Genomic DNA, 72,089 nt, shown 5'->3' with positions numbered 1-72,089 from the left:
TACACAATGGAATATTAGTCAGCTATTAAAAACAAGACAGCATTAATTTTGCAGGCAAATGGGTGGAACTTGAGAATATCATCCTGAGTGAGGTAACCCAGACCCAAAATGACATGCATGGTATGTACTCACTTATAAGTGGATATTAGCCTTAAACCTGTTTCCTGTCTGTGAAACATGCTCCCCTTAACTTGGCTGCCCTGTGTGGCCTCCGTGGAAGATGATGTACCTAGCCCTGCAGTGACTTGATATGCCATGGTTGGGGATACCACAAAGGAGGGGGAGATGCCACCCTCTCAGAGGAGAAGGGGAAGAGGGATGGAGGGAGGGACTGTGTAAGGAAAGAACAGCAGAAGAAGCAGCAATTGGGATGTAAAGTGAATATATAAATTAACTAATTTCAAAAAGACTGAAAGTACATGCTGGTAAAGGATGTGGAGCAAGGAGAACACTTCTCCATTGCTGGTAGGAGTGCAAACTTGTACAACCACTCTGGAAGTCAATTTGGTCGTTTCTCGGAACTCTGAGAATAGTTCTTCCTCGAGACCCAGCTATTCCACTCCTGGTCATATACTCAAAAGATACTCCAACATCTCCCAAAGGCACTTGCCCAACTATGTTCATAGCAGTTTTATTTGTAATAGCCAGAAACTGAAAACAACCTAGATGACCCTCAACTGAAGAATGATAAAGAAATTATGGTACATCTACACAATGGAATACTATTCAGCTCTTAAAAACCAAGGCATCATGAACTTTGCAGGCAAATGGATGGAACTTGAGAATATCATCCTGAGTAAGGTAAACCAGTCTCAAAAGGACATGCATGGTATCTACTCACTTATAAGGGGATATCAGCCATATCACTAAGTTACACTCCACAGACCATAAGAAGAAGCTACACAGACCTAAGAAGACCCACAGACTCCAAAGAAACTAAACAAGAAGGAAGGCCATCGAGGAAGCTTAAATCTCACTTAGAAGGAGAAATAAAGTAGTCATAAGAGGCAGATGGAGGGAAGGAACTGGAAATGAGGGAGGATACAAAAGGAGGAGAGGGAGAGGGAAGGGGCTCAGGATCAGATATACAGAAGGATAGGAGAGTTGGCTACATGGGCATGTAAATTGGCAACTGATGTAGGTGAGGAGGTGGAGGGCATCTCCAAGATGAGAAAGATACCCAGGAAAAGGGAGGCATTCAAGAATCAATGTGGGTGACCTTAGCTGTGACTCACTACATTTGGGATATGGAGCCTGAAGAGACCACCTCCTGTAACCAGACAGAAATCTCCTCAGTGGAGCTATAGAAATACAAACCTGCCCACAAACCTCTCAATCCAAAATTAATCCTGTCAAAAAGTGATGCAGGCACAGGGGAGGGAGCAGAGACTGAGGGAATAGCCAACCAATAACTGGCCAACTTGAAACCCATCCCATAGGCAAGCATCAATCAATCCCTAACACTACTAATGATACTCAGTTATGCTTGCAGGCAAGAGCATGTGCCCTCTGAAATTCTCCACCAAGCAGCAGATTCAGCCAAACAGTGGATAGCTTAGGGATTCTTATAAAAGAATAAGAGGAAGGATTTCGGGTCCTAAAGGAAATAGGAACTCCACATAAAGACCAAAAGAGTCAACTAACCTGGACCCTTGCAGCTCTTAGTGTCTGAATCACCAACCAAAGAACATACACGGACTGGACCTAGACCTCTCTGCTCATGTGGAGCAGGGGCTATCTCAAAAGCTGTTGCCTGTATGTGAAATATATTCTACTAGCTGGCTTGCCTTGGCTGGCTTCAGTGGGAAAGGAAGCACCTAGCCTCACAGAGACTTGAAGTATTAGGGTGGAAGGGAAGGAAGAGGGGATAAAGATTGTGAGAGGGGGTGACCAGGACATGGGCAGTGAGCAGGATGTAAGTAAATAAGTAGAAAAATAAAATAAAATAAAATTTAATTTAAAAAAAATCTCCCAATCAAAAATGGCTCTGAGCCAAATGATTTTAGTGCAGAATTCTACCAGACTTTCAAAGAAAAGCTAATGCAAACACTCTTCAAACTATTCCACAAAATGGAAACAGAAGAACTCGGCCAAACTTATTCTGTGAGGCCATAGTCACTCTGATAGCTGAACCACAAAAAAAAAAAAAAAAAAAAAAAAAAAAAAAAAAAAAAAAAAAAGACTCAATAAAAAAAAGAATTTCAGACCAATTTCCCTTATGAACATTGATGCAAAAATACTCAATAAATTCTCAAACCGAATCAAAGAAAACATCAAAGACATCATCCACCATGATCAAGTAGGTTTCACTCCAGGGATTCAGGGGTGATTAAATATATAAAAAATCCATCAACATAATCCACCATATAAACAAACTGAAAAAAACCCACATGATCATCTCACTAGATGCCAAAAAAGTGTCTGACAAAACCCAACATGATAAAACATCTTAGAGAGAGCAGGGAATCAGTGGGGCATACCTAAACACAATAAAGGCAATCTACAGAAAGCCAATAGCCAACATAAAATTAAATGGAGAGAAACTTAAAGCATTTCTGCTAAAATAGGGGACAAGAAAATTCTACCAGAGAACTTGTATAGTAGATAAACACCTTCAGCAAAGTGGCTGGGTTCAAAATTCACTCAAAGAAACCAGTAGCCCTCATCTACACAAGCAATAAATGGCCTGAAAGGGAAGATTGGGAAACAACACCCTTCACAAGTAGCTATAATTAACATAAAATACCTTGGTACAACTCTAACCAATCAAGTGGAAGATGTGTATGACAATAACTTCAAGTCTCTAAAGAAATGGAGGAAGATATCAAAAGGTGGAAAGACCCCCCTTGCTCATTGGTAGGATTAATATGGTGAAAATGGCCATCTTACCAACAGCAATCTACAGATTCAATGTAATCCCATCAAAATTCTAACACAATTCTTCACAGATGTTAAAAGAACAATTCTCAACTACATATGGAAAAACAAAAAACACAGGCTAGCCAAAATGATCCTGAACAGTGAAAGAACTTAGAGGTATCACCATCCCTGACCTAAGCTGTACTATAGAACAATAGTGGTAAAAACTGCACAGTGTTGGTATAGAAATGGACAAGTCGATCAATGGAATCAAATCAAAGACCCAGAAATATACCAACACTCCTATGGACACTAGATTTTGACAAAGAAGTCAAAACCATACAATGGAACAGAAAAAGCATTTTCAACAAATGGTGCTGGTCTAACTGGATGTCTGCTTGTAGAAGAATGCAAATAGATCCATACTTATTTACCCATACAAAACTCAAGCCCAAATGGATCAAAAACCTCAATGTAAAGCCAATAAAAACTATACACACCAAATCTAATAGAAGAGAAAGTGGGCAACAGTCTTGAAGGCACAGGAGACGATTTCCTGAACAGAACACCAGTGACTCAGGCATGGATTTCAAGAATTAATAAATAGTACCTCATGAAACTGAAAAGCTTCTGTAAGGCAAAGGACACTGTCAATGGGACAAAACAACAGCCTATAGATTGGGAAAATATCTTCGCTGACCCTTCATTATACAAAGGGCTAGTATCCAAAATATATAAAGAACTCAAGAAGTTAGACTCCAAAAAACAAAATAACCCATTCCAAAAATGGGGTACATAACTGAACAGAGAATTCTCAACAGAGGAGTCTTAAATAACTGAGAAATGTTCAACATCCTTAGTCACTGGGGAAATGCAAATCAAAATGACCCTAATATTCCACCTTACACCAATCAGAGTGACAAAAATCAAAAATTCAGGTGACAGCACATGTTGGTGAGGATGTGGAGAAAGAGGAACACTTGTCCATTGCTGATGGAATTGCAAACTTGTAAAACCACTCTGGAAATCAATCTGGTGGTTTCTCAGAAAGTTGGTAATAGTTCTACCTGAAGACCCAGCTATACCACTCTTGGGCATATAACAAAAGATGCTCCACCATACCACAAAGACTCCTGTATGTTCATAGCAGCTTTATTCATAATAGTCAGATACTGGAAGCCACCCAGATGTCCCTCAACCAAAGAATGGGTACAGAAAATGTGGTATATTTACACAATGGATACTATTCAGCTATTAAAAGCAAGGACATCATGAATTTTGCAGGCAAATGGATAGAACTAAAAATATCATCCTGAGTAAGGTAACCCAGTCCAAAAAGAACATGGATGGCACCACAGGATCTTAAGACTTCTGGTGAGTGGAGCACAGCTTCTGCTCCAATCCAATTGCGCGGGACCTGAGACTGCATTAGTTAGGGAAGCAGAAACCGGCCTGAGTAGGGCCACAGGCCTCATCCGGCCGGATCAGCGCCGGGGTAGTGGGAGCGCAGGGTTGCCTGACACCCGCCAGCTACCCACGACCCCCGCCGCAGGATTTTGGGACTGCTGGTGAGTGGAACACAGCTTCTGCTCCAATCTTTAAACAGTGACAACGATAACAACTAACCCCAGAGATTACCAGATGGCGAAAGGTAAACGTAATAATCTTACTAACAGAAACCAAGACCACTCACCAACATCAGAACCCAGCACCCACACTTTGCCCAGTCCAGGGCACCCCAACACACCGGAAAAGCTAGACACGGATTTAAAAGCATATCTCCTGATGATGATAGAGGACTTCAAGAAGGACTTTAATAACACACTTAAAGAAATGCAGGAGAACACTGCTAAACAGGCAGAAGACAATAAAGAGGAAGCACAAAAATCCCTTAAAGAATTGCAGGAGAGCACTGCTAAAGAGTTACAAATCCTTAAAGAAAAACACGATAACATAATCAAACAGGTAGAAGTCCTTACAGAAAAACAGGAAAACACATCCAAACAGATGATGGAAATGAACAAAACCATACTAGACCTAAAAAGGGAAGTAGACACAATAAAGAAAACCCAAAATGAGGCAACACTGGAGATAGAAACCCTAGGAAAGAAATCTGGAACCATAGATACCAGCATCAGCAACAGAATACAAGAGATGGAAGAGAGAATCTCAGGTGCAGAAGATTCCATAGAGAACATCGGCACAACAATCAAGGAAAATGTAAAATGCAAAAAGATCCTAACTCAAAACATCCAAGAAATACAGGACACAATGAGAAGACCAAACCTACGGATAATAGGAGTGGATGAGAATGAAGATTTTCAACTCAAAGGACCAGCAAACATCTTCAACAAAATTATAGAAGAAAACTTCCCAAATCTAAAGAAAGAGATGCCCATGAACATACAAGAAGCATACAGGACTCCAAATAGACTGGACCAGAAAAGAAATACCTCCCGACACATAATAATCAGAACAACAAATGCTCTAAATAAAGATAGAATACTAAAAGCAGTAAGAGAAAAAGGCCAAGTAACATATAAAGGCAAGCCTATCAGAATTACACCAGATTTTTCACCAGAGACTATGAAAGCCAGAAGATCCTGGACGGATGTTATACAGACACTAAAAGAACACAAATTCCAGCCCAGGCTACTATACCCAGCCAAACTCTCAATTAACATAGATGGAGAAACCAAAGTATTCCACGACAAAACCAAATTCACACATTATCTCTCCACGAATCCAGCCCTTCAAAGGATAATAACAGAAAAAAACCAATACAAGGACAGGAACCACGCCCTAGAAACAACAAGAAGGTAATCCCTCAACAAACCTAAAAAAAGACAGCCACAAGAACAAAATGCCAACTTTAACAACAATAATAACAGGAAACAACAATTACTTTTCCTTAATATCTCTTAATATCAATGGACTCAACTCCCCGATAAAAAGACATAGACTAACAAACTGGCTACACAAACAAGACCCAACATTTTGCTGCTTACAGGAAACTCATCTCAGAGAAAAGGATAGACACTACCTCAGAATGAAAGGCTGGAAAACAATTTTCCAAGCAAATGGCATGAAGAAACAAGCTGGAGTAGCCATTCTAATATCTGATAAGATTGACTTCCAACCCAAAGTCATTAAAAAAGACAGGGAGGGACACTTCATACTCATCAAAGGTAAAATCCTCCAAGAGGAACTATCAATCCTGAATATCTATGCTCCAAATACAAAGGCAGCCACATTCATTAAAGAAACTTTAGTAAATCTCAAAGCACACATTGCACCTCATACAATAATAGTGGGAGACTTCAACACACCACTTTCACCAATGGACAGATCATGGAAACAGAAACTAAACAGGGACACAGTGAAACTAAGAGAAATTATGAATCAAATGGATCTGGCAGATATCTACAGAACATTCTATCCTAAAACAAAAGGATATACCTTCTTCTCAGCACCTCATGGTACCTTCTCCAAAATTGACCACATAATTGGTCACAAAGCAGGCCTCAACAGATACAAAAATATTGAAATTGTCCCATGCATCCTATCAGATCACCATGGACTAAGGCTGATCTTCAATAACAAAATAAATAATAGAAAGCCAACCTTCACGTGGAAACTGAACAACACTCTTCTCAATGATACCTTGGTCAAAAAAGGAATAAAGAAAGAAATTAAGGACTTTTTAGAGTTCAATGAAAATGAAGCCACAACATACCCAAACTTATGGGACGCAATGAAAGCATTTCTAAGAGGAAAACTCATAGCTTTGAGTGCCTCCAAAAGGAAACTAGAGAGAGCACACATTAGCAGCTTGACAACACACCTAAAAGCACTAGAACAAAAGGAAGCAAATTCACCCAAGAGGAGTAGACGGCAGGAAATAATCAAACTCAGGGGTGAAATCAACCAAGTGGAAACAAGAAAAACTATTCAAAGAATCAACCAATCAAGGAGCTGGTTCTTTGAGAAAATCAACAAGATAGAGAAACCCTTAGCCAGACTCACTAGAGGGCACAGGGAAAGCATCCTAATTAACAAAATCAGAAATGAAAAAGGAGACATAACAACAGATCCTGAAGACATCCAAAACACCATCAGATCCTTCTACCAAAGGCTATTCTCAACAAAACTGGAGAACCTGGATGAAATGGAGAAGTTCCTAGACAGATACCAGGTACCAAAGTTGAATCAAGATCAGGTTAATGATCTAAACAGCCCTATATCCCCCAAAGAAATAGAAGCAGTCATTAATAGTCTCCCAACTAAAAAAAGCCCAGGACCAGATGGGTTTAGTGCAGAGTTCTATCAGACCTTCAAAGATCTAATCCCAGTTCTTCACAAACTATTCCACAAAATAGAAACAGAAGGTACTCTACCCAACTCATTCTATGAAGCCACAATTACTCTGATACCTAAACCACAAAAAGACCCAACAAAGATAGAAAACTACAGACCAATATCCCTTATGAATATTGATGCAAAAATCCTCAATAAAGTTCTTGCTAACCGAATCCAAGAACACATCAAAACAATCATCCATCCTGACCAAGTAGGCTTCATCCCAGGGATGCAGGGATGGTTCAATATACGGAAATCCATCAACGTAATCCAGTATATAAACAAACTCAAAGACAAAAACCACATGGTCATCTCGTTAGATGCGGAAAAAGCATTTGACAAGATCCAACACCCATTCATGATAAAAGTCTTGGAAAGATCAGGAATTCAAGGCCCATACCTAAACATGATAAAAGCAATCTACAGCAAACCAGTAGCCAACATCAAAGTAAATGGTCAGAAGCTTGAAGCAATCCCTCTAAAATCAGGGACTAGACAAGGCTGTCCACTTTCTCCATACCTATTCAACATTGTACTTGAAGTCCTAGCCAGAGCAATTCGACAACAAAAGGAGATCAAAGGGATACAAATTGGAAAAGATGAAGTCAAAATATCACTTTTTGCAGATGATATGATAGTATATATAAGTGACCCTAAAAATTCCACCAGAGAACTCCTAAGCCTGATAAACAGCTTCGGTGAAGTAGCTGGATATAAAATTAACTCAAACAAATCAATGGCCTTTCTTTACACAAAGAATAAACAGGCTGAGAAAGAAATTAGGGAAACAACACCCTTCTCAATAGCCACAAATAATATAAAATATCTTGGCGTGACTCTAACTAAGGAAGTGAAAGATCTGTATAATAAAAACTTCAAGTCTCTGAAGAAAGAAATTATAGAAGATCTCAGAAGATGGAAAGATCTCCCATGCTCATGGATTGGCAGGATCAACATTGTAAAAATGGCTATCTTGCCAAAAGCAATCTACAGATTCAATGCAATCCCCATCAAAATTCCAAATCAATTCTTCAACGAATTAGAAAGTGCACTCTGCAAATTCATCTGGAATAACAAAAAACCTAGGATAGCAAAAACTCTTCTCAAGGATAAAAGAACCTCTGGTGGAATCACCATGCCGGACCTAAAGCTCTACTACAGAGCAATTGTGATAAAAACTGCATGGTACTGGTATAGTGACAGACAAATAGACCAATGGAATAGAATTGAAGACCCAGAAATGAACCCACACACCTATGGTCACTTGATCTTCGACAAGGGAGCTAAAAACATCCAGTGGAAGAAAGACAGCATTTTCAACAAATGGTGCTGGCACAACTGGTTGTTAACATGTAGAAGAATGCGAATCGATCCATTCCTATCTCCTTGTACTAAGGTCAAGTCTAAGTGGATCAAGGAACTTCACATAAAACCAGAGACACTGAAACTTATAGAGGAGAAAGTGGGGAAAAGCCTTGAAGATATGGGCACAGGGGAAAAATTCCTGAATAGAACAGTAATGGCTTGTGCTGTAAGATCGAGAATTGACAAGTGGGACCTCATGAAACTACAAAGCTTCTGCAAGGCTAAAGACACCATCAATAAGACAAAAAAACCACCAACAGATTGGGAAAGGATCTTCACCTATCCTAAATCAGATAAGGGACTAATATCCAATATATATAAAGAACTCAAGAAGGTGGACCCCAGAAAGTCAAATAACCCCATTAAAAAATGGGGCTCAGAACTGAACAAAGAATTCTCACCTGAGGAATACCGAATGGCAGAGAAACACCTGAAAAAATGTTCAACATCCTTAATCATCAGGGAAATGCAAATCAAAACAACCCTGAGATTCCACCTCACACCAGTCAGAATGGCTAAGATCAAAAATTCAGGTGACAGCAGATGCTGGCGAGGATGTGGAGAAAGAGGAACACTCCTCCATTGTTCGTGGGATTGCAAGCTTGTACAACCACTCTGGAAATCAGTCTGGCGGTTCCTCAGAAAATTGGACATAGTACTACCGGAGGATCCAGCAATACCTCTCCTGGGCATATATCCAGAAGATGTCCCAACCGGTAAAAAGGACACATGCTCCACTATGTTCATAGCAGCCCTATTTATAATAGCCAGAAGCTGGAAAGAACCCAGATGTCCCTCAACAGAGGAATGGATACAGAAATTATGGTACATTTACACAATGGAGTACTACTCAGCTATTAAAAAGAATGAATTTATGAAATTCCTAGCCAAATGGATGGACCTGGAGGGCATCATCTTGAGTGAGGTAACACAATCACAAAGGAACTCACACAATATGTATTCACTGATAAGTGGATATTAGCCCAAAACTTAGGATACCCAAGATATAAGATACAATTTGCTAAACGAATGAAACTCAAGACGAATGAAGACCAAAGTGTGGACACTGTGCCCCTTCTTAGAATTGGGAACAAAACACCCATGGAAGGAGTTACAGAGACAAAGTTTGGAGCTGTGATGAAAGGATGGACCATCTAGAGACTGCCGTATCCAGGGATCCATCCCATAATCAGCTTCTAAACGCTGACACCATTGCATACACTAGCAAGATTTTGCTGAAAGGACCCAAATATAGCTGTCTCTTGTGAGACGATGCCGGGGCCTAGCAAACACAGGAGTGGATGTTCACAGTCAGCTATTGGATGTATCACAGGGCTCCCAATGGAGAAGCTAGAGAAAGTACCCAAGGAGCTAAAGGGATCTGCAACCCTATTGTTGGAACAACATGATGTACTAACCAGAACCCTGGAGCTCTTGTCTCTAGCTGCATATGTATCGAAAGATGGCCTAGTCGGCCATCAATGGAAAGAGAGGCCCATTGGACTTGCAAACTTTATATGCCCCAATACAGGGGAATGCCAGGGCCAAAAGAATGGGAATGGGTGGGTAGGGAAGTGGGGGGTGCTATGGGGGACTTTTGGGATAGCATTGGAAATGTAATTGAGGAAAATATGTAATAAAAATATTAAAAATCAAAAAAAAAAAGAACATGGATGGTATGTACTCACTGATACAGAATACGCATGATACAGCCCATACAGTCAAAGAAGTTAAACAAGAAAGAAGTCCCAAGTGAGGATGTTTGGATCCTACTTAGAAAAGGGAACAAAGTAGTCATGGTAGGCAGAGGGAGGGAGTAATCTGGGTGGGTGAGGGGTGAGGAGGAGAATGGGCGTTGGGATCAGGGATGGGAAAAGACAAGAAAGAGAGGGCCAGGAGAGTGAATGGGAATACACAACTGCCACAGGCTGAGGTAGGGGGATTCTCTAGGAAGGTCCAGAGATCCAGGATGAGCAAGGCTCCTAGGAGTCAATGCAGGTGACCTTAGCAGAAATGCCCAACAGTTGGAATACAGAACCTGAAGAGACCACCTCCAGTAGTCAGACAGGCCCCCCTGTGGAAGGATGGGGACACCAACCTACTTATGACCCAAACTTGGTCCTGTCTAAAAGAAATACAGGGACAAAGATAGAGCAGAGACTGAAGGAATGGCAGTCCAGTGGCAGACCATTTTGAGATCCATCCCATGGGTGGGCACCAATCTCTCACACTATTAATGATGCTATGTTGTACTTGCAGACAGGGCCTAGCATAGCAGCTCTCTGAGAGGCTCTACCCAGCAGCTGGCTGAGACAGGTGCAGATGCCCACAGACAAACATTGAACGGAGGTTGGGGACCCCTGTGGAAGATAGGGGATGGATTGAAAGTTCTCAAGGAGATGGCAACCCCACAGGAAGACCAACAATGTCAACTAATCTGGACCCCTGGGAGCTCCCAGAGACTGAGTCACCAACCAAAGAGCATACATACATGGGCTGGTCTGAGGCCCTCAACACATATGTCGCAGATAACTGCCACATTTGACCTCAGTTAAAGAGGACGTGCCTAATCCTGCTGAGACTTGATGTACAGGGTTGGGGGGGGGGGCACAGACTGAAGGGATCTGCCCTTCCACCTCTCAGGTAAAGCGGGAATGGTGGGAGGACCTCTTCAAGGGAGGAACTAGGAGATGGGGCAACATTTGAGATATAGATAAATAAATTTTTAAAAACATATTTCCATAATATTTCTGTGGGTTTTTTTAAAGATACCAAATTTCTTACTACAGAGATCTGAAGACTTGGGGCACTCCCTGTTGGCTCCTTGTTTCCTGCAGGTGACTCAGGATGAAGCTCTTCATTGCTCCAGTCACCACGCCTGCCTGTTGCCATGCTTCTCTACCATGATGATGACAAACTCTTCTCTTTCTGGAACTATAAGCCCAAATAGACATTCTACTAGAAGCTTTCTTGGTCACGGTGTCTCATCACAGCAATGGAGAAGTAACTAACATACCTGTCTCAGACCACGTGGCCACACAGCTTTCATTACCCCACTCCCCTATTCCTGCTGTTTTCCTCAAGGACAAGGACCCCTTGATGCTGGTCTTCCTGTACTTCTTCCATGCTGGTCCTTGGTCTCTACTTCCTGTTTCCCCTGTTCTCCCTATGGAAACATTCTACCTGGGAAGATGCAGACCTCAAGATGGTATGAGATGGCCCTATGGGTCCCTCAGCCTTGCCATCCTAGGGGCCTTGCTATAGTTTCCCAGCAGCCAACTCATTGCTCTGCACAGTTCTGCATGGGGTTCTGCTCTCAACTCCATGGGGAACTCTGGGACCTTTTCTCTTCACTTTCTTTGGTCAGAATGTATTACCACAGCAAAAGGAAAGTAGATGCATTTCTATATCAGAGTGAGACTGAAGCAAGAATAAAGTCTCCCAACAGAGACACTTGGACCAGACAGATTCATTGACAAATCCTACAAGAGTTAACATCAATGCTCTCTAAACTGTCACATAAAATAGAAAGGGAAGGAACACTACTAAAGCCATTCTACAAAGACAATTTTACCCCCAAACTAAAGCTGGATCCAGACAACAAAAGTAGTCAACCATAACCTAATTTCTCTGATGAACAGACACAGAAAAAAAAAATCCCAATAAAATTCTTACAAACCAAATGCAAAGATGCATTAAGATCAGTATACCTCATGATCAAATTAGATTCTTCTGGGACATACAAAAACTAGTAAATGCAATTGCCCTGGCTATTTTTATGTCAGTTTGATACAATCTAGAATTATCTGGAAAGAGAGAGCCACACTTGAGAAAGGTCTTCTGTAAGGTGCAGCTGTAAGTCGTTTTCTTAGTGATTGACAGCCTGCTGTGGGTGGTAAGATCCCTGAGCTTGTAGTCCTCAGTTCTATAAGCAAGCAAGCTGAGCGCACCATAAGGAGTAAGCCAGTAATCAGCACCCCTTCATCTGGCTTCTGCATCAACTCCTGCCTCCATGTTCTTGCCCTGTTTGAGTTCCTGTCCTGACTTTCTTCAATGATAAACAGTGCTATGGAAATGGAAGGTGAATAACCCCTTTCCTCCCCAAGTTTCTTTGGTCATGGTGTTTCCTCACAGCAATAGTAACCCTAACTAAGACACAGACAAGCTTAAGGACATAAACCAAACGAGCATGTGAATAGATGCAGAGAAGGCCTTGGACAAAGCTCATATCAAAATCTCTGAAGAAACTAGAAACAGAAGTAACATGCCCCAACATATTTCAGCATAGCTACAAACCTATACCCAGCACTTTACTAAATGAGATAGAACTAGAACCACTTCCTCTAGAATCAGGAGTCAAGCAAGGGTGGCCCCTCATACCTGATATGGTGCTAGAAGTCTTAGCCAAACAATAAGAGTGAAGAAAGAAATTTAAAGAATACAATTCAAAAAAAGAGGAAGGGTTGGGGAGATGGCTCAGTTGGTAAAGTGCCTGCCTTGCGAAAGTGAGGAACGAAGCTTCAGTCCCAGCACCCACATACAAATGCTGGTTATGCTGGGCTCTGCCTGCCTCTCCCTCACAGAGGGGCTGCTGAAAGCTCAGAGTTACCCCACTGGGATGCAGACCCTGTTGATGTTTGTGGTCCACATTACCAGAGGGGAACATGTGATGTCCTTGGTCTGTGCTGCAGCCTGAAGCCACACTGTTGACCATGGATTATGCTGCACCAGGGGTGGGGTGGGTAGTAGGGGGGTGGTTTTGGGAGGTGGGGGTGGGAGATAGAAGGAGGGATATTGATTCAAGTGGTCTTTGCTGCCACCTGAGGCCATGGTGATGTCTGGGTCTGCACTACTGCTGAGGACCATGTCTGCATCTGTGGTCCTACTGTAGCCTGGGTCTGTGTTGATGTCCATAGCCTGTGCTACCACCAAAAACCATGTGGATGTTTGTGGTCTGTGCTGCAGCCTGAAACTGTGTTGGTGTCCATGGGTCATGTTGCACCAGGATCTACTGATCTGAGTGGCCTACACTGCCACCTGAGACCATGCTGACATCCATGGTCCAGGCTGAATCTGGAGGGGGCCTGTCTGGATCTGTAGTCCCACTGCAGCTGGGAGCCATGTTCAGGGTCTGACCTGTCACCAGAACCCTCTGGATCTGTGCTCCTGATGACTACAAAGAACAAGGAGGTTGCATTTGCTGTGTTATCAATGACCGCATAGGCACAGTTGAGAGGGAGGGACATGGAAGACTTCTGTGACCACCTCTACCCCCATTCCAACTCCTTCCCTAAAAAGAGTAGCTGTCTAGGCAGGAAGCCACTGGAAAGAACTCTTACGAAGTGTTATGAGGATACTGAACTATGGTTCTCCATAGTTGGTGGCCTCTGGCAGAAGAGAGAGGAAGAACTCAGCTCAATTTCAGGGGCAGACCATTGAGAGTTTGGCCATACTCCAGTGAATACATGGTTAACACAAATTGAACTTTTTTTTTTTAATATTTACTTTGTGTATATGAGTACACCGTCACTCTCTTCAGACACACCAGAAGAGGGCACCAGATCCAATTAAAGATGGTTGTGAGCCACCATGTGGTTGCTGAGAATTGAACTCAGGACCTCTGGAAAAAACTATCAGTGCTCTTAACCACTGAGTCATCTTTCCAGCCCCAAATTGAACTTTTTTTATTTCTTATTTTTATTTTTACTTTTTCTTGGGAGGAAAGGTTACAAGGGTCAGAGAGGTGGACATGGAAGTGAGTACGATCAGGATGCATGCTATGAAAATACCAAAGAATCTATAAAAATGTTGTTTTAAATGCTGGGTGTGGTGGTTTTATGTTTTTAATTCTAGTGCTGGAAAAGCAGAGACAGAGGACTTTGCCATTTGCTGACCAATCAGTCTAGCCTAATTGGTGAGTTCCAGACCAATGAGAAGCCCTTACTCAAGAGAGGTGATGGCATTTCTTCCAGTAACATGCTGAGGTTGTCCTCTGGCCACTAACCACATGAACACATGTGTGCATACACACATCCCCAACCCACAGGTACCCCATACATAAACATGTATATACTTTAGGAAATGAAGAAGATAAGTCACCTACATTTGCAGATGGCATGATTCTATAATTTAAAACCCTGAAGATGCCACTGGAGAACTCTCAGACCTGACAAACATTGTTATCAAAACAGCAGAATGCTGAGCCAACATTATAAATGTCAGTAGCTTTTATATACACCAATAAAGAACTTGCTGGAAAAGAAACCAGAGGAAATGATTCCATTCAAGCAAGCTTCAAATAAGATTTCCAGAAATGAACCTAACCAGGGAAGTGAAAAACTTCTACACTGAAAACTTAACACACTGAAGAAGACACTAGAAGACAGAAAGACATTCCATGCTTAAAGATTGACAGATTAATATTGTGCAATGTGTAACAAAAACAAGTTTACATATTCATTGCAATTCCCAACAATATTCTGGTGAAATTCTTCTGAAAAACAAAATCCTAGAATCCAGACAACACCTTGGATCACACCCAGTCCTCACCAGACCCAGGCATGTCAGGTAGTGAGCACGTAGGTAGTAAACTGATGGGAGAGAAGGAAGCAAGCAAAGAGGTGGTGGAGAGATGGAAGAGGAAGAGAACCTGAGTGGCTTGTGTGCTACAGAGAGGTGAAACTTGAGATGCAAGCAGTTGTTATTCTTGCTCCTTGGGAAATGGTGAGTTACACTCACGTTTCATACAGAGGCATGAAAGACCCTTGACAATCAAACAATCCTAAACAGAAAAAAGAAATGCTGGTACTTGATCTCAAATTATATAACAGATCCATAGTAGCGAAACAGCATAGAGCTTGCCCAAAAACAGACACATAGACCAAAAGAATAGAACAAAGAACTCAGAAATCAACCCTCAGTTACAGCCACTTAACCTCTGACAAAAGGTGTCAAAAACTATGCACTGGAAAAAACAAGTAAATGAATCAAAAGGAGAGAAAACATCCATGGGGCGGGGGGGGGGGGGGGAGGGGGCATCCTCTTTACCAAATAGTACTGGAAACACTGGAGATCCACATGTAGAAGAATGAAGCTACCTCCCTTTCTTGCCCTTGCATTAAAAACCTATTCAAATTAGATCAAGTACCTTAAAGTAAAGATTTGAAACTTTGAAACCACTAAAACAAAGCAAACACTTCAGGATACAGACCTAGAGAAGGACTTTGTGCAGGAATTATGAATGTGGTTGCTGAGAATTAAAAATGCTTCTGCAAAGCAAAGGACAGCATCTCCATTCCCACAGCCCCACTGCACCTTTCTCACACAGGACATTACTTCATTCATCGTTCCTTTCATTTTATTCTGATACTCTCACTAGTGACTAGGAGGTAGAGTGTCGCTTTCCAAAACCAGGCCTGGTGCCTGCCACATAGTTGGCTCAAGACAGACAGACAGCTGAGAAGATGGTTTGGTTGGTAAAATGCTTGCAGCATAAGCATGAGAACCCAAGTTCAGATCCCCACAACCCACATAGCAGCCAGACATGGTGGTATGTGTCCATAATCCTAACACTGGGGAAGTGGAGGCAGTAGACTCCATGAAGATTGCTGGCTATCCAGTCTTGCTGGATCAGTGACAAAGCAGAGATGGGGAGGAGGTCAGAATGAACCAATCTCATCCAAGTTAAATCGCTTGAAAGCAAACTTCTCAAGGAAGGCGAACATTTTACTACTGAGTCAAAGGGCAGCCTTAGAGGGGTCCAGAGTAACGCTAGTACCAGGAGCCACATTTTAAACTAAGTGTGTTTTTGAAAGATAAATCAATGTAGTCATATTTTCAAAGTGCCACCATGCTTTTTTAAAAAAAGAATTAAGGTAAAAAAAGCTGGTGCTCAAAAAAGTTACTAAGAATCTAGAGAAATTTGCCCATGTGAAGTCTACTGCTATCCAGGTGTTCCAGCCTCTGAAGGAACTCAAATTTTGGCCAGTTCTGAAGAAGAGAGAACAGTCTGGCCAGGGCCAGCTTAAGCTGGTTTCTCGGCCTCCCAATCCCCTCATCCATGTAACATGGGGTGGCACAGACAGCAGACTAGACACAAGGAAGGAGCCCAACTACAGCAACAGATCCTTCTAAGGTGCTACAGGAAAAACATCCCTCATCCCACATCACCTTCGCTGAGAGCAACCAGAATGCAATGTTTCAATGGTCAGCCAACTTATAGGCATCCCATGGATCTCAGATCAGACTCCTGTCTCCAGAGAAGTCTTTCCCCAACAGATCTCCTTCCCTCCAACCTCCTTCCTAGCCAGGCCACACTTTCAACCCCAGTCAGATTTGGTGACATTTGAAGACTGTCAATCTCCATATGAGCAAGCCCTGTGAGGACAATGACCCTGCCTGGTCTCTCCCACTCAAAAAGGCACTCAATGACTTCACCACCTTCACCCAAGAAGTTGTGTTCTCATTAGTAACAGTCTTGTATATTGCTCATGTCTCAGGCACTATCTTGGGACGCCCTTGCTTTCCATCATTTATTGTGCTGTTCTGGTCTGCAGATGAGGAAAGCTGAGGCTCAGATAGATACTGATAATGATGCAGGAGATGAAGCATTCTCCTTCCATGAGAACATTCTCCCTTCCATGCCCATTCACCTCTAGCATGTGTACCATGGTCTTCTGTTCCTAACCGAAGAGGCAGAGACAGAGCTGGACCTCACCTTCATGACTCCATGTGAAGTGACACATGCTCTCAGTCTCGTATCATTCTGCACCCAACTGTGTCCAACAGCAGCAGCCATCCTGAACACAACCCTCTCATCTCTCCAGTGAAAGCTCATAAATGCCAAGGTCAGGGAGACCACACTCTCCATATTATCATGGTATGAAACTCTGTGGCCCTGAGAACTACAGCTAAAGAAACATAGGACAGACACCGTTCCAGCCACCCCCTCCAGCACCTATGCCAATACCTAAGAGACAAAGCATCAAGTTTGTCCCTCAGTAGTGCCCACCCTGCTCTACCTTTCTTGACAAAAATAATGAAATTCCAACCAGTTACATAAGACCAGGAGGGGCAGGACAAGGTACACTAGGAAGTAATTGATATTATACAAACATCCTCAAGGGGAACATGAACTCTGAGAAAGGACCTCAAACAGTACAATGCCAACACCCAGAACTAAAGCTCTCAATCTGATCTCTTGCAAAACCAGACTGCACGGTCCCAGGTTGAGCTGGTGCTTCTGTGAGATCTGTTCTCCATTACCGGAGCTGGTCCATCTCCATGGTGTCAAACAGAGCACACAGACAGTAGCCATTCCACTGCGGGAAGTCAGGGAGCTAGCTCAGTCAGTAAAGCACATACTGAAAAACACAAGGATCTGAATTTGGATCCCAGTACCCACATAAAAGCCAGGTAATTCAGGTGGGGCTGTGGGGAAAACTGGTAGATCCCTGAAGATCATTGGCTAGCCAACCTAACAAGGACTGATGAGCGCCATGTTCAATGAGAGACCCTGTCTGAAAAGTTAAGGTAGAGAGTAACAGAGGAAAACACCCAAGGTCAACCTTTAGGCTCTACACTCACATACATACAGGTGTGTCTGCAACACAGAAGCAAATACAGATACTACACAAGGATTCACATAGACATAAAGCAGATGGGGTAGGATGGGAGGTCAGAGAGTGTCTAAGGACCCTGCTAGGCCTGGAGGGGAGGGAACACAAAGTTTCTTGCTTGCTGTGTGTAGTAAGAGAACTTCGAGAAGAGGTGTGGCATAGTCTGATAGAGTCAGATGATTGCTTGGCAATTGTGCAGATAGGATTGGTAAGTGGCATGGCAGAAGCTGAAGACCAGTAAGGAATCTTTGAAATGACTCAAGGTAAGAGATAGATGCCCTGAAGTTCTAGGACTGAAAGTGTTGACAAGACCTCCTAATGGATGGATAGAGGGGGCTAATAGAGAAGTCAAAGCAGCTTGAGTCTGAAACTGAGATTTCTGTGAAAACTGAGTACCACTTTGGAGTCAGTGAAGGCAGGGTGTGATCTGAATTCTCTGATCCACACACATACTAGAACTCCAAGGAAATCCTGTTGTTTCTACATTAAGCCTCTCTGTTTCCCCTTTCCTAGTCAGAAAGATGAAGTTTTATCTACTCTTCCATCCTCCCATCAATTATCCACTCACCCAACCATTCCTCCATCCAGTCATTCATTTAGCAAGCATCTTTAGTACTTACTCGGTGTCAAATATGGTAGGTACTTTAAACACAGGACTAACTATATACATGCCCTTTCTTCATAATTTAGAAAAGATACAGAAACCATGCTTGTTATATCTGATATCAAATATTTCCCAAAACTCAGATGCTAAAGCTTTGGTCTCTGGTACCAGAGTACTCAGAGGTAGAGGTTCTAACAGATAACTGAATCAAGTGGGTTTTAACCTCATTAATGAATGAAGCCTTTTAGTTACTAAGGTTAAACAGAAGATGTGATTATTTGAATAAGAATGGCCCCCATAGACTTATGGTACCTAAGGATTGTCCTATTTCCCTAAGAAGGCCTTCAGGGGCTCAAGACCTCTCCCCCACCAATGCCCAACCAACTGGGTTCACATGGGGCACAGCCTACAGAGGTGAACAGTATCTTGTTCCCAGAGATTCATTGTCATGCTCTGCCCATCTCTGAAAAGTCCTTCTGGCATCAGGAACTACCGCACAACACCAGGGACAAAGAGATGGCTAAAGAACAGTGTAAGAAGACAATCAACAAAAGCCAGAGCAATATAGCCAAACCAGAACCCAACTATACTGATAAACTAAGCCTACCAAGCCCTAAGTATCCCAACAGGACCAAAGCACAAGACAAAGACCTTAAATACAATTGTATAAAGATGATAGAAGCCTTTACAAAGTAAATTAATACACCCCTTAAAGAAATATAAGAAATATAATCAAATAAGTGAAGAAAATGAAATAAAGTACAGGAAATAAAAATGGAAACACAAGCTGTGGGAGTCCTGGAGATGGAATATCTAGGGAAGAAAATGGGAACTACAGATGCAAGCATCACCCATCACCAACATAATACTAGAGATAGAATACTACAGGTATAGAAGATACAATTAAAGATATCGATAAATCAGTCAAAGAAAATGCTAAGTCTAAAAGGCTCATGCAACAAAAATCAGGCATAAAAGATACCATAGAAGAATTGATACATGGGTCAAAGAAAATGCCAAATGTAAAGTTCTTAACTCAAAACATTCAGGAAATTTGGGACAATATGAAAGGCTCAAACTTAAGAATAATAGTAATAGAAGAGGGTGAAGATTCTCAATTCAAAGGGCAAAAAAAAAAAAAAAAAAAAGTCTTCAACAAAATCATAGAAGAAAACTTCCCTAAGAGGTTTCCCTAGGTTTCCCTAGAGAAAGAGATGGCTGAATAGTATTCCACTATGCATATGTATCCACTTTCTGTATACATTCTTCATTTGAGAGAAATCTGAGTTTCTTCCAGTTTCTGGCTATTATGAATATGGCTGATATGAACATAGTGGAACATACATCCTTGTGATATTATAGAGCATCTTATGGATATATGCTCAGGAGCAATATACCTGGGTCTTGAGGTAGAACTATTTCCAATTTTCTGAGGAACCTCCAGATTGATTTCCAGAGTGGTTGTACCAGTTTGCAATCTCACCAGCAATGAAGGAGTGTTCCTCTTTCTCCATATCCTCTCCAACATGTGCTGTCACCTGAGGTTTTGATCATAGCCATTCTGATTTCTGTAAGGTGGAATCTCGGGGTTGTTTGATTTGTATTTCCCTGATCACTAAGGACTTTAAACATTTCTTTAAGTGCTTCTCAGCCACTCGAGATTCCTCTGTTGTGAATTCTCTATTTAATTCTATGCCCCATTATTAATTGGGTTATTTTACTTTTGGGGGTCTAATTTCTTGAGTTCTTTATATATTTTGGATATTAGCCTCTATTGGATGTAGGGTTATTGGGGGGTACTCTCAGAGGTTAAGGGGAGGGGAGATAATGGGAAGAACTTTTTGAGGGGAATTTGGGGGGTAACATTTGGGATGTAATATAATAAGGAAATCAAAGAAAGAGATGGCTATAAACATACAAAAAGCTTACAGAATACCAAATAGATTGGACCAGAAAAGAAAATCCTCCTGCTACATAATAATCAAAGGACTAAATGTACAGAACATGGAAAGAATATTAACAGCTGCAAGGGGAAAGGCCAAGTAACATATAAAGGCAGACCTATCAGAATTGCACAGAATTTCTCAACAGACACTCTAGAAGCCAGAAGGGCCTGGGAAGATGTCTTGCAGACTCTAAGAGACCACCGACCTCAGCCCAGACTACTATACCCAGCAAAACATTTAATCATCATAGATGGAGAAAATAAAATATTCCATGACAAAACCAAATTTAAACAATATCTATCCACAAATTCAACCCTACAGAAGATACTAAAGGAAAACTCCAACTCAAGGAGGCTAACTACACCCAAGTAAACAAAGTAATAAATAAATAACCCACACTAACAAATCAAAGGAAGGGAAGTACACACACACACACACACACACACAACTACCACAAACATCAAAATAACAGGAATTAATTATTGCTGGTCATTAATTACTCTCAACATCAATGGACTCAGTTACCCAATAAAAAGGCACAGGCTACAGAGACTTGATGCACTAGGATGAGAGGATGGATACACAGAGGGCCCACCCACTCAGAGGCAAAGGGGAAGAGGAATGGGGGGAGGAACCCTGGGAGGGGAACCGGGAGGGGACAGCATTTGGGATGTAAACAAAGAGATTAAATTTTTTTAAGGCACAGGCTAACAAAATCTATGGAAGAACAGGGCTCTTCCATCTGCTGCACTGGAAAAGAGAGGCCCATTGGACTTGCAAACTTTATATGCCCCAATACAGGGGAATGCCAGGGCCAAAAGAATGGGAATGGGTGGGTAGGGAAGTGGGGGGGGGGGTATGGGAGACTTTTGGGATAGCATTGGAAATGTAATTGAGGAAAATACGTAATTAAAAAAAAAGTCTATTAAAAGAAAGTTAAAAAAAAAAGAAAATATCTAATAAATAAAAAAAAGAAAGAAACTTAGTTCAGCAACAATGATAGACATTACCTCAGAGTAAAGGTCTGGAAAAAGGTTTTCCAAGCAAACAGACCCACGAAGCAAACTGAAGTACCCATTCTAATATCTAATAAAATATATTTTCAACCAAATTTAATCAAGAGATGGGAAATACACTTTATACTCATCAAAGGAAAAATCCACCAAGATAATGTCTCAATTCTGAACACCTATGCCCCAAGTGCAAGGGCACCAACATCCTGAAGGCTTAAATAACACAACAAACCCCACACATTAAAAGTGGGAGACTACAACACACCACTTTCACAAATATACAGGGCATCTAGACAGAAACTAAATAGAGAATTAATGAAACTAATGGAGGTTATAAATCAAATGGGCCTAACATAGCTATAGAACATTTCATGCAAACACATAACAATATACCTTCTTGAAACCTCGGAGAACTTTCTCCAAAATTGACCATATAGTTAGTAACAAAGCAAGCTTCAAAAGACACAACAAAATTGAAAATAGCCATTGCATCTTATCAGACCACCATGGATTAAAGCTGGACTTCATCAACAGCACAAACACCATAAAGCTTACTAACTCATGGAAACTGGACAATTCTCTACTGAGTGGTCACTGGGTTGGGGAAGAAATAAAGAAGTTAAAGATTCTCTAGAATTCAATGAAAATGAAGGCACAACTACCCAAACTTCTGGGACACAATGAAAGAAGTGCTAAGACATAAGTTCATAGCATTAAGTGCCTTCTTAAAGAAATTGAAGAGCTCTAACAATTTAAAGGCACACCTAAAAACCCTAGAAAAAAAGAGAAACATACACACCCAAAAGAAGTAGATGTCAGGAAATAAACTCAGGGCTGAAATCTATCAATTAGAAACAAAGATAAAGAATCAACAAAACCAGGAGCTGGTTCTTCAAGAAAAATCAACAAGATAGATAAATCCTTAGCCAAAGTAACTAAAAGTCAGAGAGACACTATCCAAATCAACAAAATCAGAAATGAAGAGGGGAACATAACAACAGATGCTGGAAGAAATCCAAAAAATCATTAGGACTTATGTCAAAAGCCTATATTCCACAAAATTGGAAAATCTAAATGAAATGGATGGGTTTTTTTAAATAGATACCACTTACCAAAGTTAAATCAAGAACAGGTAAACAATTTAAATGGTCCAATAATTCCTAAGGAAATAGAAGCAGTCATTAAAACTCTCACAACTGAAAAGAGCACAGGGCCAGATTGTTTCAGTGCAGACTTCTTCCAAACATTCAAAGAAAAGCTAATACCAATACTACTCAAACTATTCCACAAAATAAAAAGAGAAGGAACATTGGCAAACTTATTCCATGAGGCCACAGTCACCCTGATACCTAAACCACACAAAGACTCAATAAAGAAAGAGAATTTCAGACCAATTTCCCTTAGAACACTGATGCAAAAATATTCAATGCAGAACACGATGTGCTGGGATGGGGGCATATTCACGGGGACCTTCACCCTCTTAGAGGAGAAGGAGAAGATGGTGTGAGGGGTGAATTGGGATATAAAGTGAGTATATAGATTAATTAATTAATGAAAAAAACCTAAAAACTGAATACTAGAACACATCAAAACACCATCCATCATGATTAAGTAGGCTTCATTTGAGAAATGTGGGGATGGTTCAATATATGAAAAATCCATCAATGTAATCCACAATATAAACTAACTGAAAGAAAAAAGAAACCACAGGATCATCTCATTAGATACTTAAAAAGCTTTTGACAAAATCCAACACCCCTTCATGTTAAAAGTCGTGGAAAGATTGGGGATACAAGATCCATACCTATAACATGTATTTATTTACACAATAAAGGCATGTACCGCAAGTTAATAGCCAACATCAAATTAAGTGGAGAGAGACTTAAAGCAATTCCACTAAAATCAGGGACAAGGCAAAGGTAGCCACTCTGTATCTATTTACCATAGTACTTGAAGTTCTAGTTATAGCAATAAGACAACTAAAGGATAACAATGGGATGCAAATTGGAAAGGAAGAAGTCAAAGATTGATATTCACAGATGATATGATAGTATATATAAGTGATGCCAAAAATTCTACCAGAGAACTCTTACAGCTGAGCAAAGCATCTGGATACAAAATTAACTCAAAGAAATCAGGAGTCCTCCTCTATACAAGTGATTAATAGCTGAGAAAGAAAATAAAGAAACAACACCCTAACTAACATAAAAAACCATATATATATATATATATATATGTATATATATATATATATATATATATATATATATATACCTTAACTAACATAAAATATAGTGGTTCAACTCTAACCAAACAAGTGAAAGACCTTTATGACCTTTATGACAAGAACTTCAATTCTCTGAGGAAAGAAATTGAGGAAAATATCAGAATATGGAAAGATCTCCCTATCTCATATATCTGTAAAGTTAGCATAGTAAAAATGCTCATCTTACCAAAAGGAATCTATAGATTCAATGCAATTCCCATCAAAATTCCAACACAATTCTTTTTTTTAAATATTTTTATTAGGTATTTTCCTCATTTACATTTCCAATGCTATCCCAAAAGTCCCCTATACCCTCCCCCCCCACGACTCCCCTACCCACCTACTCCCACTTTTTGGCCCTGGAGTTCCCTTGTACTGGGGCATATAAAGTTTGCAAGTCCAATGGGCCTCTCTTTCCAGTGATGGCCGATTAGGCCATCTTTTGATACATATGCAGCTAGAGTCAAGAGCTCTGGGGTACTGGTTAGTTCATAATGTTGTTCCACCTATAGGGTTGCAGATCCCTTTAGCTCCTTGGGTACTTTCTCTAGCTCCTCCATTGGGAGCCCTGTGATCCATCCAATAGCTGACTGTGAGCATCCACTTCTGTGTTTGCTAGGCCCTGGCATAGTCTCACAAGAGACACCTATATCTGGGTCCTTTCAGCAAAATCTTGCTAGTGTATGCAATGGTGTCAGCATTTGGAAGCTGATTATGAGATGTATCCCCAGATAAGGCCGTCTCTAGATGGTCCACCCTTTTGTCACAGCTCCAGACTTTGTCTCTGTAACTCCTTCCATGGGTATTTTGTTCCCAATACTAAGAAGGGGCAAAGTGTCCACACTTTGGTCTTCATTCTTCTTGAGTTTCATGTGTTTAGCAACCACTCTGGAAATCAGTCTGGTGGTTCCTCAGAAAATTGGACGTAGTACTACCAGAGGATCCCGCAATACCTCTACTGGGCGTATATCCAGAAGATGTCCCAACCGGTAAGAAGGACACATGCTCCACTATGTTCATAGCAGCCCTATTTATAATAGCCAGAAGGTGGAAAGAACCCAGATGCCCCTCAACAGAGGAATGGATACAGAAATTATGGTACATTTACACAATGGAGTACTACTCAGCTATTAAAAAGAATGAATTTATGAAATTTCTAGCCAAATGGATGGACCTGAAGGGCATCATCCTGAGTGAGGTAACCCAATCACTAAAGGAACTCACACAATATGTACTCACTGATAAGTGGATATTAGCCCAGAAATTTAGGATACCCAACACAATTCTTAACAGACCTTGAAAAAGCAATTCTCAACTTCATATGGAAAAGCAAAAGGCACAGGATAGGTAAAACAATCCTGAACAACAAGAGAACTTCTGGAAGCATCACCACCACTGACTTCAAGCTGTACTACAGAGCTATAGTAATAAAAAAAAAGTGCAGTATTGGCAGAAAAACAGAGAATTTGATCAGTGGGACACAGTTGAAGACTCAGAAATACACTCACAAACCTATGGACAGTTGATATTTGACAAAGAAGCCAAAACCATACAATGGAATAAAAGAAATGGTCGTAGTCATGGACCATCCAGAGACTTCCCCACCTGGGGATCCATCCCATAATCAGCTACCAAACACAGACACTATTGTACATGCCAGCAAGATTTTGCTGAAAGAACCCTGATAGAGCTGTCTCGTGTGAAGCTATGCCAGTGCCTGGCAAATACAGAAGTGGATGCTCATTGTCATCTATTGGATGGAACACAGGACCCCCAATGGAGGAGCTAGAGAAAGTACCCAAGGAGCTGAAAGGGTCTGCAACACTATAGGTGGAACAACAATATGAACTAACCAGTACCCCCCAGAGCTCGTGTCTCTAGCTCATATGTAGCAGAAGATGGCCTAGTTGGCCGTCACTGGGAAGAGAGGCCCCTTGGTCTTGCAAACTTTATATGCCCCAGTAGAGGGGAATGCCAGGGCCAAGAAGTGGGAGTGGGTGGTTTAGGGAGCAGGGCTGGGGGAGGGTATAGGGGATTTTCGGGATAGCACTTGAAATGTAAATGAAGAAAATATCTAATTAAAAAATTGAAAAAAAAAAAGAAATGGTCCTAGTCTAACAGGATGTCTACCTGTAGAAGACTGGAAATAGATTCATATTTATCACCCTGCACAAAAATCAAGCCCAAGTAGATCAAGGACCTCAACAGGACCCACCGAATCTCATAAAAGAGAAAATGAGGAACTGCCTTGAATGCATTGACACAGGAGACAAATTTCTGAACAGAATGCCAACAGCTCAGGCACTCAGATCAATAATTAACTAACTGAAACCTCGTGAAATTGAAATGCGTCTACAAGGCTAAGGACACCACCATTAATAGGACAAAATGGCAGCCTGTAGAATGGGAATAGATTTTCATCAACACTATATCTGACACAGGATTAATCCAAAAGATGTAAAGAACTCAAGAAATTAGACACCAACAAACCAAAAAACCCAATTTAAAAATGGGGTACAAGGGGACTGGAGAGATGGCTCAGTGGTTAAGAGCACTAACGGCTCTTCCAGAGCTCCTGAGTTCAATTTCCAGCAACCACATGATGGCTCACAACCACCTGTAACGGGACCCAGTGCCCTCTTCTGGTGTGTCTGAAGGCAGTTACAGTGTACTCATATACATAAAATAAATAATAAATAAATCTTTTCTTAAAGTGGGTACAGAGCTAAACAGAATTTTCAAAAAAGGAATCTCTAATAGATGAGAAGCACTTTTAAAAAAAACTGTTCAAAGTCCTTAGTCATCAGAAAAATGCGAGACAAAATGACTCTAAGATTCAGGGACTGAGACCTCAGAAAACAGAAGCAAACAATAAATCCCACTCCTTTGTTTGTCTTAGGTTTCTTGTCACTGGGCCTTAAGCGGAGTACCAGAGACACCTTCACTCATCTGCTCAGTTATTCACTCAGAATTTATTGACACTAATTCTCACTAGTACTTCCAGGAAAACATGTGTGTTGTTCCAGATTAGAATTCATCTTGCCTTCAAGAAAGTATTACTACAAGCCTTTAATAAATGGTGTTGAGGAAGCTGGATTTCCATATGTAGAAGAATGAAACTAAGCTGGGCATGGTGGCACATGCCTTTAATCCTAGTATTTGGGAGACAGAGACGGGTGGATCTCTGTGAGTTCAAGGCCAACTTTGTCTACAGGATCAGTGAGTTCCAAGACCACCAGAGCTACACAATAGAGAGACTATGTCTCAAAAAACAAAACAATAATGAAACAAAACAAAATATGGAATTAGATCCTTACCTCTCACCCTGCCCCCCAAAAAAATCAGTTTAAAACTTGGTCAAATACCTTAATGCAAGACCCAAATTTTTGAGACTGATAGAGAAAAAAACACAATGAAAGCATTTCAAAATATATGCATAAATAAAGAATTCCTGAAAAGAACACTGATAGCGCAGGAAATAATCCCAGAAATGGGAAAATAGGATCATATGGGATTTAAAAACCTTCACACAGCAAAAAAAAAAAAAGTATTACTGGAGGAAAGACAAAACCCATGGAGTTGGGGGCGGGGGAATCTTTTCTGACTATTCATCAGATGGGAAATTAATAACTAGGATTTATAAGAACTTCAAAAATTGAACATCAACCAAAAAATCCAAACAATAGATGAGTTAATGAACCGAAAAGATGATTCTCTCTTTTTTTTAAGATTTATTTATTTTATATAAATTCACCACCATTGCTCTCTTCAGACAGACCAGAAGAGGGCATCAGATCCCATTACAGATGGTTGTGAGCCACCATATGGTTGCTGGGATTTGAACTCAGGACCTCCTGAAGAGCAGTCAGTGCTCTTAACCACTGAGCCATCTCTCCAGTCCTCAAGATGATTCTCAAAAGAAGAAATACAAATAGCCAATACACACTAAGGGCAAGTGTTCAACATCTACAGTCATCATGTAATCAAAACTGCATTGAGATGCCATGTCCCCCTAGGGAGAATGGATGCCATGTCCCCCTAGGGAGAATGGTTCCCACTGAGGGAACAATGGCAACAAGGCACGGAGGATGAGGAAGAGGAGTAATGACTTACATAGTGAGATGCAAACTGGGGCAGTGTGGTGAATAAGAAGGTCCTGATAGGCTCCCCGAGGCATGCTTAGTCATCAGCGACTGGTACTACTTGAGAAGGACTGAGGTGTGGCACTGTTGGAGGAAGTGTGTCACTGGAGGTGGGCTTTGAGGTTTCAGAAGCAAAAGCCAGGCCCAGTGTCTCCCTCTTCCTGCTGCCCATGGATCCAGATGAAGAACTCTTAGCTACTTCTCTAGCACCATGTCTGCTTGTGTGTTAGCATGCTTCTACCTTGATGATAAAGAACTAAATCTCTGAAACTACAGGCCAGCCTCAATCCAATGTTTCCTAGTATAAGAATTGCCATGACCATGGTGTCTCTTCATAGCATAGAACACCAACTAAAACAAGCAGCCACTATGGAAACTAGTATGAGCTTTCCTCAGAGAGAGAGAGAGAGAGAGAGAGAGAGAGAGAGAGAGAGAGAGAGAGAGAGAGAGAGAGAGAAAGAGAATATAGAACTATCAAAAAACTCAACAACCACTGAATAACACTAAGTCAACATACCACAGACATGCTTGTACATTTGTGTTTATAGCTTCCCTGCTCACAATAGTAAAAAAAAGAAAAAAGAAAAAAAAAAAACAGAACCAGCTTAGAGATCCGTCAGCAGATGAATGAATAAAGAAAATGTGGACGTGTAAACAGTTGTAAAGAAGCTGAAATAATGACATTTGCATGTCATTACTTGTATGAAAACAAATGGAACTAGAGGTCATTGTGTTAAGCAAAACAACCCAGACTTAGAAAGGTAAATAATTTGTTTTCCCTTATGTGTAGAACTACATTTAAAATTGTATGTATGTGTGTGTGTGTGTGTGTGTGTGTGTGTGTGTCTGTGTGTCTGTGTGTGTATAAATATATGTGTAGAGGATCATGGATGAGAAGAAAGATATCTTAAAGGAGGTGAGGAATGTAAAGAACGGTGGAATGCATGTGATAAGAAAGCAGAAAGGAAGGAAGAAAGGAAGGAAGGAAGGAAGGAAGGAAGGAAGGAAGGAAGGAAGGAAGGAAGGAAGGGAGCCGCTGAAACAGGGCAGGAGACATGATACAGAGCAGTGGGGAAGGGGAGACAATATGAACAAAGTGTAATAACCCATATTTCAAACCACGATGAAACCCAACACTTTGTGTGCTGACCTAAAAACTGAAGATACCACACACTTAGTTGTAGGACACAGATCAATCTGGAAATGACCAAGAAACTTCCCTGTTGTCTAGCTTTAATACTGCTGGAAGGTGCTATGTGGTATTTAGTCCTCTGGGGTGTAGGGCAATTATAATATCTAGTGCTGGGCCCTGTGGTCTATAATATCAATCAAGATGTGCCCGCTGGTGCAATGATGGTATGGCTGTCGTGGAAGGAACCAGTCACTTTCTGATTAGATATGATACCTGCTACACAGAAGGTAATTCATACCTGTAACTGAAAACCTCATCAAAATCCCATAGCTGAGGGGATCCTAGATCCTAGGGGAACCTATTACTACTGTGTTGCTAAATGGACATGTTCTCAAACTGCTTTCTAAATATTTATGCTTATACCCATAGATAAATGAAACTCTTCACCTTAGTCAGAGAATCCCATTTTGCAGTAGGCAGCAGTAAATACAAAGACTCATAGTTTGTTAAAGTGCTGAAAATGGCTGTGAGTGGTTAGCCCAAATGATGCACTGCCACGGACCACCCCAGTCGAGTATGGGGGTCCCTGGAATGAGGGTCCTCGAAGCTAGGTGGGTAAGGATTTGGCGGTGACAAACAGAAACACAGGCAGTTTGAATCTGAGTGTATTTTGTAGCTCTCAAACAGGAGATTTTATACATTAAAAAACCAAACATTACATCTCTTAGAAACTATATCCAGTGAAACAATCACAAATACCAACAAAAATTATTTGGCACAGTAAAGCACAAAAATCATCCAAGCATTACAACTCTGGAACTATGTATTCAGTGAATCACAAACAGGACAGGTAACATCATTATTAATGTAAATCATCAAAATATAACAATTCTAAAAGGATGTATTCAATGGGGGTTGTCATCCAAGGCTAGTGGCATATTTCCAGGAGCAGGTTAATAAATCTTTAACGGTCAATGCTCTTAACCGCTTAACTTTCTAGCCCCATGGTCAATTATTATTTAACATCTAGTACCTGATTTTTTATAAATCTTCAATGTATAAATTTAAACTATTTTAATTCTTTCTAATTAAGGCTTTCTTTACCATATACCAAAATCCACCTCCAATGATACATGTGTAGCCATATGAAATTTTATTGTTGGGAAAGTTTTTATCATAATAGTTCTGTAAGTGATTTAGAAGGTAAAGCGTTGGTTTCCCTGGGGATAAGGTCATGTCAGTGGCCCTATCTCTAGGGATGGTTTCTTACTCATTATTCTCGCTTAAGATCTTGGCCTAGGCTACCAGGAACATGTAAATAAGAAAAGAAATAAGAGAAAACAAAACAGATGGATTGCCATGAGAACTACAGATCAATATTTTTTTTCTCCGGCAAAGAGTTCCACAACCAGTTCCAGGAGACCTCCCCCTTCTGAGCTCAATTGCCTCAGTCTGTGGAACTTGTCACATAGATCCTACTGGAGGTGGTGTGGCAATGCACCTATATCTGTCCCTACCAGGGGCTCAGGGAACATTACAAAAGACAAAAAGGACATAAGATCCAGAAGATGAGGAGGAGTGCTATGAAATTCTATCTTCTGGGCATGACATGGCCATTGTACTCATGAACCCACAGCAGCTGTGCTTGCCTGCACAAAGATCAAGTCAGCTGAAATTCCAGCATAGAGAATGGAGGGGTCCATGAGGCCCTGTCCTTAACTGAGATAGCTGATGACTTCTAAAAGAAGGAGACTCCTCTTCCTTTGTGGATGTGGCTGAGAGAAGGTTGCCCACGGTCTAATGGATGGTTCCGCACTCATGTGCATATTGGCACCGCTAACTAAACCCAATGGGTAATAAAAAAAAAAAAACCCTTAATATTGGGAGCAGGATGTGTTGTGGGACCTGGAAGATGGATTAAAGGGCAGATAACAATCAAAATCTGCTGAATATGTGTATGAAATATTCAAAGAATAAACAAAAATATTATATTAAAAATAAAGTTGAAAGATATCAAGTGTTAGAGAGAACACTGAGCCCATTGCTTTGCTGATCGGGGATGTAAATTGGTCATATGGAAAACAACATAGGTGCCTCAAAAAGTTAAACCACCGCATGATCTAGCTAGCAATCCTGCTTCTGGGCATATAGGGGAAATAAAATCCCACCTCAGAGAGACACCTGTCCTTCTGTGCTCGATGAAGCAGTCTTCACATCCACTGCAGTGTTTATCAGGAGGTGAATGGAATGTTACTAAGCCTTGGCAAAGGAGACAATGCCACCATTTCTGATGGTACGAATGGACCAGCAGACTCTTATGCTATGTGAAACAAGCCAGATGCTGGCAGATCTCAAGTGTGAGCTCACTGGAAAGTAGGATCTAAAAGATTAAACAGCAGAAAAATAGAGTAGAGCAGGGCTTGCTACAGGGAGATACAGGTGAGGAGATGGGGTTCAAAGGATACAACCTTGCAGTTAGGAGATGAATAAATCCTGGAAACCTCCCCAACTCCCAGAAATGAAGGAATAAGAAAGTTCTATTCCAATTGGACCTTGCTGTGTTGGTCATCCTCACTGAAGAGTCACCAGCCTGTAGCTTATGCCCAGGATCAGGGAGAGGACTCCTGCTGGATGACCCAACAGTAGCTCTGGTGAGTGTCTCCAAGCAACCAAGCCTGCCTCTGCAGGCCTGACCTTTGCATCTGCTGTCCATGTGAGCTAACCCTGGGAGCAGCTACCAGAGCCATTTGCACCACCTCCCACAGCATGCTGGGGACAGCTGTGAAGCCACCTGTCCAAAGACAGCTGTAAGCCCATCGATCTGGGTGGCCATACTCACAGCCAACTGTCTGGGCCCTGCTGGACCATTACTGACACCTGCAGGTTCGGGTGCCAGCACCTGAGATGCATCTACTCTGGAGGCTCCTGGTCCTCCTCCTCGGATTGCTAGCCTTACCCTCAGCCCTGCCCAAACAGCCTTGGCCTGGACTGACCAAGGCTCACAAGGATGGCCGGTCCACCCTAGCGAGAAGTGAGCTTTCCACCGGGCTTGGCATCCTGTCCATAGGGTGTGGGGAGGGCACAGCCTGGGCCCCATCACTCACTGCTGAGCCTCTTATTTATTTGTGTATTTATTTATTTATTTATTTATCCCTTGGATCTTTTTTTTTTTTTGTCAAATTCCCCCTACACACTTAATGCTAGAATCAAAATAATCTCTATTTACTAAGTATCTTTTCTTTTTTTAAAATATTTTTTATTAGGTATTTTCCTCATTTACATTTCCAATGCTATCCCAAAAGTCCCCCCTACCCTCCCACCCACTCCCCTACCCACCCACTCCCACTTTTTGGCCCTGGCGTTCCCCTGTACTGGGGCATATAAAGTTTGCAAGTCCAATGGGCCTCTCTTTCCAGTGATGGCCGATTAGGCCATCTTTTGATACATATGGAGCTAGAGTCAAGAGCTCCGGGGTACTGGTTAGTTCATAATGTTGTTCCACCTATAGGGTAGCAGATCCCTTTAGCTCCTTGAGTACTTTCTCTAGATCCTCCATTGGTGGCCCTGTGATCCATCCAATAGCTGACTGTAAGCATCCACTTCTGTGTTTGCTAGGCCCCGGCTTAATCTCACAAGAGACAGCTATATCTGGGTCCTTTCAGCAAAATCTTGCTAGTGTATGCAATGGTGTCAGCGTTTGGAAGCTGATTATAGGATGGGTCCCCGGATATGGCAGTCTCTAGATGGTCCATTCTTTCGTCTCAGGTCCAAACTTTGTCTCTGTAACTCCTTCCATGGGTGTTTTGTTTCCAATTCTAAGAAGGGGCAAAGTGTCCACACTTTGATCTTCGTTCTTGAGTTTCATGCGTTTAGCAAATTGTATCTTATATCATGGGTATCCTAAGTTTTTGGGCTAATATCCACTTATCAGTGAGTACATATTGTGTGAGTTCCTTTGTGATTGTGTTACCTCACTCAGGATGATGCCCTCAAGGTCTATCCATTTGGCTAGGAATTTCATAAATTCATTCTTTTTAATAGCTGAGTAGTACTCCATTGTGTAAATGTACCACATTTTCTGTATCCATTCCTCTGTTGAGGGACATCTGGGTTCTTTCCAGCTTCTGGCTATTATAAATAAGGCTGCTATGAACATAGTGGAGCATGTGTCCTTCTTACCGGTTGGGACATCTTCTGGATATATGCCCAGGAGAGGTATTGCTGGATCCTCCACAATGTCCAATTTTCTGAGGAACCACCAGACTGATTTCCAGAGTGGTTGTACAAGCGTGCAATCCCACCAACAATGGAGGAGTGTTCCTCTTTCTCCACATCCTCGCCAGCATCTGCTGTCACCTGAATTTTTGATCTTAGCCATTCTGACTGGTGTGAGGTGGAATCTCAGGGTTGTTTTGATTTGCATTTCCCTGATGATTAAGGATGTTGAACATTTTTTCAGGTGGTTCTCTGCCATTCGGTATTCCTCAGGTGAGAATTCTTTGTTCAGTTCTGAGCCCCATTTTTAATGGGGTTTTTTGATTTTCTGGAGTCCACCTTCTTGAGTTCTTTATATATATTGGATATTAGTCCCCTATCTGATTTAAGATAGGTAAAGATCCTTTCCCAATCTGTTGGTGGTCTTTTGTCTTATTGACGGTGTCTTTTGCCTTGCAGAAGCTTTGCAACTTTATGAGGTCCCATTTATTGATTCTCGATCTTACAGCAAAAGCCATTGCTGTTCTATTCAGGAATTTTTCCCCTGTACCCATATCTTCGAGGCTTTCCCTACTTTCTCCTCTATAAGTTTCAGTGTCTCTGGTTTTATGTGGAGTTCCTTAATCCACTTAGATTTGACCTTAGTACAGGGAGATAGGAATGGATCAATTCACATTCTTCTACATGATAACCACCAGTTGTGCCAGCACCATTTGTTAAAAATGCTGTCTTTTTTCCACTGTATGGTTTTAGCTCCCTTGTCAAAGATCAAGTAACCATATGTGTGTGGGTTCATCTCAGGGTCTTCAATTCTGTTCCATTGGTCTACTTGTCTGTCGCTATACCAGTACCATTCAGTTTTTATCACAATTGCTCTGTAGTACAGCTTTAGGTCAGGCATGGTGATTCCACCAGAGGTTCTTTTATCCTTGAGAAGAGTTTTTGCTATCCTAGGTTTTTTGTTGTTCCAGATGAATTTGCAGATTGCCCTTTCTAGTTCATTGAAGAATTGGGTTGGAATTTTGATAGGGATTGCACTGAATCTGTAGATTGCTTTTGGAAAGAGAGCCATTTTTACTATATTGATCCTACCAATCCATGAGCATAGGAGATCTTTCCGTCTTCTGAGATCTTCTTTAATTTCTTTCTTCAGAGACTTGAAGTTCTTATCATACAGATGTTTCACTTCCTTAATTAGAGTCACGCCAAGGTATTTTATATTATTTGTGACTATTGAGAATGGTGTTGTTTCCCTAATTTCTTTCTCAGCCTGTTTATCCTTTGTGTACAGAAAGGCCCTTGACTTGTTTGAGTTAATTTTATATCCAGCTACTTCATTGAAGCTGTTTATCAGGCTTAGGAGTTCTCTAGTGGAATTTTTAGGGTCACTTACATATACTATCATATCATCTGCAAAAAAAGTGATATTTTGACTTCTTCCTTTCCGATTTGTATCCCCTTGATCTCCTTTTGTTGTCTAATTGCTCTGGCTAGGACTTCAAGTACAATGTTGAATAGGTAAGGAGAGAGTGGATAGCCTTGTCTAGTCCCTGATTTTAGAGGGATTGCTTCCAGCTTCTCACCATTTACTTTGATGTTGGCTACTGGTTTGCTGTAGATTGCTTTTATCATGGTTAGGTATGGGCCTTGAATTCCTGATCTTTCCAAGACTTTTTATCATGAATGGGTGTTGGATTTTGTCAAATGCTTTTTCAGCATCTAACGGGATGATCATGTGTTTTTTGTCTTTGAGTTTGTTTATATACTGGATTACGTTGATGGATTTCCGTATATTGAACCATCCCTGCATCCCCTGGGATGACACCTACTTGGTCAGGATGGATGATTGTTTTGATGTGTTCTTGGATTCGGTTAGCGAGAACTTTATTGAAGATTTTTGCATCGATATTCATAAGGGAAATTGGTCTGAAGTTCTCTATCTTTGTTGGGTCTTTTTGTGGTTTAGGTATCAGAGTAATTGTGGCTTCAAAGAATGAGTTGGGTAGAGTACCTTCTGTTTCTATTTTGTGGAATAGTTTGTGTAGAACTGGGATTAGATCTTCTTTGAAGGTCTGATAAAACTCTGCACTAAACCCATCTGGTCCTGGGCTTTTTTTGGTTAGGAGACTATTACTGACTGCTTCTATTTCTTTAGGGGATATAGGACTGTTAAGATCATTAACCTGATCTTGATTTAACTTTGGTACCTGGTATCTGTCTAGAAACTTGTCCATTTCATCCAGGTTCTCAAGTTTTGTTGAGTATAGCCTTTTGTAAAAGGATCTGATGGTGTTTTGGATTTCTTCAGGATCTGTTGTTATGTCTCCCTTTTCATTTCTGATTTTGTTAATTAGGATGCTTTCCCTGTGCCTTCTAGTGAGACTGGCTAAGGGTTTATCTATCTTGTTGATTTTCTCAAAGAACCAGCTCCTTGATTGGTTGATTCTTTGAATAGTTCTTCTTGTTTCCACTTGGTTGATTTCGCCCCTGAGTTTGATTATTTCCTGCCAGTCTACTCATCTTGGGTGAATTTGCTTCCTTTTGTTCTAGTGCTTTTAGGTGTGTTGTCAAGCTGCTAATGTATGCTCTCTCTAGTTTCTTTTTGGAGGCACTCAGAGCTATGAGTTTTCCTCTTAGAAATGCTTTCATTGTGTCCCATAAGTTTGGGTATGTTGTGGCTTCATTTTCATTAAACTCCAAAAAGTCCTTAATTTCTTTCTTTATTCCTTCCTTGACCAAGGTATCATTGAGAAGAGTGTTGTTCAGTTTCCATGTGAATGTTGGCTTTCTATTATTTATTTTGTTATTGAAGATCAGCCTTAGTCCATGGTGATCTGAAAGGATGCATGGGACAATTTCAATATTTTTGTATATGTTGAGGCTTGCTTTGTGACCAATTATGTGGTCAATTTTGGAGAAGGTACCATGAGGTGCTGAGAAGGTATATCCTTTTGTTTTAGGATAAAATGTTCTGTAGATATCTGTCAGATCCATTTGTTTCATATCTTCTGTTAGTTTCACTGTGTCCCTGTTTAGTTTCTGTTTCCATGATCTGTCCATTGGTGAAAGTGGCAAGTTGAAGTCTCCCACTATTATTGTGTGAGGTGCAATGTGTGCTTTAGCTTTACTAAAGTTTTTTTAATGATTGTGGCTGACCTTGTATTTGGAGCATAGATATTCAGAATTAATAGTTCCTCTTGGAGGATTTTACTTTTGGTGAGTATGAAGTGCCCTTCCTTGTCTTTTTTGATGACTTTGGGTTGGAAGTCGATTTTATTCGATATTAGAATGGCTACTCCAGCTTCTTTCTTCCTACCATTTGCTTGGAAAATTGTTTTCCAGCCTTTCATTCTGAGGTAGTGTCTATCTTTTTCTCTGAGATGAGTTTCTTGTAAGCAACAAAATGTTGGGTCCTGTTTGTGTAGCCAGTCTGTTAGTCTATGTCTTTTTATTGGGGAGTTGAGTCCATTGATATTAAGGAAAAGTAATTGTTGCTTCCTATTATTTTTGTTGTTAAAGTAGGCATTCTGTTCTTGTGGCTGTCTTCTTTTAGGTTTGTTGAGATATTACCTTCTTGCTTTTTCTAGGATGTGGTTTCCGTCCTTGTATTGGTTTTTTTCTGTTATTATCCTTTGAAGGGCTGGATTCATGGAAAGATAATGTGTGAATTTGGTTTTGTCGTGGAATACTTTGGTTTCTCCATCTATGGTAATTGAGAGTTTGGCTGGATATAGTAGCCTGGGCTGGAATTTCTGTTCTCTTAGTGTCTGTATAACATCTGTCCATGCCCTTCTGGCTTTCATAGTCTCTGGTGAAAAATCTGGTGTAATACTGATAGGCTTGCCTTTATATGTTACTTGACCTTTTTCCCTTACTGCTTTAGTATTCTATCTTTATTTAGTGCATTTGTTGTTCTGATTATTACGTGTCGGGAGGAATTTCTTTTCTGGTCCAGTCTGTTTGGAGTTCTGTAGGCTTCTTGTATGTTCATGGGCATCTCTTTCTTTAGGTTTGGGAAGTTTTCTTCTATAATTTTGTTGAAGATATTTGCCGGTCCTTTGAGTTGAAAATCTTCATTCTCATCTACTCCTATTATCTGTAGTTTTGTCTTCTCATTGTGTCCTGTATTTCCTGGATGTTTTGAGTTAGGATCTTTTTGCATTTTGTATTTTCTTTGATTGTTGTGCCGATGTTCTCTATGGAATCTTCTGCACCTGAGATTCTCTCTTCCATCTCTTGTATTCTGTTGCTGATGCTCACATCTATGGTTCCAGATTTCTTTCCTAGGGTTTCTATCTCCAGCGTTGCCTCACTTGGGGTTTTCTTTTTTGTGTCTACTTCCCTTTTTAGGTCTTGGATGGTTTTATTCAATTCCATCACCTGTTTGGTTGTGTTTTCCTGCAATTCTTTAAGGGATTTTTGTGCTTCCTCTTTAATGTCTTCTACCTGTTTAGCAGTGTGCTCCTGTATTTTTTTAAGTGAGTTATTAAAGTCCTTCTTGATGTCCTCTACCATCATCATGAGATATGCTTTTAAATCCGGGTCTAGCTTTTCGGGTGTGTTGGGGTGCCCTGGACTGGGCGAAGTGGGAGTGCTGTGTTCTGATGATGGTGAGTGGTCTTGGTTTCTGTTAGTAAGATTCTTACGTTTACCTTTCGCCATCTGGTGATCTCTGGAGTTAGTGATATAGTTGTCTCTGTTTAGAGATTGTTCCTCTGGTGATTCTGTTACCCTCTATCAGCAGACCTGGGAGACTAGCTCTCTCCTCTGAGTTTCAGTGGTTAGAGCACTCTCTGCAGGCAAGCTCTCTTCTTACAGGTAAGGTGCACAGATATCTGGCATTCGGACCTCCCTCCTGGCCGAAGATGAAGGCCCAAAACAGGACCTTTCCCAGAAGCTATGTTGCTTTGGCCTGTCACAGAAGCTGTTAACTTCTATAGTCCACACTCTCACCTGTGCAGACTATTTTCCACGGAGTTCCGGAACCAAGATGGCTCCCGCCGATCCTGAGGCAAAAGCCTCCCGGGCCAGGCGGACACCTGTCCTCTGGCCGGGAGGGTGGCCGGATGTCTGGGGCCTGAAAAGGGTGCTGCCTCAGAAGCTCTGTGACTCCCGCCTGTCCCAGAAGCTGTCAGCTTCTGTGGTGCACACTCTCACTGTGCAGACTACATTTGGCTGAGTCCCAGAACCTACCCCTTGGATCTTAAGTATAGGAAGCTGAGACTGGGTTAAATTTTTCCAATTCATAGCACATAATCTTTTGTGTTATTTTCTCTTTCTCCTTAATCTTCATTCCCATTGTCTTACAGCCTTGGCAGGAACTGCAGTGTGCTTAGCATGTGTTTCTAATTATATCTGTATCCAGCTGGGCATGATGGCATGCATGCCTTTAAAACTAGTACCTGGGAGTCAGAAACAGGCAAGTTTCTAAATTTAAAGCCAGACTGGTTTTATATTGCGAGACTCTTTCTCAAAACAACAACAACCCACGTCTGCATCCTTTGCAGGAGGTGTTTGTACAACTGACTTGTTGCTCACTCTGCTTTTCAGGATGAAGATGCCTGCTTTATACCGCTGGCATCTTGCTTGACTTGATGAATGCAAAGAAGTCCATACCTTCTGTTACCTCCATTTAATTGGCTGCTCTCTCAGGAATGACATCTAGACTGTCTGTATCTTCCCGTTGCTGTAAGCAACACTGAGAGGAGCATCCTTGAGAGTGCCCCAATTAAAATACATGGGAGAATTCCTCTGGGATGCAAGATGTAAGCTCTGTTTAGTTCAACCTGTTGGACTCCTCTTAAAATGGCTGTGCTGGTGTACACTCATTCCAGTAGTAAGAGAACATAGCTGTCTCCTATGCTCCCCACCACGGGAGGGTATCCACCTGTGCCAACTAGCCAGTGTTGCCAAAGCAAAATGCCATAGGTGGGGTAGGATTGGAGTGGTGGTAACGGAACGTAAACAACAGATGGGTTTTTTTTAAATGTAGTCTGTTAGTTAGAAATTCAAGTTAAAGGTGATGACAGGTTTGGTTTCTGGGGAGGGACCTCTCTTGCTGGTTTGTGGATGGCACTTTCTCACAGTCTGTCAGAAAAGGACACACCTGCTATCTTCCTCTTACAAAGACACCTGTTCAATTGGATGAGGACTGACCCTATGAACTCATTTAAACATATTTGCTGCCTTGAAGGGACTATTTCAAATACAGTTGCACCTAGATACCCATGGGGATTGGTTCCAGGTTCCCCCTTGGATCCTAGGATCTTTGGATGCACCAACCCTTTTCATAAAATGATACAGTGTCTGCACAGAACTGATGCAAATCCCTCCTCATACCTGAAAACATCTTTAGATTACTTGTAAGATCTAGGACAATGCGAATGACTTATAAATAACTGTTGCAGCTCATTCAGGGAATAATGGCAAGAAGAAATGGACATGTTCAGAACACATGTAATTTTTTTCCAAATATTTCCAATCCACAGTTGACTGTGCAGACAAAACAGAAGATGGCCAGTGCTCCTCCCAAATGGCCCCTATTGACTTTGCCAAACAGGAATAGATTCCAATACATCAATATATCATGATATAGCTTGTATTTTGAGTCCTTTTATGATGGAGGAGAAGGTTTACTATAGATATAAGACAGAGCATAGCCAGAGGCAGAGACAGAGGCATCTAAGACAGTTCAGAGTGGCCACAACCAGTCTGATCTGTGCTGGGGGGCGGGAGGGGGGGCAGAGAGCCAGGTGCAGGCAGGCAGGAGGCCCAAGATCTTGTCACATCCCAGAATTACTCTAGTTGTCTATTTCAACAGTGTTCTAGTTTTACCTTCCACGCTGAGGGTGTCTATACACACAGCGGACTTTTATCTCTATGTGCATCTGTGCATGAAAAGTGAAACCCAGCCTCATTCCTGCCCACATGAGTCAGTTTCCCAACCCATCTCATAACCGACTACATTCCCGATGTGAACACTCGCCTGCTTTCAGACCTGTCTCTGCAACAAAATACTTTAGTTGTTGCTTCATTGCAGAATACTGCTTCTTCTGACCACCACTTTATTCTTCCCCATGAACTTTCCAGTGTGTTGAGTTCCTCTGAAAGACATCTGATTTCAGTCACATTGAATCTGCCTGTATATTTAGAGGAAGTGAATTATGTTCACAATGGAAGACCCTGGCCATAGGCTAAACATGTTGTTAATCAGACTTTACACTATGCCTCATAAAATCCTATGGAAGTTTTGAGAATGGTTTCTCAAGGTGATTCCTTGAGAATTTATGGGGGTTTTTTCTGCAGAGTAAATTATTTTAATATATTCCTAGTTGGGTTTTTTTTGGTACAACTAGGAGAGATCTTCAGCCATAGCTTCCACTTAGGAAACATTTTAATATGGGTCTGTTTCTTCTCTATAGGAGACATGTATCTTAGCTGGGGTTTTATTGCTGTGAAGAGACACCATGACCAAGGCAACTCTTATATATAAAACATTTCATTGGGGCTGGCTTACAGTTTCAGAGGTTCAGTCCATTATCATCATGGCAGAAAGTATGGCAGTGTCCAGGCAGACATAGTGCTGGAGTTGCTAAAAGTTCTCCATCTTGATCAGAAGGCAGCAGGAGACTGTCATCTGTGGGCAGCCAGGACAAGACTCTGATTCTACACTGGGTGGAGCTTGAGCATAGGAAACCTCAAACCCTGCCCCCATGGTGAAGCACTTCATCCAACAAGGCCACACCTACTCCAATAAGGTCACTCTCTATGCCCAAGCATTCAAACACATGAGTCTATGGAAACCAAATCTATTCAAACCACCACAACATAGAAACATGAATAAGTGCTCAACAGAAAAGGGATACGCTGGGTTCATCCCAGGCCTGCTGCCTCCGCCCTCTACTCTTAAACAGCAATATGCACATCACCATCTCTTCTCCAATTCCAGTTATTGCACAGGGCCTCCTGAAGCTCAATGCAGAAGGACGGATCCAGAGCATGCGCCTTCTGGACCGTCTGAATGTCTCAGGGACAGTGGCTCCAGGGATGGTGGGCTGGCTAATTGGTGGCATGAACTTCCAGCAGCAGCAAGAAATCAGGTAAGACCTTGCCTCCTACTACAGACTCTGGGGGACACTCTAGGGATGGTCAGAGGGCAGAATGGGCAAAACAGAGAACAAGATTTAGGAAGAAGAAAGGAATTCGGAATTAAGGAAGACAAGGCACAAAGCCAAAGATGAGAACAATCTACGGACCACTGTCAGGAGCTGTTGGGGAGGTGGTAAATCAGGGAAAGTAGCAAGAACAGCTCAGAAGCAGATGTGTCTGCGCTTAAAGCCCACCTTTGCTGCTAGCTTTAGGGAAATTGTTTGGCCATTCTAAGCTCACCTGTAAAATGGGGACACAGAGCAGAGCCTGGAAAAATATCCAGAATATCAGAGGAGACCAAGGAGGCAGCCAGACACTTGACTCTCCATTCAAGTGGAACATAGTTCTTGTGGCTCTGCGTAAAGAGTGGACTGCATTACCCACAAACCTTGGGCCCTCAACAGATAAACAGTCATAGGGGTGGTCCCACCCACAGGAGATGCTGTGGACTCTGACAGTCCTGCACAGAACTTTTATGGTCAACATAAAAGATACATAACCCTCATTAACTGAGGTTCCCATGGCAGAACTGGGTACATGCTACCCACAGCCACTGAGACTGCTCCCTTGACCCTTCTGCCTGCCCTCAATGGTTCTGCCTGCTCTGCCCCTTTTCTCTTGACCTGAATTCCTCATTTGTCTCCATTTGGATGAACCACAGTAGTCACTATCAGGATTTTCCTCACCAGCAGGGTTTTCCGGTGAAACATGCAGCCCAAATCACCTCTTTTTAGCCATTCCTTTAGCAAATGTCACAATTATCACCAATTATCTACTGGGTATCACTCACATTGAGAATAAAGCTATGAGCAAGACCTATGACTTTTGCCTTTGGGAAGCCTCCATCCCAGTGGACTAGGCCTCAGAGAGTAATAACGAATTTCAGGTGAAGGGACATGCCATGAAAACAAATCTAGCAAGGTGAAGGTGGGAGTGATGGGGCTGACCAGGACCTGTCCAAGAGGTGAGCCTTGAATGAAGAGAAAAGGGCAAATGATGTGAGGGATATGAGACACAGTCTGGGAAGAAGAGGCTGTAGGTGCAAAAGCCCTGAGGTAGAAAAGATAATAGATCATTGTGTTCAAAGAAGAGAGTGCCTCCATGTGGGTGGAGAGGTAGGGAAACCAATATCATAAGGCAAATGTGTATAGACCCTGCAGGTCATTGTGTACAGTTTGTATCAGGGTACCAGGGGTGGTATGAAGGTCACCCAGGCTGCCTCATGGAGAATGGTCTAAAGAGAGGCCGAGATCACAGCAGTGAGCCCAGGAAGAAACTGAAGCATCTTCAGGACAAGGCAGTATGAGCAGCAGAGGTAGTCAAACTCAGGATATCCATTGCAAATAGGCCAAGGTAGTTTGCAGATAACAATTTGGAGGTATAGTGTGTGGGAAAGCCAAGGAGCTTCCCTGTGGCCTCCCAGACAGTTGATAGGGCCTCAGTCTGCGAAGAGCCTCAGAGTTCTCGGATGGCCCGCTGTCAATGTCTGGCTCTGTACTGCACAATCCACAGCTGTGGACAAGTCTTCAGGAGCCCTTCAACAGCTGGCTGCCCAGACTGTCAGAACATTCACCCCAGGCTCCACCACATGACCCTGCTTGCAGACAAGACTGACCTTGTTTCTTAGTTGTCCTCCCTCGTCTTTGTGGGAGTTTCTGCTTTTTCCACTTACAGCATCAACATTACCAATGTGCAGCTGGACTGTGGTGGGATCCAGATGGCTTTCCCCAAAGAGTGGTTCTCCGCAAACATCACACTTGAATTTGACATTGAATTCAAACTGTGAGTCCTGCCAAACCAAGCAGTGTCTTTGGGATATTTTTCCTCCTTCTTGGGAACCCGGAAGCTCGGGGTGCGGTGGGGGTGGCAGACTTGGACGTTCAGACCTTTCATGACCCCGACCTGAACTCCAATCATGACCTGGAATGAGTCACTATTCCCTGAACTTTGGTTTCTGCTGCTGCGAGAAGATGATACTCTCAGTGGAGGGGGTCATTTGCTCATTCAAACCCGTGTGAAGTCAGCAACTGTGTCCCATGAAAGGAAGGAGGGGTTCCACTCTGACTCCTCTTGTCCCTCTGCTCATTCCCCTCCTGCTCAGACTTCCTGTAGGGGAAACAGGAGCTGCAGCTGCACAAAAAAAAAAAAAAAAAAAAAAAAAAAACACTTAAAATAGTGGTTTACTCTCAATTCTTGAATTCCCAAGACTCCTGAACTGATCTCCTTATGTAATATTCAAAAGTCACTCTAAGTCTGGGAGTGTGGAGGGAGCACGGTTCAGTGGGAGAGGCTGCACTTAACATATCGGGCTTTACATTCCATCTCTAACACCAGAAAAAGAAAATCAAGCATAGAAGTCACTGAGGTCCATGGCCAGTTCCTCCTTCCTAACCTAGGGCTTAGTGGGCGTGGGCTGTTAGGAAGATGGTGAAAAGTACCTGGCTTTGCCACACTTCTTGCTGGCCACCGCCACTTCCATCCTATCACTCCTGCCTCCTATCTTACCACAGGCCCTTCAATTCGAATATCATCAAAACGCATGCCTGCATGGGCCTCGCTGCAGAGTCCTGGCTGGAGAAAGATGAGTTTGGCCGGAGGGAGCTGGTGATGGGCAGGTGTCGAATGGAGCCCAGCAGTGGGGGTGCATCCATGTCCACTGAGTAAGGCCTTCTGCTCTCCCAGCACAGCCCTGCCTCATGAGCCGCTGTGGCTTCACATCCCCACACTTCCTAAGTCCAAAGCAGACTTCATCTCTTTGCTGGGACTTTCTCCTCCTGTCCTCCCACCCCAGAAACCTCCTCCCTGTGTTCCCTGTATTCACCCCGTTATCCACCCACTGCAGAAATACCTTTTGAAGGTGGAACTCTGCTCTTTTCCCTAAGGTCCTGCTCCAAAGCCTTTGGGGGAAGGGGGTGGAGTACAAATTCAGAAATGCTTTTTGGGCCCCTCTACCCTCACTGCTGCCTGGCTCTGTGGCCATTTTTCCTCCATTAACAGAGGTGTGCTGATTTCTCTCTGTAATTTCCAAACGCCGAACCATGACACTTTTCATGGATGCCTGCCCTCGTAAGCATCAGGTGCGTGGTAACAGCTTAGACTGTGGCAGACATTGACAGTGTAGGGGAAGACCATGAACTCTGGTGCTCTCCTGCCACGGTCCTAATAAGAGTTGGCACTTGTTCCTATGTGACCTTGGCCATGTCACATCACCTCTCTGGGTCCCCATTGACTGTCACAACAAGAATACCTCCCTAGATGGCCAGATAAGAATTCAAGAGCGTGTTCAGCACATACCTCCCAGCCTTGGTGTAGCCTGGCTTGATTCATTCTATCCTGAATTCCCACCTCTTCTCCTAGGGAAGACTCACCGAAGATGAAACATTTTCTCCATAACCTCAGAGAAAGCCTAGGGAAAGTTGTCCCAAATCTGGTAGAAAGTCAGGTAAGTTTAAGGAGATTGTCTCCCCTGCAGACATCTGTGAGTCTGAGGATCGAGGTACACATCTAGGTAACTTAGCAGAGAACTTCTGCCACTGGGCTGTGGAATCTGACAGCAAATATCAGTAGCCAGTGGCAAGGGACAGCCACCCAAGTGTCTGTGTTCTCATGTGTAGCACAGGCACAGTTGAAGCCCCCACCTCATTGACTCATGGGGCTTCAAGAGGTAGACATGGATGTACTGTGCATGGCTCCTGTAGTTGGCTGGGTCCTGCTGGAATCCAGCAGTGTTGGTCCTCCCCCCCCACCCCCTGCCGCCGCCTCAGAGACCTGAATTCTTTCTTATCCCTGGCTGACACTCTTGTCATGCTGGGGGCCTAGGTCTGTCCTCTGATTGGTGAGATCCTCCGGCAGCTGGATGTGAAGCTGTTGAAAGGCCTAGTAGGTGAGTGTTGATGTCTATCCCAGGAGATCGCCTTGGAACTGGTAGCTACTGAGGGAGGAACCACAGCTCTCATGTGCTGTGAGAACAGATGATAAGTACTCTATTGCAATGCTCACCCACCATGTGAGTGGGGAGAATAGAAGGGACTGTAGCCAACTAGACTGTACCCTACCAAGTCACCAGACTGGAGATTCTAGCTTCCCCCAAGAGTTCTGCCAGTCCAGTAGGGTGGACATTCCCCTGTCTAAACTCAAGACAACCCCTGCTTCAGGGACGGTTGAACTTCTCCAACCCCCCCTCCCCCCCCATGGATCTCACAGTCTTGGAAATAGAGGACAGGAAGTCATTTGTCAAGGGAAATCTTTCTGAACAAGTGATGGGAAGAGAATGTTCCTGGCCCCAGCCCTTGGAGGATAGATGGGGAAGCAGCCCCTTCTCTGTGAACCTGGGGATTAGAAGGATCACCTAGCAACCAAGACATCCTTTTTCCTTTCAGAACAGGTGCCTGCTCATAATCTGGGTCAACCCTGAATCAGTCAAATCTCTGCTGCCAGACTCAAGGAGCCTCCCATTGCCTGCCATTGATCAGAAGGAGGTACTTCCGATTGAGACCTTAAGTCTCTCTCAATGTGTGGCTTCTGCTGTCCCCTGGAAAAAATGACCCCCAGGTCCCAAAACATCCTGTCCTTTCCAACAATAAACTCTAACTCTGAAGGGATATATCAACATCACCTGAAGGATACACCAGCCCAAGCCCCTTACACACCCCACACTCCAATACCCCCAGACTCATTTGCTTATCTAGGTTTAGTTGAGCACTTACTGTGTGCCATGTCTGTTGCTGGGCTCCTAGGGGGTACATAGAAAGCATAATAGAGCAGAAATGCAAAAGAGACTCTGAATCAGACTAGATTCAGCTCTATAAAGGCATGAGTCCACGAGCAACTGGTGTCTCCAGCCCCAAAGCAAGAGATGGAATAGGTTCAGGGTAAAATTAGTGGGTAACTCCCAGCTTGAAGACTCACTATCCGTGTCTTAGACAAAGGGCATTACCATTTGGGCCCTTGTAGGAATAAAACTTCGGCATAGCACATGGTACACTGCTGGCATCAGGGAAATCACCCCACCACTTTAGGAAACTGGCAACACTCAGGCAAGCTGAGCTTTGCTTAGTAATGGGGCAAGTTCACCACGAACTATCAAAAGACAAGGGTGTCATGGCAGCAATGCATGCAATAGCTGTAAAGCAGCCATGTCCCCTAGTGTCCCAAGGATGGACAGACAGGTCGGGAGGTAAGAGAGTCACAGCCTGCGTGAGCAATGGTGATGAAAAGAACCCTCCCTTCACACGGCCGGCCATACGAGCAAATCTTCCAAAGTTGCATCAGAAAAGCTGGACCTGAAGAGCTTGTGTTGCAGCTCCAGTGGCACAGAAGTCGAAGACATCACAGCTGATGCACATTGCTGGGGGTCAGGGGATTACATTAGGGTGGGGCTGGACAACAGGGAGGGACTTCTAGAGAACTGGTGACAGCCTATCCTTTAAGCTGGGTATTGGCTATGGGGAAGAGTCCTCAGTCTGTGGGAAGCTCATTCAACTATTTGTGTGTATTTGTGTGTTTCTTGGTTTGGTTTTTATTAATCATTCCATTTGTTTACATCTCATATGATATCCCACTTCTCAGCTACCCTACTATGAGGCATCCAACCTCCCCAGGACCAAGGGCCTCCCCTCCTGTTGCTGTCAGGCAAGGCCATCTCTGCTACATATGTATGTGTAGCCATGGGTCCCTCCAGGTACACTCCTTGGTTGGTAGTCTAGACTTTGGGAGAACTGGGTAGTCAGGCCATCCTATGTTGTTCTTCTAGTGGGCTTGCAATCCCCCTCCGCTACTCCAGTCCTGCCAGCTCCCCCACCAGGGGGCACAGGCAGCACCTGTGTGTGAAGTACATGGAAAATCACTTGCAAGATGTTTCCCATGTGGAAAATGTTTATTCAAAGCTGTGGAATTCACTGCTATCTATTTGTTACCTACTCAAAATTGAATGCTGATTTCCATCCTAATCCATCACAAGTTGAGGATAAATGTCACACATATTAATAATAGTAACATGGGCTAGAGAGATGGCTCCATGGTTAAGAGTGCTTACTGCTCTTCCAGAGGTCCCAGTTTCAGATCCCACCACCCACAGTATGTGGCCCACAACTGCCTGAAGTTCCAGCTCCAGGAGAATCCGGTGCCTTCTTCCAGCTTCCATGGGCATACACGTGGTATATATACATGTACACAAATAAAAATAAATCTTTATAAATAAGTAAGCACTCGACAAGTCTTCCACATCTCATTAAATGCCTCACCAGCAACCCCGTGATATACAAAACTGTCACCCAGTTTACACATGAACTTTCTGAAAGAAAACGCTATTTGCCTAAATCACACAGAAAGGAACTGGTCTTGTCAGCCCTGCTAACATTAATCATATGCAGTCAGGTAGATCACAAAGCTCACACTCTTAATTGTGAACCCCCACCCCAAGGTCTCCCCTTCCTCCCTCCCTTCTAAGACCTCCCCTCGACTTCCCTCCCACCCAAGGGTAATACAATGAAATCAGGGTTCAGTGGAACTGAGAAGCTCAAATAAGGAAGTGTCAACTGCTCAGAGATGAGAAGAGGGCCAGAGAACTTCTTGTCTCCATCTTTCAATTCAAACTCCCTAATCCGAAATGCTTCACCGGGGATTTGCAACCCTAGACACCATGATCCTGAACATTCCACTTGATAGCCTTTGGCTTACAGGGTTCTTCCTGCTCTTGAGTCAAAGAACAAACACAGGAGGGCTAGGCCACAAGGCTGTCTGCTTCCTTGGGGGATAGCGTTTGTCTGCATTCCTCTTGGCACCTTCTGGGTTGTCTTAAGGGCTCCATCAAGATGCCTCTTTGTGTTTTCCAATTCCTCTTGGCACCTTCTGGGTTGTCTTAAGGGCTCTATCAAGATGCCTCTTTGTGTTTTCCAATTCTGTCTTCATATTAAGATTCACAGAGCCAGAGACCCAGCCATCACACTTGCTCCCAGAAAAGCTTGTTTGAATACAGAGCCCTCTGATGCTCTTGGGGTCCACAGTGAGGGATGCTTAAAACAGAAATGTAATTCCCAAATAGTCAGGACTTTTGTCCATGGCCTACCTCTCAGTACCTTAAGCCTTCGCTGCCCTTTGGTGTCCAGGCAGGCTCTGAATGGGGTATGTAACTAGAGCTATACCACTTTCCCCACACAGTAACCTCCTGCAGACTTGGGAGGTGTTTGGGGTTAACTCTAGGTGAGGTGACCTAGCTCAAAAAGAAGAAGCCTTGATGGTTCCTGTTGCTAACAGTGATGTACCTCACACTCTGAAGTCCACGAAGGCAGTAGACTTTAGCTTGAGTTATTACCATGTCTTTTCAATTCAAAAATGAATGAAACAAAAGAAAGAGGTGGAAACAGGAAAACAACTTCTCAGAGTCACCCAGCTGCTAATGAGCCCTGCCGGGTTTAGAATTCTGAGCCCGCTGACGTGGAGGCCCATGGGAGGCCTCCAGAGAACAGGGCCAGGGCTTTTGGAACCGAAGACTGCAAATTTGTCCTTGAAAAGCACTGAAGCAATCCAGCCTGTTGTCACCTCTCTCCCAATGAGGTCACCTCAGGCAGGTCACAGTCTTCTCTTAACCTCAGTTTCCCTCAAAGGAATGTGACAAGTGACTTAAGTCCCCAGTGTCTAAGAGCTTTTTGCTCCTGTTTGCTCTTGATGCTGGAGAAATCAGCCTCAAGGCAAGGAAGCTTGCCTGTGACAATCTATTAGATCCATTTTCTCATAATACGTTCTCTCCCTCCACTATCCTCTTCCTCTTCCTCCTCTCTCTTCCTCTCTCTCTCTCTCTCTCTCTCTCTCTCTCTCTCTCTCTCTCTCTCTCTCTCTCTCACACACACACACACACACACACACACACACACACCCTTCTGAAAACCTCCCCAAATTCATCTCCTCTGTATCTCTTTCCTATGTTCTAGAGAACGAACCTGAGATAAGCTGTATTCTTTTAACAAGAAAACTCAGCTTTGCTCTTTAAAAAAAAAAAAAAAAAAATGGAGCCGATGTGAGTTTGGGCACAGTGAGCTATATCAGCAAATTATCTCTCTGTGTTCTTGGCTAATTTAAGAACTAAAACAAAACTGTGGTTCACATACACACACACACACACACACACACACACACCACCAGTACAGGGTCCTGAGTACAGTGTATGGGAAGGAGGGGAAGGAGGCCACCCACAGTTTCTTTGGCTCACAGTAGACCTCTCAGCGTCACCTGTAAAGGAAAGCTGGGTCAGGAACCTTAGCTGGGTGTCCTGCTGCTGGGTAACTGCTCAGGAGAGTGCATGCTGGAGCAGCAAGCGTGCAGGGCATGGAACCCCTCAAAGAACAATTCCAGCAGAGGCAGAAGTAAGGCATCAGTCCATACAAGTTCACACGGAAAGAAGAGATGACCTTCACCAAATGCTCCCTTGATGTGCTTGCCTGCTCTTGGACTCTTTAAACTCAGGACAGAGTGTCAAAAGCAAACATCTGTGTGAAACAAGAGTTCCCACCCTCAAGACTAGATTAGTCCCTATGTTGGGGTAGAGGTGGGAGGAATCCAAGAGAAACTGAAGAGAACACAGCTTCAATGGGTCCAAAAGGTATCACACACTCCCTCCAAGACAGAACTCAGAATGAATGGACTCAGGAAACCCCACAGACATGTCAAGAACAGAGAATGCCTATGCCCACACTCCTGCCCAGGGCCAAGACAATAAATGACCCAAGGAGAGACAGTGAGCCAGAGGGCTTAGGTGGGAACAGCAGCTGGGCTAACAGCCACTCCCCCGCCCCACATAGTTCTGCCTGAGGCCTATAAAGGGAAGGGGCACAGACAGTGTTGTGTGTCCAAGGAGGAGACAGTAAATGATAAATGCTAACTTGGAAGAAGCCAGGTGGCAGGTGACATCCCTGTTTTTCTAGTCAAGAGCAGGGACAAGCCTCTGTATACCTTGGTACAAGTAAACCCCTGAGACAGGAATGAAGACTTTTCTGTAAATGAACAAAATATTATCAGAAATAGCAGGCAAATCTGAAGACTGTGTGGACACCTATGTTACCAAGCAAGATGCGCACCAGCTCCCCAAGAGTGCTCTCCCCAAGACCCTGAGTGTGAGGCCATCTTCATCTTACACAGAAAGAAGGAGCTTCCGTGATGAGTGGCCTGAAAGGTCAGCATACAGCTAGGAGCCAACCTGCCATGTTTTCTGCCATAACCCATACCAGCATCCTGACTTCAGGGATTTCCGTTCACCAAACACACAATCCCAGGTCTTTTCCAGGCCTTACCTACCTCCATTTACCCAAAGACCCTGTGCAGAGCAAGACCTACTCTCAGACCAGGCATAGGGGCATGCCTGTAGCCCCAGCACTCAGGAGTCTTAGCAGGAGGATATGCTGAAGGTCAGCCATAGTGACTTCAAAGCAATCCCATGCTATAGCATAGCCTAGTTAGTTTCAATTCAAGACCTTGACCAATCCCTGACTTGGTTTTTGTTTTTTTTTTTTGTTTTTTTTTTTTACTCTGCAAAATGGACTTCACAGGTCTCGGTAGTGGAGAACAATGCTTCATTACTTTATCTGAGGAAAGGTTAGGGCTAAGAGGCCAGAAGCTGCAAGATCCCTCAAGCCTGCCAACCTAGAAAGATGTTTCCAGAATACAGAAGTGGGAGGTGTAGTGTGGGAAATCAAAATGGAGAGCAAGTATAGAGAAGGATCAGGCCTCAGTTTCCCACTGTAGAAACAAGCCCCACCTTGCCAGAATGAGAGGACCTGGCACAGGGTAGAGCCTGGCAGGATTCCCTCCGGGCAGTGTTTCTCTGCTGTTACTATCCAATGAGTTGGCTTCTAACTCTGCCTTTTATCCTCAGAACCGTTTGTGCTAACTGGGCCTCGGTTTCCTCCTCTGCAATAAAGCAATAGTGTCCCAAGATCTTATGAGCATCTACATACATTAGGGCTCTTTAAAAGAAAACACCTCCCTTGTACTCATATACACACATATAAAATTTAGGGGGTCTGTCAAGATAGGGAGGGAAAATGTAGCTTGATTCCTAACACTGTGGGAACAAGAGTGCCAACTGTAGAATGAATGAGCCTGGGGGGATGGGAGGAGAGGTCACAAGTGATGAGAGCAAGACAAAGGTTCCTGAGTGCTGGCTGGACTGCCCCTTTCAACACTGAAAATCTGATCCTCTCGCCACTTGTGAGCATGGGTCTCCAACCTATACCTCATGTGTGAAACCGTGAAGTCTTGAGAAAGCCTCCATCTCAAATTTTCTTGTTTAATTTGTGGACTGAGCAGCTTAGCTGACTCACCTGTTAATATGATTGACAATTATTTACCTTGGAGGGCCCTGAAAGACACTTCTAAACTACAGAAATTGGAATTATCTCTAAGCCCATCATCCAATATCAAGTTTCCCAACTGCCATTCTATAAAAGCGGGTGATTCTTCCTTGGCAAAGTCATAGGAGAGGAGCCCAGGACGGCCACTGAGACCTTGAGACTCAGGTGAGACCTGCCCCTTCCTCCTCTCCACAGATGCTCCAGGTAGCAGAAGGCCAGGTCTCTCACTGTAGGCTGGAAGACTGGACTGTCACTAACTGGGGATCTAACAAGAAAAACAGAGCTGGCCATGACAGGGACAGGGACTGGCCCCCTGCATTCATCTTTCCCGGAGAGGATGACATTGATAGAGGAGTGAACTTACTCCATGTATCCTAAGTAAAAGCTCTAGGAAGAAAGGTTAACAAAATGATCATCATGGAGTGAGAGGCTACCTGTGCTCATGTGATATTCAAATGCCATGATGGGATTTGACCAAAGAACAATCCCTGGGCAGAGATGAGGGCCAAGCAGGTCAGGTCCTCAGCCTCTGCCATACAGGATCCTCGTCATCCACACTGAAGAATAGGGCTGAGGTCAATGGGTCAAACCCCCACAGTCACATCCCACAGCCCCAGAGTAAACCTGATGGTCACGTAGTTAAACAGAAGCTTCTGGGTCAGGCAGGAATGGCTTCAGAGCCTCTCACAGCTCCAACTAGTGACCTTAGGGAAACTGCCTAGAGTCACTACACCTCTGCTCCAACCATGCAGTAGGGGTTGTCTGTGCCCACATCTGAGGATGTGGCAAAGATGAAGTTGGTGGCTGAACCCATCAGCCTGTGGCCTGGGACAGACCACTACGGCAATGTTAGCTATTATTGCTAGTTATCAGCCCCTGGGGTCGGGGGAACAAAAGCAATCCCATCCTCTGGGGACAGGGCATACAGTGCAGAGATTCCTCTGATAGCTGTGCCACAGAGAACTTGTCATTCTGTCTGCAGACACCAAGAGAGATGTTTCTAGTTGGGAGCCTCGTTGTCTTCTGTGGGCTGCTGGCCCACAGCACAGCACAGCTGGCAGGCTTGCCATTGCCCCTGGGCCAGGGTCTACCCTTGCCACTGAACCAGGGCCTGCCCTTGCCACTGAACCAGGGCCTGCCATTGCCACTGAACCAGGGCCAGCTGCTGCCCCTGGCTCAGGGTCTGCCTTTGGCTGTAAGCCCAGCACTGCCTTCAAATCCCACAGATCTTGCTGGAAAATTCACAGATGGTGAGTCTATGACAGTCCCTTTCAGGGGATGTTCGTGTGTGTGTGTGTGTGTGTGTGTGTGTGTGTGTGTGTGTGTATGTGTGTGTGTGTGTTTTAACATGTGTGCTTGAGTATATCCAATCTCGCAATACCAGGAAGGCAGGTATGAGGGAGGTAGGGGAGGTAAGGACCTGCAGTTGGCAGACATGATCTCTGAAGCTCTTTCCCCCTTTACAGCTCTCAGTGGTGGCCTGCTGTCTGGGGGGCTGCTGGGCATTTTGGAAAATATTCCACTCCTGGATGTTATAAAGTCTGGAGGAGGCAATTCTAATGGCCTTGTTGGGGGCCTGCTGGGAAAACTGACGTCATCAGTTCCTCTCCTGAACAACATCCTCGAGTGAGTATCCACACAGAGGGACTTGGTTCCCACTAACAACAGAAGTCCTGGGCAGCCCTACAGAGGGAAAAGGATGGGCTGAGCATGAAGCCAGGGCTCATCCCCAGGCCTCTCTTCACGCTGGCAGGGACATTGGCCTTTTTGCCCCTGCAGTGGCCCCAGTCCTAAGGCACATCCTGGCCCCCAGCAGAAGCTGTTATCCCTGGGACAAGCCTTCCATGTCAGCTTCATAATCCCCAGTTCTCAGATGGAAAAAACTGAGGCACAAAGATGTGCCTGTGCTCACATAGCTAGGGGGATGCAATCAGGAATCTAACTCAGAGAAGCCCTAAGGTTTGCCACCCACTGTGTCCATCCCACCAAGGGAATGTGAATGGTCACTAGGTTACCCTCCTCATCTGCATCACCTGTGCCTGAGACCTGACATAGTGCTTCCCATGACAGCTTCCTAGGCACAAAGCCACAATGGGGAACTTGTTGCAGTGACCACATACCCAAGCCTGAGTCTTTATTAAGAATGGACCCAAGCCACTGCCAAGATTCCTCGCCTCCCGGGCCTTTGCTTCCTGACCTAGAGATAGTCAGACAGACTTCAGTGCTGGATGACCTGCGGTCAGGCACCTGGTCTCCTGGCTTTGATTTCTCCATCTGTGAGATGGAGAGCAAGACTCTGGAGAAGACCAGGGGCAGTGAATAGGACCCCATGGATGGGTCTGAGAAGGCTTCCTCCCACCCTTTTGCATTCTTTCCACCTTCTGCTCTTTAATCACCGTGATAAGTACTGAAGCCTGACGTGCTACTGAAGATTATGACAAAACTAGTGGTTTGGGCCATAAGTCCTGGGCAGGGCTTATTCTAGTTGCCCATGTATCTTCTATGTGTGTATTGACAGTCCAGCACAGCCAGCCAGCCATCTTTCCTTCCTTTCATATACCTACTTGCACTTCTGTCCACCCTTCTATAAACCCAACTACCCATCTCACCTTAACCTACAGAACTATCCACTTGCTTTAGATGGCTCTGTACTATCATGCACAGTCTCTTTCCTCAAATACCTTCTAGACCTGAGATGGATAGAGGACCTTGTGTATTGGGGTTCAATTCAGGCAGAATTGAAGGAAGATGGGTGTGCCAGAAAAACTCTCTTCCTGTCTTCCTTACCTCAGGTATCCAACTCTCTCTGAGATGGGTAAATTTGTGTGGGGGAAAAAATGGTTTCCAGGTTTAAGACTTGAGACCCTGATTCTTTCCCCTCTAATGTTGCCCCCTGAACAGCATAAAAATCACTGATCCGCAGCTGCTAGAACTTGGCCTTGTGCAGAGCCCTGATGGCCATCGTCTCTATGTCACCATCCCTCTGGGCTTGACACTCAACGTAAATATGTGAGTGGGTCCGAAGGGGGTGGCAAGGGGATGGCTCACAAGGAGAGCTTGGTGGTGATGGGAAGCTGCAAGTGCCTGGGTCTCAAACCTTAGCACAGCGGCTGGTGCACTGAGCAAACTTGGCCGTGTAGCAAATGGCTTGACCTCTCTGAACCTTGCTCTCTCCTACTTGGGAGATGAGGACAATGGTGAAACATATTCGGTAAAGTAAGGCTGGCACTCCTAATAATAAGAAACCCCCTCAACCTTGAAATGCAGGAGAGGGACGGATGCTAGCTAGTAATGATGTCTCCTTTTCTGGCAGGCCCGTAGTTGGAAGTCTTTTGCAATTGGCTGTGAAGCTGAACATCACTGCAGAAGTCTTAGCCGTGAAAGACAATCAGGGGAGGATTCATCTGGTTCTTGGTGACTGCACCCACTCCCCTGGCAGCCTGAAAATCAGCTTGCTCAATGGGTGAGGACAAAAGGCTAGCTTCTCCCACCCAGAGGCAGCAGTGTGGGATGATGATGTGTGTGGACAGTGGGTGGATGAGTAAGAGGATAGAAAGGAAGACGGGTATGTGTGGAGGAGGATGGGTGGTAGATTGACGAATGTGTGCTTGGTGACATGGACAGACAGATAAGCAAATGGATACATAAATACTCACTTATACCTTATTAGACAGAATGGCCGACTTTTTAATGCTGTGAGAAAGCAACAGTGTATATGTTGTGGCTTTTAATGGCATTAATACTTTTTGTCTGTATGGCCAGCTTCATGGACCTCCACAGATATTCTATCTAAAATTGTCTTACCTAATTATTACCAAGAGACAAAGTTTATTACTATGAATTGCTCCAAAACTATGCTAGATGGTGTTAAAGAACATTATCCTGTTTATTATACACTCATATTTATAATAGAATAGCCAATTTTATAAAGGATTAGGCAATAGTGTGTATGTAAGCCCCACCTACTACAGAGTGTGTGAGCTTCATTTGTATTTCTCCAATTTTGTCTCATCTTATTTATTTGTAATACAAAACTACATTGAGGATATCAACAGAATTCTAAGGGGTAAATAGATGTAGAGGCCATTTCAATTGCTTGCTCTAGTTGCTTGTCACAAGGGAAGGTCCAGTCATACATAGTGTACAGGACCTGTCCACATGTGCCTCACATTTACTAAACACATGCATTGGGTTTTGTGGGTACCATTTCATTGAGCCCCCACAAGGATCACATACTACGCATTATTCATGGATTCTGTACAGTCTTGTTGTATGTCTACTCTGCCCCTGAAAGCATTTGTTTGTTCTACACTCGTCTGAGTATACACAGCTGGGTTGGGTGTAATGCTTCATCTAAGCTCCTTGCTGTTCATCTACATAGACATGAGTGGGAAGGCCTGGTCTCAGTTTTGGGGTGCCAAGACTGAGGGTGCATAGTGGATGCTGAACTTCCCAAGCCCAACCCCAAGCCTCTGAGCCACATCCATGACTTTTCTCTTCCAGAGTCACTCCTGTTCAAAGCTTTTTAGACAACCTCACAGGGATATTGACTAAAGTCCTTCCTGAGCTGATCCAGGGCAAGGTAAAGGATCAGAAGAAGGGTCAAGCCCCTTCTCCACAGGTCTTAAAGCTTCTCTGGCTAAAAGAGAGCCCTGGTGTGAACTAAACCCAGCTACCCTGTATGAGAAATGAAGCCATCCATTAATCCATTAATCCATCTATCCTGTGATTCGGCTGTCTATGTTACTTATTTCTACACATCCAAATGCACTGGTTGGTTTCTTCTGGGCTGTAGAAAGTATCCACAGACATTCCACCTTGGGCATGCTGCCTCTTCAAAAGTCTTTTTGCAGGAGGTTATGAACCTAACTCCTCTCTCTGACCCGGGTCAGGTATGTCCTCTGATCAATGGGATTCTCAGCGGTTTGGATGTCACCCTGGTGCACAACATTGCTGGTAAGTCCTCTCCCCCAAGGAGTTTTGTCCCTGCACATCATGGGACAGCTGGGCCTCACTGGCTTCATCCCTCCTTCTTTGGATATATCCTTGTTTCCAAAAATTATCCAGGTGAGTCTGAGATAAAGCCTATCTCCTCCTCCTCCTCCTCCTCCTCCTCCTCCTCCTCCTCCTCCCCCTCTCAGCCTGACCTGAGAACAGCTGAGCTGGCTGGAGGAGACGCAGCCTTTCCCCAACATTCCTGGGAGTGGTGAGCATGCCTGACTCCTTCACCACCAGAACATGCCTCTAATATTACTTTTTTGCTTTTGTTGTTGTTGTCCAGAATTACTGACCCATGGACTACAGTTTGTCATCAAAGTTTAGGCGTCCCAGGAAGGAAGGCTACCTTGGCTGAGCTGGTGAGGACTGCTCCACATTCCTCCATATCTGAGGATTGGCCATTATCCTTCTAGAAGGAAACAAGGATCTAGGAACAATGTCATCAGTATTAGTCAGCTATCTATCACTCTAATGAAAGACCTAAGATAATCAACTTATAAAGATAAAATTGTTTCTTTTGGCTCACAGTTTTACAAACCCAGTTCATGACCAATCTCCCCATTGCTTTGGGAATGTAATAAGGCAGGGATTATAGTAGAAGAAGGCATTCATTTAGTAGCCAAGAAGCAAAGTGAGAGACAGAAAGAGATAGAATTCCACAGTTCACCCTGAGGGCATGCCCCAATCACCTAAAGATCTCCCCCTCCCTAGTACCTCACTCCTACAGGATCTACTATCTCCCAGCATTGCCATCATGGGGACCATGCCATTAACATCTGTGCCCTTAGGGGAACATCTAAGATTCAAGTCACAGAAATATCTAAAGAGAGACAAGCTTCCACTTGAACATACAGAGAAATACACACAAAGGTCCACAGGAAAGCTAACGGGGAAGAGAGACACAGGTGCCAGAGTAACACAATGATAACGAGAAATAGGCATCATCATGGATGCATACATATCATCATCATCTTCATCATGGATTCACACACACACATCACCATCATAGGCACACAAGCATGAGCACACACATACACACACACACACACACACACACCAGATACGTATGCGATACAGACCCACACAGTCTCAAATCACTATGCTTATACATATGTGCAAACATACACATATTCACTACAGTCACATCTCCGTAGTGCAAGCACATGCATAGTCAGGCTCCTTATGGCTGAGATCCTATCCTAGGGTCTCTGCATGCCTCCTTCCCCGAATCGGGCCAGTTTGATGATGGGACAATACCAGTAGGAGTTACTGACCTCGTTTCACCTCCTGATCAAATTCTTCTCCCAACAGAATCATTTCTTGCTGCTCAGTCTCCTGCCTCTTGCGCAGTCTCCCATGGCTCACAGAAAGGGGCCCACATCCTGGAAAATTATGTCTTCCTTCTCCTCACGGAGCCTGATCTCTTTTCCCATCAGGCACGATTAATCCTGTGATCCTCACTAAATAAAATAGCTTTTCATCTGCACTAATGTGTTGTGTCGTCACCATTACTTGGGACTTTAGAGGCTAGAGAGAGTCTGAGGCCATACCCAAGACTCTTGGGCCTGGTATCTCATATACTAAAACAGCTGAGGGCTGGGGTCCAGCTGAATGTGGATTAGGGGGTGACCCTGCTGTTCTTAGGGGGTGTGGATAAGCACGCAGGCATTGATTTGCACACACAGGTTGCCACACAAGACGTGATGCAGACGACAGGAGATATGTTCCAGAGGTGGGCACGAGATGGTAGGGTGTGAGGATACTTACGTCTCTCTCTGATCCACATCTCAGGTTAGGGGTTGGGAGGAACCAGGAATGTGGAAAGGTGAACTGGATGGAGCAGGAAGAGCAGACCTGGATGGTGGCCACTCTGTGTGGAGATGCTTCAGAGGCCCTGAAGGAGACACTTGACACTGTCACACCAGCCTCTTTTCTGTTCTCCCAGCAACAGGAGGACAGAGAATCACAAAGAAAGAGAGTGGGAAGGAAGGCACCGCGGTCCAAGTGTTACCTGCTTGTGGAAAGCATTGAAGAGGCTAATTGGAGTTGTCATGGTTTGCTTTGTTTTGTGTTGTGTTTTCAAAGGAAAAACTTGATTTTGAGGAAGCAAGAAGAGGAGGGGTGAAGCTGAGATTGTATAGAATGGTGACAAACTGAATCCACTAAAAGAGTCTCTGGGAGGCCAGAAAATCAAACAAACAAGACAAAAACAAACACACAAACCAGTTCAGTGGACTCCAGAGCAGAGAAGAGGGTAGAGCAACCCCAAGCCTCTTCCCCAAAGCAATAGCAACATGTGCCCTGCCCACTAGGTCCCTGTACAACAGCTCTTAAACTTGCCTTCATCTGATCTGGCTCAGGGTTCACAGACTAGGAAGGTACAACTTCTCACATGTTTGCTGAAAATCAATCAGAAGTGGTTGCTTAGCACCAGCTGCCTGGGGTGCTTAGCACCAGCTGCCTGGAGTGGTGATAACATTAAAGACAATGAATGTGCCAATGATAAACTTCCAAAGGACAATCTGGGGAATAGAATGTAGGCTTCAAATATGTTCAGGAGGCCACACTTACATATGTATGGTTTTGGAGGGTTCAGAACAGCCTAAGGAGAACCTATGCTCTTGCCTCCGGCTAACCTGAAAGTTCTGTGAGAGCAAGTGATATAGATGAAGGTAAGGTGCATTAGATAAGGCAGTGGACAGCCATTGCTCTGGGTTCGGTCCTTGTACAAGGCCCCAGCAGGTCAATCTGAAAGAGAACTGACTCACTCATATGAAGCATATTCACCAAGGTTGGAAGCTGCCTGGGTCCACTGGTTCCCATTGGCCATTAGTTTTGCAGAATTATCAGTACATCAGGGGACATATTTGAATCCTGGACCACATCTGGTTGTTCAGTTCCTCCTGGTGAGCTGGCTATTTGATTATGGAGTCTACTAAACCCTAGCGATCCTGGCTGGGCCAGTCTTGTATGTGCCGATTCATTTTTGAAGATGGAGTTCTGTTGAGTCTGTCCATTTGTATTGGTGGAACTCCAATCAAGTGAAGGCAGTTCAGGTCACAGCATTACTAAAAGATATACAGTCTCTTTCAGTACCGAGTAGCAAGTAAAGAGCTGCCATTTGAAGATATGTATATGAAAGTCACTTCAGGCAACCTATGTGTCCAACAGCCTAGAAACTGTACACCCCAGGGACAGTTTCCTATGGCCATAAGCACCAATCAGCATAGGCAAAAGATATGGGCACCTGCAATGTCACTGGGCCAGCAGTCCCAGAAGCCTTAAAGGCAATGTATGGGCCTTGTTGAATGTCTTCTAAGGCCTGCTTCCACAAAAGGCATCATTCAAAATGGGTGTTTTGGCAAGCCACCTTGATTAGGGGAAACCAAAGAAAAAGGCTCCTAGGTAGAAGACATGTACTCCTTAGTTCTTAAAATCCCTAGTCTTAGCATCAGGCTTGGTTGCAACCACCATTTCCTGCTGAGCCATCTCTTCAGTCTATGCCCATATTAGTGAATATCACCAAGGACAAAAACATTTGTTCGATCAAGAAGAGGGAAGACCAATGGGTGGATACTTCATTCCTCCTTAAAATAGGGAACAAAATACCCATGAAAGGAGTTACAAAGTTTGGAGCTAAGACAAAAGGATGGACTATCCAGAGACTACCCCACCCGGGGATCCATCCCATAATCAGCCACCAAACCCAGACACTATTGCATATGCCAGAAAGATGTTGCTGAAGGGACCCTGGTACAGCTGTCTCATATGAGGCTATGCCAGTGCCTGGCAAAGATAGAAGTGGATGCTCACAGTCATTTATAAGATGGAACACAGGGCCCCCAATGGAGAAGATAGAGAAAGCATCCAAGAAGCTGAAGGGGTCTGCAACCCTATTGTTGGAACAAAATGTGAACTAACCAGTACCCCCAGAGCTCGTATCTCTAGCTTCATATGTAGCAGAAGATGACCTAGTCGGCCATCACTGGGAAGAGAGGCCCCTTGGTCTAGCAAACTTTATATGCCCCAGTACAGGGGAATGCCAGGGCCAAGAAGCAGGAGTGGGTTGGTAGGGGAGCAGGGAGGTGGGAGGGTATAGGGAACTTTCAGGATAGCATTTGAAATGTATATATAGAAAATATCTAATAAAATAAATAAATAAATAATCAAACAAACATTTGTTCAACTGTTTGGGAGATATTCGTTTGGCTCCTTGTCCATGCAACCCCCTAGGAAATGTACCTACTATTCAAGACCCCGGATGTTATCTGGATTTTAGTTTAGATGAGGAGTAAAGTCAGTGCTGATTCTGGTTTTTCAGGGTACCCCACTCTCAGGATGTTGTCAATATACTGGGTGACTAGAACTTTCCTGGTCCTGAGCTTGTTGAAGGTCAAACCCCACCTGGAGGTAGCATGCTGCAGAGGTGTGAAGCTTCATTCAGAAGTACTTTACAGGCAGTAAGAGGTAGGCATACATCCCTGTCTCATAAAGAGATAGAGAAAATGGCACTAACCAAGCCAATAACAGCATATTAATCTCTAGTGGGGGAAACAGTGATGGTGTCTGCCATCTCAGGACCAAAGGCATTTGGTTTGTTGTAGCCCACTGCAGCCTCCATACCCTGGAAACCTGGTATATTAAAGCACCGTTTCCATGGTAACAAGGTTGTTTGTGCCATTCCTGCATCAGTAAGTACTGGATAAGCAAAGGAAGAATCTCACTTCCCTCCAGCATACTTTTTGCTGACTAACATACTAGGGCTCTGCTGACAGGCCTCCTCATATGGCTCAAATCCCTAACTATGAGCGGGCATATCCCCTCAGGTGCTGGTGGTGTTCTGCTCCACAAACAGTGTGAGCTATGATGCACTCAGCAACAGGAACTGTAGTCACCAGCACTCAAAACCCCACCATAAAGGCCCCACCCATAAGCTGGGTCAGCAAAGTATCCCCAAACTACCTGATGTTACCAGTTTCCATTGTCTCCTAAGGAAACTGGAAAATCTTGTCATGGAAGCAACAATATGCAAAAGCCACAGGAAAAGTCTGCTTCCTCCTTTACAGGGTAACGAGGTCACTTGGTCTTGTCCCTGAGAGCACCATTCAGCCTGAGGTGTGTTCTTATCAGTGTAGTACCAATCAGGCTGTGGTGTAAGGTTTCTCTGGCCTTTTGTCCATATCTGCTATTTCACTGTCAAATCTCTTCCTCAGAAAATAACCTGATTTTAAGTCTCATTCTCATTAAGACTGTAAGTCATTCATCAATCAATGCATGAAAAACAGATCTCACTAGGAGGGCCTTGAGCAATTCAGATCAAGGAGAGTTCCCTGCCGGGGACCCTCTGCCTGTTCCAGGCATCATCTGGGATGTGATGAGAGTCTGTGCCCCCATATTTCCCCTGTAAAGCCAAAGGATCGCCAGCACTTCAGCCAGCCCATCACCCTCTCCCACACTGCTGACCCTAGCTTGGAGCAATGGCCTACCATTTGACAGTGCCATGGCTTGTCTTGTTGGTAATCCTGCTAATTGTGCCAGACTGCTGAACAGTGCCATACCAACTCCAGTAGAATCTGTGTGACAAGTTCCACAGACTGAGGCAAAAACTTCAAAAGAAAGAGGCCTCCTAGAACCAGTTGTGGAACTCTTAGCCAAAACAAAATATTGTACCGTAGTTCTCATGGCAATTTATCTGTTTTGCTTTCTCTTATTCCTTTTCTTATTTATGACATGTTCCTGGTAGCCTAGGCCAAGATTTTAAGTGAAAATAATGGGTAAGAAACCATCCCTAGAGATGGGGCCACTAACATGACCTTATCTCTGGGAAAACCAATGCTTTACTTCATAAATCACTTACAAAATTATATAATAGTATTATGATAGATTAGAAACTTTCCCAACAATAAAATTTCATATGGCTACCCATGTGTCATCGGAGGTGGGCTTTGGTATATGATAAAGAAAGCCTTAAATAAAAAGAGTTAAAATTTATGCATTGAAGATTTATTTTTTAAAATCAGGCATTAGATGTTAAACAATAATTGATCATAAAGATTTATTAACCTACTCTTGCCACGAATATGCCACTAGCCTTGGATGACTGCCCCACTGAATACATCCTTTTAGAGTTGTAATGTTTGGATGATCTCTATTGTGCCAAATAATAAAGATGTTATCTGTTCTGTTTGTGATTCACTGAATACATCTTTTCAGAGTTGCAATGCTTGGATGATTTTTATGCTTTACTATGCCAAATGATAATGATGGTATTCATGATTGCTTCACTGAACACATCTTCTAAGAGTTGTAATATTTGTTGTCATTTTTAATGTATAAAAACCCTTGTTTGGGAGCTGCAAAATACACTCAGATTCAAACTGCCTCTGTGTTTGTTTCTGTTCGTCACCGCTGAATCCTTACCCACCTAGCCTCATCCCAGGGGACCCCCATACCCAACCAGGGTGGTTCATGGCAGAACAGAACACCACATCTGGTTACCAACCCCAAGAGCAGAATTTAAACACTTCTACCCAATGAAATCTTCAAGAAAGACACAGGAGGGTCAGGTGATGGCTGGCACAATGCTGAGCTAGTTTCTAGGCATTGGCAAGCATCTGGACAAATTAGTGAGATTTATTTAGGCTCACAGTTTCAGAGGTTTCAGTGCATCACAGTGGAAATGATATAGTTGTGTAGAGCAGCCCAACACCTAGTGATCAGGAAACAAAGGAAGCTTGGCTCTGCTAACAGATCTCCTTCCATCACCCAGTGATGACTCCCAGCCTATCCACACTAAGATCAGGTCTCTTCCCTCCTTAGAAGTCTCTGGAATGGCCTTCACAGACATATAGATGCACTTCACTAATCATGCAGGTGCTTCTCATCCAGTCAAGAGGTCAGGATGATGTGTCACAACTGCTTTACACACATGGGAGAGGAAGAGAGAGAGCACGCCAGCAATTAGTCATTCATGCCACTGCTGTGCCACAAAGGCTCCTATCCCTCCCTTGTGGAGTCTGCAAATCTGGAAACTGGGGGCACAGCTGAAGCCATTAATGTAGACACTGAAGCAGAGTGAAGAGCAATCTAAACCAGAAGGGTTCCCATGCAAGGCATGAGCGCTGTGTCCTCATGGGATGTGAGGCAGGACAGAAAGATGGGGGAGTTGTGGACTGTGGGAAGGAAAAGCTACTCCTTGCTCAGACATATGGGTGAAACCTCTCCACAGCTGAGAGTAATTCCAGCACAGGTAATATTTTCTGTGTAGAGACAAACTGTCTTTTTTATAGAAATACTCTCAGGTGAGAATGCTAGAATATTAATAAATCATGTTTAAGGCCTGGGTGTATGCAGCATTAAGTAGAGCCCCACTGCTTTCCTGGGCATTTTTGGAGAATCTCACAAAAGAACACTGTGAGCTTTTGTACACACGATGATACATTTAACTCCTGCATCCCTGGGATCTATGGTGTTATTGATTCACCATAATCTTGTCTGCTGCATCTCAGGAACCACTCTGTTACCTCATTTCAATTCCTTGGCAACCCTTCAAATAAAAAATTTCAAAACCCACCAGAATTGTCTACATGGCAGTTCTACAGATGATGAAGTCTGGCTCTGCCTGGGAGGCCCTGCCCCAAGTCCTCGCTTTTTATCCTGGATGCCTCCTCTTCTCATAACTCTCATGTGTAAATCTCTCCTAATGATTTCCTTTTTAACAGACTCCATTTCTGCTCCACACAAGCTCCTAGTGAAATCCAAGGGTCCAGTTTTACAAGAGTGCAGAGCCTGAAGAAGAAAAGGATGTCTGTCAGCTGCTGCAGGCAACGGCATGGAGCAGCGGCACCACCATAAGCAATAAGCATAGACGTGGGTGGGAGAGATGGCCCAGTGGTTGAGAGCACTGACTGCTCTCCCTGAGGACCCATGTTCAATTCCCAGCAACCACATAGCGGTTCACAACTGTCTGTAACTCCAGTTCCAAGGAATCTGGCACACTTGGAAACATGCAGGCAAAACACCAATGCAAGTTTTTAAAATTTTTTTTTAAGTATGAAAAGGTATGGAAGTGTCCCAGGCCTGAGGCTTATTCTTACCCTGGCCAACCAAAGAGTCAAAACACAGTATGCAAAAGACTGTCTCTCTCAATACGACTAAGAAACCACACACTACAAATAACAGAAGCTTACAGAATTAGTTGGGGAAAGTCATTAGACAATATCTAAAACAACAGTAACAACAACAAAAAGAAAACTCTGGAAAGGAGGAATAATCCAATTTGCAAAGTGGTTGTATTATATTTTTAAATACAAGGCACAGGGATACAAGTCGGGAGCTGCAGAAATGGCTCACTGGTTAAGAACACTTATTGCTCTTATGAAGGGCCTGATTGTGGTTCCCAGCCTCCACATGGTGGCTCACAACCATCTGTAACTCCAGTTCCAGGGATCTGATGACCTTTTCTGGCCTCCATTAGCATTGTGTACATGTGGTGCACATAAGCATATACAGATAAAATATTCACACATGTGAAGTATAATAATAATTGTTTTATTTTTAAAAGGTCTGAGACACACAAAGAAACAAGAAAATATGATCCTACATTTGAAAAGTAGCTGATGATTCCCCAGACACAAAGATTTAAATTTCTGTTTTGAATTTGTTCAATAAACACGAATCTAAGAAACTGTTTCTATCACTGTTCTATTGCTGTCCTTAAATACGATGATCAAAGCAACTTATGGGTTTCAGAAGATGAGACCTTGATCGTCATGGCAGGAAGCATGGCAGCAGTCTCTGGAGCAGTACCCAAGCATGGCTCTGGAGCAGTGGCTCACAACTCATCCAAATGTTTCAGGAGACAGAGAGACAGGACTGGGCTTGGCATGGGCTTTTGAAACCTTGACACCTAACCGCAGTGACATACCTCCAATCAAGACAATGTCTTGCAAATAGAGAATAAAACACTATGGCAGGAGTCAATGAGGAAGAACCCCCAAACTCCTGGAGTGAGTTAGGTAAGATATTTGCTTATGGACCTAAACTGTGGGTTCTTAGAGGAAAGCCTATAACCAAGAGGGAAGAAGGGGCATGAAGTGCAGTTCAGTACTGGGGTGTTGGGTAGCATGCAGGAGGCCTTGTTCTAACCTCAGCACTATATACAATAGAAACTATAGGAGAACCTTTCCTTTAGACTATGTCTCTCTGTGTGCTCCCAGACAGACAGGCATTCTACCATACCTGCCAAACCTTGACCACTTCTGCCTAAATGTTTTATAGCAGTCTCTTCTCAACTTATCAACTTTGGTCAGCTGCAGCTTCCCTGTCTGGCATGAGTTAATGTTGGTGTTTTTCCAGGAAAAAAAAAAAAAACAGAAACAGTAAAAATAACTGAGAAAACTGGACACTGACAAGCATGCCCTGAAGGGGTCCTTCAGGCTCAAAGGGAAGGGGAGTTGGCCATAGTAGAAGTCATGATGAGAAATAAAGAACACCTGACAGGGCATCAATGGGAGGAGAGGTGCTTAGTCCTATGAAGGCTCAATAGATGCCCCAGTGTAGGGGAATCGAGGGCGAGGATATGGGAGTGGGTGGGTGAGTGGAGGAACGCCCTCATAGAGGCAGGGGGAGGGAGGATGGGATAGGGGATTTCCTGGAGGGGGGAGGACTGGGAAAGGGGATAACATTTGAAATGTAAATAAAGAAAATATCCAATGTTTAAAAAGGAAGAAAGAAAAATTTCTCAACTTAATTTACCACTATAATTGATAAAAGGAGACAATATATCGACAGAATGGCATCCAGTAATAAAGGCTTAACACTCATTTCCCATTTAAACAGATCAGGCAGTGTACTGACAGCAAACCTGGAGATGCTGTGGACTCGATAGTGGAAGCTATACAACTCAATACCACAGAGACTGTGGTTCATAATGGTTCATGTATTTCAAAGTAAAACAGAATGTGATTGACAGATATGCTAATTACCAATAAAATTATTCCACAATGTGAAAAAAAAAAGAACACCTAACAGATGCATAGGTAAGTCTAAAAGATGGAAAGACTGGGAGGTGGCTCAGTAGGTAAGGTGCTTGCCTTGCAAATCTGCCTTGCCCTACATGAACTGAATCTTATTTTCCAGCTTCATACACATACATACACATACACATGCACATACATACACACACATAAACACATATACATACATAAACACACACATGCACACAAACATACATACACATAAACACACACACAGATACTCACACACTTTGGCCAGACTCAACCACCTGTCTCAACAATTCCACAAGTGTTCATGCACACTTACACTCGTGCACATATGCATACATATAGACAAACATTTATACATTTGGTGGATGGAGCTGAGCCCCAAATGCCACACTTTATCCCTTCTCTCTGACCTTCTTATACCTTCTTAGACAAATGTTCTTTATAAAATTACCTCATAGATAAAATGTTACACAAAGGGGGAGTTACAGAAAGATGGCGATACTAAGTTCAAAGCAGTGTTTCATTCTATAAGCTCATTAAAGTTCAAAGCAACAGTTTCACATGGCCTTGCTTTATCAAAGTGCACATTTGTGGCTTCATCCTACAATGAATGTTTTTCCTTGATCACAAATTTGTCCCAAGCCTATTTCTCTTCTTAGTGTAGTTATGAAAGCTCATTGTGTTCCTTATTCTACAGCCTTTACTTACTATTCTACGAGGAGGGGGCACATTCTATTTTTATTACATTTTCTGGCAAAACAGCTAAAACCATCATCTTCTTAAACTTTCCTCTTAAAATTATTTGAATCAAATCAATAATGTTATGAAGTCATCAGTTTATCTAAACAGCATTAATTTATGAAAGTTTATCTTCGTGTTAACCTGCAGGAAATTTGCCCAATAGAGTAGTCTGAGGAATCATTAGGCTATGTGATAGTGGTAGGAAAGGCATATCAGCAGCAAGAAGCAATCCGGGGGTGAAGTCTCTAAGGCTGTGCCTCTCCAGAATGCGTTCATTGCAGACATATAAAATGGTGGGCCATCTCCAGGAAACTCACTTGCTTACCATAGCTTTTCCTAGTTGGCTTCTGTCATACCATGACCAAAGACAACTTACAGGCAAAAGTCTGTTTTGACTTTTGGCTGCAGAAGGAGAGTCTGTGATGCTGGGGGTGAGGGCGAAGGGACATGGCAGCAGACAGCTGGAGCAGGAAAACAGCTGATCACATTTCTAACAACATGCAGGAATTGAAGAGAATGAATTGCAAGTAAGATGAAGGTACAGAATCCCAAAGCCCACTTCCAGTGATGTACTTCCTCCAGCAAGGATCTCTCTCTTTAAAGTTCTGTGACCTCCTGAAGCAGTGCCACCAACCAAGGTCAAGTGCTCGGATATATGAGCCTATGGGGAGCCCTTACATTCAAACAACCACAGCCCTGTGCAACATAATGGAACATTGTGAAGGTATTGGCACCTGACTGCTCTAATTGCAAAGGGACCAAAGACAGACAATACCTACATGAAGAATTTATTCTTGGGGTGATGATGACATTCACACTGGCCCCAAAAGAAGGTCACAGGGGAAGCTGTTCTCACTGTGCTATTCCAAGATCTGGAAACAGTCAATGTCTTCCTGGATGACAAGCAAAACATCAAGCTTGGACTCTGGGTTAGCTAGACTTTTCAACCATGATAAGAATTTTAAATGTCTGTTGGCACAACGTATTACATGTCTTCTGAACAAATGAGCCTTCTGTAATTATTAACATGAAAAATCAGATATCTGGTCCCTGGGTTGGTTGGCCTATCAGTTATGTGCATTGATGCTTCCAATGACTGCTTTTAACCAGAAAGAAGTATATAGAAAAATCTGTAGGCAGATGCAGGTGAATCCCAGCTGTGGCTCTGACCAGATGAGTGTGTTACTATGGGGATGTTAAACAGAAAGGATTGCTATGGACCATCTGCTGAAGACAGTCTAGAGAGCTGTCTGATATCTCCACTGACATAAATATACAAAGAGGACACCCTAAGAGGGCAACTCTTAGGACCCCCTGCAGTGTTGCAGGCTTCCAGCCCCAGGAACCTGAACCTGGGGAAAAGGCAGTAATAGAAGCAAGAACCAGAGGGCAAAGCCAAAGGAGGAAGTCTAGGGCAGAAGGAACATGAGTAGCACATTCACAAGATATCAGACGTTTCCTAAATGTGTAATTATGTATGTGGGAGGTGTGCATCTGTATACATAAGTGAAGTTGCCCACATAGGCCAGAACACAATATCTGATTGTCTGGAGCCTGAGTTACAGATGGTTGTAAGCTGGCCAACACGATAGGTGTTGGGAACTGAACCTAGGTCTCCCACCAGAGCAGTAAGTGCTCTTAGCTGCTAAATCATCTCTTCTGCCCCAGTCCAGAAATCCTTGACCTTCCATCCCCAATAATTAAGAAGAAAGTTCATTTAGCTATAAAAAGTAGAGAAGATAATGAGAAATGAGGATTCAGAGTCCACTCACTTCCAACCTAAGTACAAGCCACTTGCTGCCCAGCCGCACACTCACACAGTTAGATATTGGAAGAACTAAGCAGATATTTCTATAAACTAGGCCAGGAGAAAGGAAAGAGGGAGAGAGAGAGGGAGAGGGAGAGGGAGAGGGAGAGGGAGAGGGAGAGGGAGAGGGAGAGGGAGAGGGAGAGGGAGAGGGAGAGGGAGAGGGAGAGGGAGAGGGAGAGGGAGAGGGAGAGGGAGAGGGAGAGGGAGAGGGAGAGGGAGAAAGCATGTGCTGTTGTATTAGTCCAGATTTGCTAAAGGAACAAAACCAATATATGAGATGATGTATACAAATCCCAATACTCACATTGAGCAATTCCCAGACCTCTGTAACTTCAGCTCCAAGAGCTCCAATACCCTCTTCGGGTCTCTATGAGTATCCAAACACCTGTGTGCATATACACCATAACACACATGCACAGATATGTAGGAATACATGCATGAATGATATAATATATAAACATACACGCCTATGTGATTATGTGCATCATATGTGTGCATATGCCAGAAAAAAGCTTAGGCATCAGATTTGCTAGAGCTAGAGTTTATGGGGTAGGTGCCAGGATCCAAACCTGAGTCCTCTGCAAAAACCATAAACACTATTAACCAATAAGCTATCTCCACAGATAATAAGCTATCTCCCCAAATAAATATTTATTAGAAGTGGGAGGCATGATGAGGGAAATCAAAGGGCAAGCAAATGTCAGGAGGCTGTCTTAATCTCTCAACACACTGACTGGAGAAAGACCAAGAATGAATGTCCCTCCGTCCTGCTGAGTCATGCTTGAGTCCCAGTTCTTGTGGTAAAAGCTTGTCTCCACCCACAGAATTCTGAGGACCTGTCACATGTTCGGTGCTGCCATTGTTTGCATGCTATTATGACTTCTGGCTCTGCCCTGTCCTTTCTGGGTCACTTGTCCTAACCAGACCTCAGTTTTCTCCTCTGTAAACAAGGAGCATTGTGAAGAGCTACACATACACATGTGCACACACACGCATCTACACACACATGTTTATAGAATTGAGAGGTACTCAGAGCTGAGAAGGCCACATGTAGTATGAGCAAAATATCACCAAATGGAGAAAAAGAACAAGACCAGGGAAGGATGAGACTGAGAGCTAAGAATGGAGTTCCTGGCTCAGCTACCCTGGCTGCTCCCCTCACATTCCAAACCTGATCTCCCTGATACTCATGAGCATGGATCTCCAACCTAAGCCTCATGCACGGGACCATGAAGTCTTTAATAACCTGCCATATCGAGTTTTCTTGCTTAGCTTGTGGACAAACAGCTGACTTGACTCATCTGTAATTGGTAATTACTCACTTTGCAGAATCCTGAGAGACACGAGCCGATTGCCGAATTCAGGATTATCTAGAAACCCATCATCTAATCTCATGTTTCCTGATTCCTGTTCTATAAAAGAGGCTATCACCTTCTCAGCAGAAACAGGTAGAAGAGGAGCCCAGGACAGCCACTGAGACCTTGAGACTCAGGTAAGACCTGACCCCATCCTCTGCTACACCACTCTGGGTAGCAGGAGGCCGGGGCCTTACTCCTGTCAGATGGTGTTGTCACTGGGGACCTAACAGCAAAAACAAACACTAACACTCTTATCAAGGGAAAGCACTGGCCATTTCCTACAGAGGGCAACATTGATAGAACAGTGAGCTCACTCCATATGCCCTAAGTAGAAACTCCAGAGAAGACAATTTAACAAGGTTACCATCACTGGGTGAGAGGCTGCCTGTGACTATGTGAACTTTTGGGCTCTTGAAGGTATCCACAAGCCATCATGGCCTGAAAAACAGACCAAAGACCCATCCCTGGGCAGAGATGAGGGCCGAGCAGGTCAGGTCCTCAGCCTCTGTCATGCAGGATCCTCGTCATCCACACTGAAGAATAGGGCTGAGGTCAATGGGTCAAACCACCACAGTCACATCCCACAGCCCCGGAGTAAACCTGATGGTCACTTAGTTAAAGAGAAGCTTCTGGGTCAGGCAGGAACGGCTTCAGAGCCTCTCACAGATCCAGCTAGTGACCTTGGAGAAACTTCCTAAAGTCGCTAGGCCTGTGCTTCTACCATGCAGTAGGAGTTGTCTGTACCCACATCTGAGGATGTGGTGACAATGAAGTTGGTGACTGAATGCATCAGCCTGTGGCCTCAGACAGACTACTGATGACAGTGTCTTAGCTATTACTGCTAGTTACCAGCCCCTGGGGTTCTTGGGGGAGTCATGGCAATCCCATCCCCTGGTGACAGGGTACACAGTGCAGAGAATCCTCTAATACCCATACCACAGAGAACTTGTCCTTCTGTCTGCAGACACCAATAGAGATGTTTCTAGCTGGGAGCTTCATTGTCCTCTGTGGGCTGCTGGCCCAGAGCACAGCCCAGCTGGCAGGACTGCCCTATCCCCTGGGCCAAGATCTGCCCGTGTCCATGGGTCACTGCCGGTCCTTGCACGTGGGCCAGACCCTGCCCTATTACGGAGTGACTCCAGTCGTGTCTACATATCCTTCAGACC

At 43.5% G+C, this 72,089-nt stretch overlaps 3 protein-coding genes across 5 annotated transcripts in view; all 3 read left to right on the top strand.

The window, feature by feature from the left end:
* Positions 1–32,025: 32,025 nt before the first annotated feature.
* On the top strand, positions 32,026–52,112 carry Bpifa3 (BPI fold containing family A member 3). Of its 3 annotated transcripts, none has more exons than XM_085833159.1 (7): positions 32,026–32,334; positions 41,467–41,617; positions 43,341–43,448; positions 44,177–44,326; positions 45,024–45,108; positions 45,486–45,549; positions 52,042–52,112. In XM_085833159.1, exons 1-7 carry the CDS (start codon positions 32,208–32,210, stop codon positions 52,110–52,112), a joined length of 756 nt encoding a protein of 251 aa, XP_085689285.1. In that variant the 5' UTR covers positions 32,026–32,207. The 3 variants fall into 3 exon arrangements, with proteins under 3 accessions (XP_085689285.1, XP_021011879.1, XP_021011880.1); XM_021156220.2 differs by lacking the exon at positions 52,042–52,112 and adding an exon at positions 46,046–46,261; XM_021156221.2 differs by lacking the exon at positions 52,042–52,112 and adding an exon at positions 46,051–46,124.
* LOC110290230 (BPI fold-containing family A member 1) lies at positions 52,070–58,493 on the top strand. Its single transcript, XM_021156722.2, has 9 exons — positions 52,070–52,174; positions 52,992–53,259; positions 53,476–53,635; positions 54,911–55,018; positions 55,323–55,472; positions 56,513–56,591; positions 56,902–56,965; positions 57,291–57,366; positions 58,319–58,493. The coding sequence occupies exons 2-8, from the start codon at positions 53,004–53,006 to the stop codon at positions 57,329–57,331; spliced, it is 858 nt and encodes a 285-aa protein (XP_021012381.1). The 5' UTR covers positions 52,070–52,174; positions 52,992–53,003; the 3' UTR covers positions 57,332–57,366; positions 58,319–58,493.
* Positions 58,494–71,899: 13,406 nt separating this feature from the next.
* The window catches only part of LOC110289643 (BPI fold-containing family A member 5), a 4,243-nt gene continuing 4,053 nt past the window's right edge, over positions 71,900–72,089 (top strand). The window contains exon 1 of the mRNA XM_021155936.2: positions 71,900–72,089. This exon is cut by the window's right edge and continues 24 nt beyond it. Within this exon, the coding sequence (XP_021011595.1) occupies positions 71,900–72,089 (190 nt within the window).

The sequence above is a fragment of the Mus caroli genome, unplaced genomic scaffold, assembly GCF_978045245.1.
Source record: "Mus caroli unplaced genomic scaffold, Mus_caroli_1 scaffold_2, whole genome shotgun sequence".
Classification (NCBI taxonomy): domain Eukaryota; kingdom Metazoa; phylum Chordata; class Mammalia; order Rodentia; family Muridae; genus Mus; species Mus caroli.
Note: the sequence above shows the minus strand (reverse complement) of the source record. Positions and strands in the feature narration are given on the sequence as shown.

Coding starts and splice junctions, on each gene's coding strand:
- Bpifa3 (XM_085833159.1), top strand. CDS start 32,208: ATGCATCTACTCTGGAGGCTCCTGGTCCTCCTCCTCGGATTGCTAGCC. Junction 32,335..41,466: donor CCGGTCCACCCTAGCGAGAA/GTGAGCTTTCCA, acceptor CTCCAATTCCAG/TTATTGCACAGGGCCTCCTG. Junction 45,550..52,041: donor GCTGTTGAAAGGCCTAGTAG/GTGAGTGTTGAT, acceptor TCTAAACTACAG/AAATTGGAATTATCTCTAAG.
- LOC110290230 (XM_021156722.2), top strand. CDS start 53,004: ATGTTTCTAGTTGGGAGCCTCGTTGTCTTCTGTGGGCTGCTGGCCCAC. Junction 55,019..55,322: donor TTGACACTCAACGTAAATAT/GTGAGTGGGTCC, acceptor CTTTTCTGGCAG/GCCCGTAGTTGGAAGTCTTT. Junction 56,592..56,901: donor CTGAGCTGATCCAGGGCAAG/GTAAAGGATCAG, acceptor GACCCGGGTCAG/GTATGTCCTCTGATCAATGG.